The 72,089-nt window shown below is 41.6% G+C and overlaps 1 protein-coding gene across 1 annotated transcript; it reads left to right on the top strand.

The window, feature by feature from the left end:
- The first annotated feature begins 33,102 nt into the window (after positions 1-33,102).
- LOC147630296 (uncharacterized) lies at positions 33,103-67,823 on the top strand. The gene is made up of 7 exons (XM_086810137.1): positions 33,103-33,260; positions 33,417-33,822; positions 65,667-65,957; positions 66,043-66,285; positions 66,471-66,595; positions 66,704-66,802; positions 67,017-67,823. The coding sequence occupies exons 1-7, from the start codon at positions 33,211-33,213 to the stop codon at positions 67,429-67,431; spliced, it is 1,629 nt and encodes a 542-aa protein (XP_086666263.1). The 5' UTR covers positions 33,103-33,210; the 3' UTR covers positions 67,432-67,823.
- Positions 67,824-72,089: the final 4,266 nt, after the last annotated feature.

Raw genomic sequence — 72,089 nt, 5'->3', positions numbered from 1 at the left:
GATTTTGGTTGTTTTATGCTCCCGAGTGCAGTTGGGTAAAGCCCCACGACCTTGGTTAGTTTTTGCACTCTTTCTATGGTGCAAGGGCTTCCCAACCGTCAAGCCCTTGTATACAATAGGTAATGCGACGTTCATTTCATCACCCTAGCTTATTAATGGGAACTTTTGGTTGCCCTCTAGTTTGGATTATGGAGAGATGATGTCGGCAATGGGGCATGACTTGTCTTCCTCCTCCTTAGGTTAAGGTTTAGGTATGTCAATTTTTATCACCATCTCCCATCAAGCGTTGTCACACCATCATGTTCCTCGTCTCTCCTCTCACCTAACTCCACTCACACACACTCACTAGCATGTATTAAAGAAGAAGATTAGAGAGAGAATTAGCACAAGAGCAACATTTAATTGCACAATGGGAGAGTTTCTTGTATTATGAGAGAAAGTGACTTATATACAAGGCCATAAGTGTTCACACACACTTAAATTGTGGCTAACCAAGCACCCAAGGCTCATACGTGTCCTATCACTTGTGTAATGCTTAATCTCATATTACATGCATGAAGTACATTCATAGGGAATCCATTCTCGCTTGTTCCCACATACTCTTGGAGCGAGAATATCCATAATTGTTTCATTAGAACATTTTCGAGCGTCCATCCAAGTTGTAGATTTAGACACACCGTTTCTTCATAAATTGATCATACATAATTTTGGTGTCTCCATCTTTGTTATTTGTAGAATTATTGTGAAAACTCTTTAACCCCAAAATGGGTTACCATTAGATCCACTCGCTTCTAGAAGTATTTTCAAAGGACTTTATCTACATTAAGCATTTAGACCTTAATTCATTTCAAGCACTACTTTATCTACATTAAGCATTTAGACCTTGATTCATTTTAAGCACTACTTTATCCACATTATGCATTTTCACACGACATTTAGACCTTGATTCATTTCAAGAACTACTTAAGCATCTTTCTACAAGATTAAATTAGGTATAAAAAAACTTATATTGTCTTAGTAACCACATCTTGTAACTATTGATGATTAAGTGAAACCTATCAACATATTGCATAGCTATTACCTAAATTGGGACTTAAATTGAAATCTAACTCTAGTTCAATAAATAACTTAAGCCTATTATTTATCAGCTTGGAGTAGTAATTTTTCATAAATAATCTACCATAGATCTAGTATTGATTTAGTGTTTCTAATTATTTGGGAACTATTAGATAGCATTAGACTCCATTTACTAGCTTTAATAAAATATAGCAATCATGTGAGTGAAACCATTCATTGGGACATGTCAATCATCTATTTTAGATTTCATTTCACAAACTATAGCTTCTTTAGACATGGTACCATAAGGAAACAACATCTTAACATTCAACTTAGTTTACTAAGATAAACTTTATCTTTACCTTTTTGACCACCACAAGAGAAAATGACCAAGAAGAAAAAAACAAACCAAGATTTCAATGATCAACATTTTGCTTAGCACCTACTTCCACAAAAATACTTATTAATGATTTATGGTTCCTATTTTACAAACATTAAAAGTAAGCTTCTTGAAATGCAAAGAGTGAATGAAGTAAAGATGAAATCTCCAAATCTTTTAATCATGGGAGAAAGCTGGGGTTAGCATGTCCATCCATTTAAAGCATTCGTTTGGTTTAAGGTAATATTTAGCCAACTAAATTCATAAATTTAAACCAACTTATGATGAAAGAAAAATTACTATCATGGAAGTTAGCTCTGATCACTTGAAAGTATTAACTTTATTCCTATGCATACATTATTATACACAAGCCTTAATCTCACTTAGACACAAGCTTAGTGATAGCATTTAGTTTAAAAACAAACATTTTTCTAATGTCAATAGAATACCTAAAGATCATTATTCTTAAGCTTTACTATGCCCTTATTCTTACCATTCGAGGAGTTGATCAACTTATACTTCCAACCATTCAATCCTTAGCACTCCCTTAGCATGATTGGTCCAGTTGTACATAACATAACTTATAGAAAAAGGCAAGCTTGTAGAGCTTCACCCAAGAGAGGTTTCATTAATTTAACCAAGCTTAAACCTATAACTAGTTGGACCATACATGAATCAAGTTGATTAAACTGTGCCAACTCCTACTTAGAATAGCCCCAAGTATTTAAGGGTGAATCATATGAAGTTTAGATTTGTAGATTGTCCCTATCTTATCATTAATACTTGAAGAAACCTTAGCATAATCACTAGCAATTGAAGATCCCTACATCATTCAATTTTGACTACTTTGCCTTCCTAGTTATGTCTCATAATGTCAAGTATGCATTAGATCTAAAAACCTTTACTTTAATTATTTCAAGATTTCATTTACCTGTTACTTATAAGGTCAAGTATGAATTAGTCTAAAAAACTATTTTCATTTACCTCTTACTTATACCTTTGAGAAAAACCTTAACATAGCATCAACTCCCTTAACAAGATATGTCAAATAATTGTCATTTGCTAAACTAACATATATAAAAAGCTTATATAATCACTCTAAGATAAAGTAAATCCATGAATCAACTATTCAAAAAGGATTTGAAACTCATCATAGTGTATATACAAGATTAAAGTAAGCGTTAGCGATAAATTCATTACAAGGGATATTATATTTTAAAGTGACTAATTGATCTTATAGGTAAATTTGGTTACTAATTATGCTAGAGTTTAGAGAGAAAAAGCTACTTAATTATTACCTCATAAATCAAGGGTACAGATGCATAAAATATTACTCCAGAGATGCTCAAACCTTAAATTTTAAAAAGAATGAGGAATAAAAGATCCATGATGTGAAACCAGTTCATCACTAGTAAACATTTTTCAAATACATTGTTTATCTCTCTAACAATTAGTTAAGAAAACAATCCAACCCTAGGAAGAAATTTTTTAAAATAGGTACCTAGAGTTAAGTAAATTTGAGATAGGATTTTTCCAACTTAAGTAGATTTTTAAGGATATAGAATTAATGGCCAAGAAAGGATATTAATTTGATCTTAGATAGAGACTATAATGACCTTAGACAAACATATAATGACCCTAGAAGACTATTGGGGGAAAGAGAGTTATGAGCTCTTGGGAATATGGGTGCGATTTGTTGTTGTAGGATGATCCATAAGCTTCCTAGTGTGGTTTTTCATAATTGAGTTTTCCTTTAACTACATGTCTCCCTCCAATTTGATTCTACTAATAATTGAGTTATCCTTTAACTGCATGTTTCCTTCCAATTTGAATCTAAAAATAATTCCTGCAAGTTGGTTGGCTCACGTACTTTGCCCTCTTCTAATCCTCTATTCTCTTGGATTTGCAAATAGATGTGAGCTCTTTTCCCAACCAAGAGATCTGCTTCACCCATTTAGTATAAGCTCCCTTCTATGGTGTTGTAGGCTTTTCTTCTTGATCATTTGCTAATGAATTCACCTCTTGTGGAGTTGGTATTATCACTAGTGGCTATGTCTGTTAGGCTACTTTTTTGTGTTGCTCGTGGGGATTTCCTAGCCAACACCTATTTCACCCAGCCAACACTAGTTTCACCCATTTAGAATATGGCACATATGTTACAAGTAACAAGAGATATAGAGAAGCACAACACAAAGTATTTGGATTCAAATGAGTGAAGTACAAGTGTTGTTGTAGGATTCTCTTCCTCATCATCTAATGAATCCACCTCTTGTGGAGTTGGTACTATCATTAGTAGGGTTGGGCTACTTCTTTGTGGTTTTGATGGTCCCATCCAACAGCTTCTTCACACATTTAGGATATGTTCCCCCTTATAGGGTGTTTCTAACTATTATCTTCTTTATCATTTGATGAATCCACCTCTTGTGGAATTGGTACTACCACTAGTTGATCTTTTGTGATTGCTGATAATAGAGCTTGAGTTGCTTCACGCATTTAGGATATTGCCCCTTTTGTGATTGCCGATAATAGAGCTTGAGTTGCTTCACGCATTTAGGATATTGCCCCTTTTGTGGTGTTGAAGGCTTCTCTTCTTCATCATGTGCTGATGATGAACCCACCTCTTGTGGAGATAGCATTATCATTGGTGGCTATTTCTACTTGGCTACTTATTCATTGAAGGATAGTGTAGACATAGACTTCCCCTCCACTTGATGATTTTTCCTTGAACACCACATTAGGTTGTCGAACACAATACATCACATATTGTAATTATTTTCTTTGCTTCTAAGTCATATATAGTCGGTAATCCTTTGACTCCATATGTACCCTAAGAAGATACACTTTATACTTTGGGAATCCCACTTCGTTTTGGATGAGTCTTGAATATGCACAAAACAAGAACAACCAATGTCCTAAAATATACAACTGAAGGTTTCTTATCAAAAAAAGCTTCTTGAGGTGTCATGTCCTTCACTGCCTTTGTGTAACTTCTATGCACTGTGGTGTTAACTTCCTTGTCCTATAACGAATTATTCATTCCTTTCCCTTTAAGCATACTAATCACCATCTCGATAATTGTGTGATTCTTGTGCTCTGCAAAACCATTTTGTTGCGGTGATATGTATGAGCAATTCTTAAATCTCTCTTGATCCTATTCTCCTTATAGTAGTAGGCATTAAATTCACGTGATGTGAATTTTCTCCTCCTCGGTTTGTTCAACTTCTTTCCTTTCTCATTCTCTACCAAGATATGCCATATTATTTTGAACTTTTCAAAATCTTTAACCTTATTTTAAAGAAAATACACCCACTGGCACAAGTAGCCACAAACCACCTGCTGCATCCATAATAAAACATAGCTACTAGCTAATCGCATGTGCTCCATTGGACTACACCGAGTCGCACTGATCATCGACAAACAAGTTACACTTGTGTTGGTGCTCTCGACATCCCTGATCATATCAAGGATCACCTACAATGCATCTAGCAATTACCTCAACATACTTTGGCAGCATACTTCACATAGATAAAAAATAACAAGAAGAAATTTTAGACCAAGTCATCATCTATTCCCAAAATAATAAGAAGAAGGAATTTTAGGCCAATAAATGAAAAATTCCATCTTCCTTCAAAGCAAAAAATGTTGATATATGAATTGATGGTGGAAAAACAAAAAGCATTGAAAGGTGCCAAACAATAAAATAGTAGCCAATATTCTCATGCCATTCACAAATCCATACCAATAGAGTCACGACAATCCACCCAAAAATGTTCCAATAGTAAAAAAAATAGTAATAATAGTGCCATTGAGGTGAAGGTGCTCACTAGTCATACACAGATTGCTCCCCGCCGCTAGTACATCCACCATAGCATCGCAAATATGTGAAGTACCGGCCTCCTCACCTCCTGCTCTGTTCTTGCTAAGAAGAATAGGCTGCACATAAGACGTGATAACCCTATCGTCCACATCCATCAAAATGCACATGCGACCAGTGTGAAGGCATGTGCGACTGGGGCTGTGCCACAACCTAGCTCCACTGCTATACCACCGAGGCACAACAGCTACAAATAGCAAGCCATGAATGTATGGCTAATCTCCATGCTCCCACGTCACTCAGCACCATAAGGTCCCCTAGCCCTCGCTGTAGGTGGCAAATGATGGTATACAATGGACTCCAATGGCCAGCGGATCATAAACAATGTAGATGTACTATACTGCAAGGACCCAAAACAAGACAAAGAACATATTCAATAGCTAATGTCCGCAAAAGTACAAAGCACAACATAGCAAAGCATCATTAAACACCAAAAGAAGATCACACATTGCAAGCAAGTTTAGCTTCTCCAATGTGTCGACGTTTTCACCCCGCCACTTCAGTACTTAGACTCTCTTCCACCACTCTTCCCCCCCAAGGGAGGGATCAACAATATTCAAGATCTATCCACAACAAAAATAGTTTTAAAAAACCAAAAAAGTGCAGGGCATATTGTTGAAAGGCACGTTTCCAAGTTGTCACATAAAGTTACCTTTCTAATCCTGTCACTATACTTTCTAGTCAATTCATCCATTACCTTTATCTCTACCTTTCTCAACTCTTCCTTAGACAAAGAATGCCTCATTCGTTCTACCTTCCTATGTAAATCTTTGAAGAACTAAACCTATGGAAACCACATTATGCTATCACCAACTTAAAATATCGAATTCGTAGACACTTGATGCTTGTTGCTTATGCATTTGTCTTGATGTATATGAAAACATCTTAAATGGCAAAGTTACGCATGTGAAAATGTCTTAAATACTTCAAATAACTTACTTTATATACCAATCTACCCAAGTATCTCTATGTCAATGGAAACCAAGGCTCAACTCCCTTCATGTATTTCTTCTAAATTTCTACAATGAGCTTGACATCATGTGAGACTTATGGGCTCTTCTGGTCGACATAGTGGTCCGACAATATTTGAGCTCAGTAGTGCATACCTTTCTGGTCTAAGGAACAAGGTTATGGTGTGCAAAGATATTGATGGATTTTGTAGAGTACTATAGTGATATTATGACTTGTGATCTTTTAGTCTCGTTCTTTTTAAAAAGAATTATATGCACTATCGGCATTCTTGACAGCCCTGGTCCTCCGTGCACTAGGAATAACCATTGACGGAATGCTAAGCTCCTCATCAAGACTTTACTTGGAGCCACTGGAGCCACTGGAGCCACCATCCACATAAGAGTGACCTATTGATAGATTAGGCACAAAAGATTGATCTATCTTTTTCGTAACACATGTGTACGAGCACCTGTAGTACCACAAGATAATGCATCTACATTTCTTTATATTTGTCCTCAACCTACCTGACCATGGACTAACACTGGATCTAATTGCTAGAAAACTCTCTAGGTCCACTAAGCACCTGTGGTGGTTGCTTCTCTACATGTGGGACATCTATATTACTTCTTACATTAGTTGTCTCATCTTATTGATGCATACCAGCTACTCATCTTATTTTTTATAACAAAGAATAACCAATTCTTACTTGCATCTCACAAGAGTAGTAGCGTTATAACATCTATAACATCTTTTTTATCCAAATAATAACCAGTGCTTACTTGCATCTCAAGAGAGTGGTAGGGTTATAACATCTTTTTATCCAGAGAATAATCAATGAAGATACATTTCTCTACCTTTGGATCCAACTTGGTTCTTATTTCACTAAGATAATACAAATATATAATGCAACCAAACACTTTCAAGTGAGACACATCTGGTTTTATGCTTGTAAACTTAAGTCTATTCAGGTGTCATACCATGAACAAATCTAGTGGGGGTCTTGTTCATAATGTGAACAATAGTTGCTACTAATTTAGCTCAAAAAAAAATCTAGCCTATTCTTTTTAGACATTAAGGCATGAGCAACTTTTACACTATTGCTTATTTCTTACAACATCATTCTGTTAAGAAGTGTATCTGCATGTAAATTGCCTCTTGATTCCTTGCTTTCTCAAGAAATTATTGAAATCATTGAAAAAATATTATTTCCCACCATCCGATCTTAGCCATTTCATCTACATATATTTTTCCTTCTCAACCAAGGCTTTAAATCTCTGAATTTGAGCAAACATCTCACTTTTCTCCTTCATGAAGTAAAACCCACACTTCCCTAGTGAATGTAACATAGTACCTGTAACTTGCGCAACTGTTGAAGTATTAGTCAGTTCCTAGACATTAGAATGTACAACATCCAATGGCCTTGTATTAACATGCTTTTCATATGGGAAAGCATGTTTGCATACTTACCAAGCTAGCAATCTTCACATACTATTTATGCATGCCATCAACCTTAAACTTCGACAAACATGCAATAATATTTTGGGCTTGCATAGACTCCATCCGTTGTATATTCACATGACCGATGCACTTTGTGCTAAATGTTAATATCTACGATGACATATGTCTCATGCGCAAACATGGTTGCCTTCACCTCCTACATGTTAACATCCAAAGTAAGTATCATTTCATTTATGTTACCCTTTGTAACCAAGTGGAATTGATTTTTTAAGTCTTCCACAAAGTACCCTTGAGGATTGAACCTCCCTTGCATACCCTACTCAATCATATATCCAACAAAAACCAGGGCTTTTGTAATATTAGGAACATGAAGTACATCTTCCAAATACTTCATTTTGCCATCATGTATAGACAATGTCACTTTACCAAAAAGTGTAATGGGGTGTGCCGTATCATCACCTCCTATCACATACCCTAGTTTTTTCATTTTTTCCATATCTCTAAACCACTCACCACCATGACTGGTCATATGGTTAGAGGTATTAGAACAAATATCTCCTGATCTTGACACATGTCTTGTCATGGAACCGAGCACATATTGCATCATGAACAGTTGCTCACTTATGTTATCACCATGTTTACTTGATGACGCATATTTTCCTTGCTCTGCAACTTTCCACTTTTGATATCATTCTGCTTTTTATAGGAGTCCTTTGTAATATGCATTGGTTTTCCACAATAATACAAGTACACAAGAGAGATAAATGGTAGAATTTTCTTCTATTATCTTCTTTTCTCTACAACCATAACATAAAGAGTAAGGGAAAGTACTCTTCTACTATAATATACAACGTTGGTCCATAGTGTGAATCCGACTACATGATCTAGCATTTTAACTATGCCATAACTTTAGTACTCCAAAGTGGTTCTTCACACATCCTGTGAACCACTTCGGTGACAAATCACCCATGATCTCACCAACCTAGCTAGTGACATGTCGTTAATGTCCACCAGCAACACTATTTGAGCTTGATATATCAACATTCGAGCCCCTTCATCTTATTGATTGCCACCATCACTGCCAATACTCTCTCGCCATCAGCACCAATTCCCTTAAACTTCTTGGACCACACCAAGTCCACCAATGACTATGTGTATACACTCCATGACGTGCATGGCCACCCTAAGCTAGGCTACTCATGGCTCACACATCTATCTCCCTTTCCCAAGGTGAGCAGAGATCTCTCTTGAGCATTATCTTCCTTTCCTTTTCCCAAGGCAAGGGGAGATCTTTGGTAAAAGAACTATATCTCCTTCCTTGATAAACTCTAGATCGGAAGATCTATCTTGTAATTAATATCATGACAATGTGGACATCGAGGTAGCCTTCAATGGAGGTTGTAACTTATTTAGTGCATAGATTGTGTGTGCATTGTAAAAGTCTCCACCCTTAGAGCTGGGAGTATCATATTATGTAGGTTACATCTCCTCCATGAACTAAGAGGAAGATAGTATTTGTATTGGATAAGCTAATGAAGATGAATATGTTATGGGCGCTTGCCTTGTCTATTTTACTATAAGTTATTATAGGAGTGTGGTGTGAGTGAGCAAGTGTCGCCTATTTGAAGGCTTATGCAACAAAAGATTGTTTAGCATAGTGGTGTGAACACTGTTAAACAGAAGGCTTGCACTTCTAGGTGGTGAATGAAACTAGTCCTTTTGACATGTATACTTCCTAGAGAGAACCCCATCTCCCTCTTCCTCTCTTCCTTATCTTGGTATTCTATGAATGAGCCAAGACCGACGAAGTCATCTACACACATGGAACACACCTTTTGCCCATTGCTCATGCACATTACCTACATATTTCACTATGGGTATCACATTTGTTTTCCTATATTGCACCTCATGACATGTATGAACACATGCACCTACAAACTAATCTCATCAATTTAAACCCTCTACGTAGATTTTTAGATGGGGGGATGGTGCAAGGCTACCCCATGGTATGAATCATTGACTCTTATAGGTATCTCCATAATGCTTTAAAGAATACAACCTTTGCTTTAGCTCCAATTCAACACAAACACAACCTTGCCTTGGCCATGCATTAGCCATGAAATATACCAATCTCTAAGTCTCACAATGTGAGGTCTAGGATTAATATCATGCAATGGCATGAAGTTTTAGATCGCCATCTTCCCATGAAATCATTCAATGATGGTCCAGGCGCTAATTCTACAAATCGAAGGGTGTGGGCTACTTCTACCACAACTACTTGAATCTTCAATGACCTAAGCTACTTCCATAATAGGAGGAGGCCTTGCATGAAGAACTTCTCCATCACATATCCCTATTATCCACCTCAACAAGCTGTCTCCACACCAGAGCTACCCAAAGATTATCACCAACGTACCTTGCATTTGAATGACAAGACTGGCAGAGGTTAGTCCTGATTCTATAACTTAACCTCACACCTAACTTTAGAGTATACCGAGGACCATCCACACCTCTTTGAGCTAGCCAGCAAAACAGTAGCAACAAGTAGCTTCACCACTAACTTGGGTCACATGAGGATGTAGTCACCATTATAAAGGGGACTGGACTATGTTAACCACTTCATAGGTTAACATAATTTAACCTACTTGACCTATCGTAAGGCATTTTTCCATCTTACATGCTCGAATGGGCACCTATCTTTTGTAAGATGGTACTAGACATATAAAGTGGCCTTACCACGGGCTTACTATTAAGTAGGAAAAATCTAAGGACTTCATGTATATACTTACTTAAGACTAGTAATAGTGGTTAAACCATTTTTAAGTTTTGGCCAGCCTAGTGTGAAAACTAGTCACTTGTGTATAAGTCAATTTTGACACTAAGTAATACACATTAATTCCCTAGCAATATAATACTTGTGATATCTTCTCTTATCTACTTGTATATAAGTCAATTTTGACACTAAGAAATTCCTTTGCAATAGAATACTTGTGAGCTCTTCTCTTCTCTACTTTTACTTACATGTCCTTTATTGGATTCTTGCAGGCTAGATGGTTGCTTTCTTGAATAGGTTTGCTTGTAGGTTGCTCTCTCTCATTTATTGGATTCTTGCAGGCTAGATGGTTGCTTTCTTGAATAGGTTTGCTTCTTGTAGGTTGCTCTCTCTCATTATATAATATAATGCCCTTGCAATAGAATACTTGTGAGCTCTTCTCTTCTCTACTTTTACTTACATGTCCTTTATTGGATTCTTGCATACTAGATGGTTGATTGCTTGAATAGGGTTTCTTGTAGGTTGCTCCCTCTCATTATGTTATATTGTCAAATGTTACATTTGCCATAGGAAGCCACCATAGCCACCAAGATGAGGGAGGAGAGGAGGGCTCTCGTTCACCCAGCCTTAGAGGAGCGTGGATAAGCATCCACACTGTCAGGCTTATATAACATCCTTCCTACCCACACTTGCTCAGTCGCTCGTGGTCCTCTAACTAAGGTGCCTCACCTCTGAACCCCGGACACCCTCACCAATCTTACTTCGGCAATTGATCTCCATGTTCAGTCAAGCTCTACATAGCTGATTACAAGCTACATAACATTACCTTTCCCTTAAGAAGAGTTTTCATCCTCGAAAGCAAATTGAGGATAGTTTTTGGTAAGCATACTTAAGCATTCCCAAGTGGATACTTCCTCATCTCTGTCCTTCCACTTGATAAGTGCCTCTCGGTACACAATATACCTCGTGTGTTCTGATCCCTAGATCCAAGATGCCTCTCAAGTTAATGTGGAAGAGACGACAGTTTACACCAAAACATCATGAGTAACTACTTTATCCTGATTCAATTTTTTTCATATTCTACTCTCATGAAAAACAAGATGTACTCGAGAGCTCTCTGAGAACTCAAGTTTGTATGGTATGCTACCAATCTTCTTGAGGATTTAAATGGACCACAATATGTAGGAGAAAGCTTTTGACACTTTCCCATCTTGAGAGTCTCTGACTTCACATGACTTTCAAGAAAACAAAGTCACCCTCTTCAAAGGTCACTTCCCTCTGGCAGCTCTTTTGACACTTTCCCATCTTGAGAGTCTCTGACTTCACATGACTTTCAAGAAAACAAAGTCACCCTCTTCAAAGGTCACTTCTCTCTGGCAGCTCTTGTCAGCATATGTTTTTACATGGCCTTGTGCACTACAAATGCTGTCTCTTGCTGATTTTAGCATATATTGCATGTCCTTAAGGAAATCCTTAACATACTAAAATTTCTCCTTCTCTAACCCTCCTACGGCTACTCTACAGGAGATCTCAACTCGAAACCATACATCAACATGAATGGGCTAAATCGAGTCCCCGAATGTTTTGAACCATTATAAGCAAATTCCAAAAGTGCCAGGTACTCCTCCCAATTTGATTGCTTTTTATTGACATACACTAAGCATATCTTCTAGCACATACTTGACTCAGAGACTGCGGGGCGAATGGTTGGCCATCCTCATACTCAGAGTAGTATCCAACTTTTTGAAGACTTCCCTTCAAAAGTGGCTATCAAACTTTCTATCTCTATCAAAAACTATATCTATAGGTAGGCCATATAGCTTGTAGAGATATTCAATAAACAATTAGCTAGCTCAGGAGTTTTTACCTCCTTTCTAGTAGAAATAAACTTGGCCACTTTAGTCAACCTATCTGCCCACCACCCAAACCAAATCATATCCTCGACTTGTTTTAGGTAACCTAATGATAAAATCCATGGAAATACTCTCCCATTTTACTTTGGGAATATCCGATGGATGGAGCAAGCCTCCTTCTTTGAGACACTCATGCTTATTGACCTAGAACTTCTTGCATTTCAGCATGAAATCTTGGATGTCCTTGAACAAACTAGTGTTGCTATATATATAGGCAGTGGTGTGTGTGAACACACTTAGGACCGCCGGGGTACTTTTTTCCTCTTTAGGAGGTTTTTTCCCCCGGCTTGTATGTATGCCCATTATTCTAGGGCTAACTTATCTTTGTACATTGACACAATCTAATACAGTGTGTGTTGTGTGCATTCTTGCTTCTTCTTCTCTAAGCTTTGGGTGCTTTTCTGCAACCCTAATTCCAACAATTGGTATCAGAGCAGGCATCGGCTCCCAGGGCTACGCCGCTAGCACCCTCTGACTCATGTTCTCCGATTGAGGCGAGCTTTCACAAGTGCTTGCAGGTCCTTATACTCTGCAGATCGACCCGTAGGGCTTTGTGTTCTCAAAAATTGCATCTGAGGTCGTTTCGGGCTCCGTTTTTGCATTACAAGTTTTGTACAGGTGTTTTCGTCATTTTGTGCAGAAATTTCAATAGTGCAGTTTTTTACAAAACAGGCATACATATTCTATTGTGGACCGTGCTACATAGCATGAGTTGTTCTCTGTTCAGTCTTTGCTTCATTACAGGTAGCTATTGTATCAGTTTCAGTTAGTGGCCATGGTTGATAACAGCAATGATGTATTTTGCATGTTGTCTACTACTGATGACAAATTGGATGGAGACAGCAACTACCCACTTTGGGCATACATGATGCAGCATGTTTTGGTTGCAAAAGGAGTGTGGAACATTGTGCAGGGTATGGATGTACGTCCAGGTTCTGTGGATGTAGGATCTGTTGAGGACGTTGTAGGTTCTAGCAGCTCTACTGTTGCTACTATTTTACCCACTGCTGAACAAGCTCGTTGGGATGGTAAAGATGCGCAGGCTCATGCCTTGATTGCACTTTCTGTTAAACGTAACATCACTCCACATATTCGTTCAGCTAAAATAGCAAAACAGGCTTGGAATATTCTAGCTGGTTTGTATGCAGGTCGTAAATGAGGCAAAAATCTCTTACCTGCGTAAAGAGATAAAATCGAAGATTATGCAGGAAGATGATGACATGAATGTTTTTCTTGCTGAGATTAAATATCTCAAGGAATAACTGATTTATACATGTGAGATTATTCCTGATCATTCTCTTGTGCAGACTGTTCTTAATGCTTTGCCTGAGTCATATCAGACTTTCGCTTCCACGTGGAGACTTGTTACTGAGGACAGACTTGATGTTGTCAAGTATGATACTTTAGTCAACAAGCTCTTGCAAGAAACACAGTCCAGGCAAAACAGGGCTAGGCAGCGTGCAGTTGATCAGGCATTTGTTACTGCCCAGCAGAGAAGAAGTGGTAAGGCAGTCCCTTCCACTGTTTCTTCTCCTATTAGTAGGTGTGCAACTTCTTCTCCTTCCACAAGTAGCAACAATAGGTCTGAGAAGGCTCTTGATAAAGGCAAAAAAAAAATCAGGTGCAACTATTGTAAGGCAACTGATCATGTCATTAAGAATTGCCCTAAGCTAAAGGCTAAAGAGGCAAAGAAGAAAGAGTCAAATGCAGCCACAATAGCGGATGCTTCTACAAATGCAGATTCTGTAAATGTTGTACATGATACAGAATGGGCCTTTAGCGTATATTACCAGTATGACCCATCTGTACATGATGCATGTTTGGCAGTTTCTGTTGACTCTGATGTATGGTATTTTGACAGTGGTGCTACAAAGCACATTACCTCGCATCGTGATATGGTCACTTGTCTTGTCCATAATGGGAATACTGTCACATGTGCCAATAATGCTTCTTACCCAGTGAAGGGCGTTGGTAAAATTATGCTTTTGCTGCAAATGGCAGCGCTTTCACACTTTCATTTGCTTTGTATGTGCCAAGGATAAAGAAGAATCTATTGTCTGTCTCTACGCTTGCTAGACTTGGACTTGTAGTCAAATTTGTGGATGATAGATGTACTGTTCATGATTTGACTTCTGGTGATACGATTATTGCATCTGGCACCTTGTTTCATGGGCTGTATAGGCTCAATTCTTATGACAAGTGTGTGGAAGATTCAGCAAATGCAGTTTCTGATGAAAAGGCAATTTCAGATGCAAAACTATAGCATGCTCGTTTTGGTCATCTGAACTTTGCTAGTTTGTTGCGTTTGCAGAAATTTGATATGGTTGCTTCATTCCCCCCTCTTGAGGTACCATTGAAACATGTTTGTGAAGGCTGTATTTTGGGCAAAATGCAGCGTTTTGCATTTCTAAAGGATGGTTCTGTACGGGCCACTCGCAAATCGCAACTTGTACATAGTGATGTATGTGGGCCTATGTAAACTCTGTCATTTGTCATTTGGTAAACACTTGTACTTCGTAACTTTCATTGATGATTACTCAAGGCATGCATGGCTATATCCACTCAAGGCAAAGTTCGAAGTGTTTTTGTGCTTCAATAAGTTTTGGCTTAGTTGAAAATGTATCCAATTGTACTGTGGGCACCCTCCGTTCTGATCGAGGGGGGGAGTACATGTCTAAAGAGTTTGATACATTTCTGGCTAGTCGTGGGATAAAACACCAATGTACAGTGCCGTATACCCCTCAGCAAAATGGTGTTGCTAAGAGGAAAAACAGGTCACTTATGGCACGATGTATGATCAAGAGAGCCAAGCTTTGCCACATGCATTTTGGCTTGAGGCTGTCATGTGTGCTGCATATGTACTCAACAGGTGTCCCACTAAGGCCTTGCAGTCTGTTACTCCATACGAAGCTTGGCATGGCAGGAAGCCTTCTATTGGTCACTTGCGTGTCTTTGGTTGCTTGGCCTATACTTTAATGCCTGTGCAACAACGTAGGAAATTGGATGATAAGGCTGTCAAATGCATTTTTGTTGGTTACAGTGCTAAGAGCAAGGTTACAGATTGTATCATCCGCAATCAAAGCGTATCTTGATTAGTCGAGATGTTTGTTTTTATGGAAGATGCTGTGCAGCCTTTGTTATGGGATGTATTTGATACGTTGTTGCCTCTATTTACAGGTGGGAATTCAAATGTAAGTCCTAATGAGGCAAATATTCAGCCTATGCAGATTTCAAACGACATCATAGATCAGCCTATTTCTAATGCATATTTACAAGATGTAATTTATGAGGATAGGGCTGAAAATGAGCAGGCTAGAGGTATGCCTAAATGGCTGGTGCAAACCTTGCGTGATAGTAAAATTGATGCACCTATGTCTAGTCGTACTCGTTCAGGTTTTCAGCATGCCTCTTATACATCAGATTGTTATGCTTTGGCTGTGTTTAGTATGTGTGAAGAGGAAGAACCTCTTTCATTTGATGAGGCACAAAAATCAAAAAATTGGTTGGCTGCAATGCAAAGTGAATATGATGCTATAATGAAGAATGGTATATGGTCTTTGTGTGATTTGCCTATTGGTAAAAAGGTCATTGGATGTAAGTGGGTTTTTAAGTTGAAATGAAAGCCAGATGGCAGTGTTGATCGCTATAAGGCTAGACTTGTTGCAAAGGGTTATGCTCAAGAAAAGGGTGTTGATTTTGACGAGACCTTTGCTCCCACTTGTCGTATGACTACCATTCGTAGCATTTGTGCATTGGCAGCTCATAATGGTTGGAATGTACATCCGTTGGACATAAAGACTGCGTTCTTGAATGGAGATTTGCATGAGGAGGTGTATGTATCACAGCCTCGTGGTTTTGTTCAAAGAGGGCAGGAAAACAAAGTGTGCAGGTTGAAAAAGGCTTTATATGGTTTAAAGCAAGCTCCACGAGCTTGGTATGAAAAGATACATGCATATTTGACTACACATGGTTTTCAGAATAGTCCAACAGAAAGCACTTTGTATATTAAACGTGTGGATGATGTACATCTACTAATCATTGCTCTCTATGTCGATGACATGCTGCTCACAGGACCAAATGAGAGTCATATTACTGATTTTAAGACTGGTTTGAATGCCTCTTTTGAGATGGCATATTGCTCTCTATGTCGATGACATGCTGCTCACAGGACCAAATGAGAGTCATATTGCTGATTTTAAGGCTGGTTTGAATGCCTCTTTTGAGATGGCAGATTTGGGACATTTGCATCATTATTTGGGGATACAATTTAAGCAGTGTGATGGAGGTATTGCTTTGTGTCAAACAAAGTATATTGAAACATTGTTGCGGAGATTTGGCCTTGAAGACAACAAGCCTATTACTACTCCAATGGAGACAGGTTTGAAGTTGAGTCTTCATGATGCTGGAGATCACTTTGATGTCACACTCTATCAGTCAGCTGTTGGTTGCCTCATTTATGTATGCATTACGAGGCCGGACATTCAGTTTGCAGTCTCACAGGTGAGCAGGTTTATGCATAACCAAGGGTCTCAGCATTGGAAGGCAGTTAAATGCATCTTTCGCTACTTGAGTGGCACCATACATCTTGGGTTGTTTTATCCCAAGGGGGGATCGTTGTCGCTAGATTTACATGCTTTTTCGAACTCAGATTGGGCTGGTTACTATGACACAAGAGTGTCCACAAGTGGTTTTTGTGCTCGGTAGCTCATGCATATCTTGGTTGAGTAAGAAGCAACCTACTGTGGCCACTTCTAGTTGTGAAGCTGAGTATACAGGGCAGCTTTCACAGCTACGGTTGAGTGTGTGTGGCTCAGACGGCTTATGGCTGACTTGGGTGTTGGAGTCTGCCACCTCTATCTACACTGACAGTCAGAGCTCATTGGCAGTTGCGAGAAACCCACTTTTTCATGCTCACACAAAGCACATTGAGGTGCATTATCACTATGTCAGGGAGAGACTCTCAGCAGGAGAGATCAGCTTGGCATATGTGCCAACACAGGACAACCTCGCCGATCTTTTCACAAAGGCGCTTCCTCATCGTGAGAAGTTTGAAGCTTTCCGCAAAGCTTTGGGCTTGCTCCCCTTTGTGGACTGATCTACTTCGGGCATGGCACTTCCCTATACATGAGTGCCAGCTCTCGTTCACACCATCACTCCCAGGGGAGATTTGTTGCTATATATATAGGCAGTGATGTGTGTGAACACACTTAGGACCGTCGGGGTACTTTTCCCTCTTTAGGATGTTTTTTCCCCCAGCTTGTATGTACGTCCATTATTCTAGGGCTAACTTATCTTCGTACATTGATACAATATAATACACTGTGTGTTGTGTGCATTCTTGCTTCTTTTTCTCCAAGCTTTGTGTGCTTTTCTGCAACCCTAATTCCAACAACTAGGCCAATAGAATTTTCTTTTAACTAGTGCATAGGTCTTTTATACCCTAGGGTGGGTGACTAGCACTTGGACTATCATGACTTTCAATAAGAATTTGGTGCCAAAAGTCACCAATAGATGGTACATGAACTCTACCTTTAAAAGCAAGTACCCATCTTCGATAGAGAATTTCCTAAATCTTTCCCCTCAACAAACTTTATCACCCCCATTTAAAACAATGTCAAATTGTTATGAAGGGTTCACCCCTGAGCTCTCCATCTCGCTACATAACCCAAGAGACTCGTCTAGTCTCTCTAGACTAGAAATCCATCTTCTTCTTTGTAGAACCCTTGGCTAATCGCTTTAGATTAACAGTCCTTTTTAAAAAGGAAGTCAATGGCAAGTGTGCAAGTGTACATCAAGCCAAACCTCTAAATAACATGGATCATGCTCACACAGACCACATAGTGAATCTAAGAACTTGTTCTTGAATATGGTGAGGCTCAACTCATTCGTGCCATTGGCATGATGTGGCTCAATGCATTTGCTACTAAGTTAAATTTACCTCTTTGGTAACAAAGTTGAAGGTAAAACTCTTGTATGTCTTCGTCCAAGCGTCAAGGGGAAAAGAAACACTAAAATTTTAGCCTGGAACTCGAAGTGGTTGGAGTTGTGTTTGTGTTTTTGTGTGTGTTTTTGTGTGTGTGTGTGTGTGTGTGTGTGTGTGTGTGTGTGTGTGTGTGTGTGTGTGTGTGTGTGTGTTGTGTTGCAACGCAAACAAGTCGCCCAATCGGCCGGTCTGCTATCTCTGGTTTGTGGTCGTTTTGCTATGGCTGGCTGGGTGCGTTCTGCAGCCACGTGGTGAGCTTCTTCTACACACAGGGATAATGCAGCCCTCCACTATAACTTTTGAGTTCAAATAAAAACATTGAGGAAGAAGAAGACGACGACGAGCCATACACGGTGCAAGGGGTATTTCTCAAGTTTTGTCACATATTTTCGGCCTTACACAAGCTGGAGCTTCGGGCAAGCTGTCCTTCCACGATGTTAGACGGAGGTCATTCATCCTTCGTCCACCTCACAACTTGGGGCACAAGAGTCGAGTGGTGTAGGAGGCATGGCCCTGACCTTGTCCTTGTTCATGATGATCCCATGATTCTAGTCCGTAGAGACTAGCGATACATTGTTGGACATGTGCACAGATGACTACCTCCTTTTAACGAGGACGGTCCTGACCCCATCCTTGTTCATGATGACCCCATGGTTCCAGTCCGTAGTAGAGACTAGCGATACATTGTTGGACATGGTCACATATGACGACCTCCTTAAACGAGGACGAGTTCGATAATGTAGATCCGGATGATCGATTATTCGAGGCTGACATATGGGAGTAGGAGGTCTCACGCGAGTTCATTTTGTAGCTTTTTACTAGGACCCAAACCTTAGAATGAAATTTAACTATCCTTAGGAGTTTGTACCACTGTTTAGACTCACATACGGTCACACCTACTGCTAGCATTGCATCTCTTACGCCCTTTAGAGAAGAGTACAGTTTACTTCTTCTTAGCAAGAGGTTAGAACTTCCATCGGCGGCGGCGGGCGGTCGTCCGTATAGTCTGCCATCTGTTGGGATCTTTAAGTATCTTAAAGCGCTGAGCTTTGGGGGAGACGAAAAGGAATGCAACAAAGATATAGTTAGCATTTTCATGCATAAGTGGGCAGACTTACATAACCTCTAGCAATGTGAGGCCCATCGAGGCAAGCTTGTCCTTGACAGGAAAAACATCTAAATGGTGGATGAGTAGTACCAGACACCCTCGTACTTGGGTAAAGTTCGAGACATCATTCCGCAAAGAGTTTTTACCAATTAATGAGCTTTAGAGGTCTTGGTGTGAGTGGGACAAATGCTCTATGCATGGCATTTCACTCACCCAATATATCTCAAATTATTGAGAAATAGTGTTGAAGTTAAAGGAAATTGATGTGTTCCAAACTCTTCACAAGTTCATGTAAGGTCTTGACCCAGATTACGAGAGTTATGTACAACTTAAGGAGCCTAAGGATTTCGATAAGGTAATAAAATATGCTTAGATATTCGATGATATATCTCACACGTCAAAATCTGGTCCTAGGCAGATGATAGACAAGAGTGGGGGTACAAAATTTAAAAGAAAATTCTTTTAGGGAAACAAGGGATATGGTCAGGGTGAGCAAGAGGGACGTTGGTCTAAAAAACCACAAAAAAATAGAGAGAAAACCCTACGAAACTCCAGAAACAATAGCAGTACAAGAAAGCAAAGAAACAAAATCTGTGTTTTCACTGCTTTGAGACAGAGCATAGCAAGGCGGCTTGTTCTAAGCTAGGTGCTAGAGCTAGAGGTAGTTCTAGTAGCAATGCCAAAAGAAGGCTGGTAAATTCTCTCAGCAAGTTCATATGGTGCAGGTGTTACCTCTCAAATCCACAGAGTTTAGGGAGGTGACAACCTGCCATATGAACAACACCCATGCATGTTGTGTTTCATAGGCTATGTGGAAGCCATCTTTCAGGAGGCCACACGATTTGGTTTGTTTATATGGCAGGATTGGTGGTCGTAGAGTCACCATTATGATTGATGATGGAGCCACGTGCACAACGTTCTTAACTACTCATTACTTAAAAAGTTGAAGCTACCCGAGACCACCCACCAAGAGTGACCATAAGTACAAAGTTTTACTAATGATTATGACAAAACCTTTTGGGACACAGTGGTTTTGGGAGTGCCACTTACTATGCAAGGCTACGCTTGATTTCTAGGTCATGCATTAGGACATATGTCTATCTAGGCAGGGAGTGGTTGTATAACCTAGGCCCTACCCTGTGTTGTTAGTTATTCCCAGGATAATAGCCTAGAGTTCATGTATGAGGGCAGATGCATTACTTTGCATGATCAACATTATGTGCCAGCTACACCTTTGATATCGTCCATGGAGTTGTGCCATGCCTATGAGTTCGATGAAATTCAGTAGGTACACATTTGCAACCTTTGCATAATTTAATTTTCGCAGACAAAACAGAAGTGAATAATGTTTGTGTAGGATGAAACAATAAATTTAAATAGCCTTAGACGAGACCCCTATTTTTGAACCCTGCATGTGAGCAAAACTTGAAAAACTCCAAGGCTGAAAACAAGACAATAAAAAATGGTAAGTCTGTAGATACTTTAAATTCTTTATTGCGAGAGCATCGGGATGTTTTCTCGAAGCTTTGCCGGATGATCTGCCACCATCTAGGGTGGTAGACCATTCCATTAATGTCTTACCAAGTTCTAAGCCTATAAGAAATCCTGCTTATACACTTAGCCACTTTGAAGCACAGAAGGTGGAGAGGCAATTGGACGATTATGCGAGAAAAGGTTTCATAAAACCTAGTTCTTCTCCCATTCGTTTGGTAAAAAAGAATGCATGGTAATCTATGCATATGTGCATAGACTACCATGCTCTTAATCAAATTATGATGAGAACGAGTATCCAATGTCCCGCATCGATGAGTTGTTTAACCAACTCAATGGTGCATGTTATTTTTCTAAAATTGACCTTAGGTCGGGCTACCACTATGTCAGGATCAGGGAATAGGATGTTCCCAAGACCGCATTTAGAATTTAATTTGGACATTATGAGTTTTTAGTCATGCCGTTTGGTTTGACTAACTCACTATATCGACATTTATGAGGCTTTACGTCCATCCTTAGGAAAATTCGTAGTAGTTTTCCTAGATGACATACTTGTTTACAGTAAGCCAGGAAAGGAACAGGTAGAGCATTTAAGCTTAGTGCTCAAATTACTTAGAAAGAATAGGTTATTTGTGAAGGAGAGAAAATGCGATTCTTTTATAAGGAAATTCATTATCTAGGCCATATTATATCCATTGAGGGAGGGTGGATGGATCGTGAGAAAGTGGATGCTATTCGTTGAGGGAGGGTGGATGGATTGTCAGAAAGTGGATGCTATTCTTAAATGGCCTAAGCCGAAAAACTTAGAAGAACTACAAATCTTTCTAGGTTTGTCAAGGTTTTGCCGACTATATCTAAAGGACTACGTGAATACCACAGTCTCGTCTCGATAGATTAACTGAGAACTAAAGGTAAAACTATTTGTTGGTGCAACGAAGTAGTTTTGAGAAACACAAGGTTGCAATCGCCAGGTGCACCTACCTTGAGTATAGTGGACCCTAATGAGCCATTTGTCGTAGAAACAGATGCTAGTGGTGGGGAATCTATTGGGGTGGTTTTGATGCAAGGGGGACACCCACTCACATTAAAAGCTAGAAGCTTGACTGTGCCTAGCATAACTACTCAGCTTATGAGTGAGAGTTATTTACAATAGTTCATGCTCTTAAAAAATGGTGACATTATTTATACAGCGCTACTTTTGAGATAAAAGGTAGCTTTCAAGTCAAAATGAATTAAAAGGTAGGAAAGCTCAGCTCTGTGTGTACTACACGCACACATTCCAACAAATTGGCGTTTTCTTTGTGTGTGTGGGCCACAAACAAACACACACACACACACACAAATCTCTCCTGCTCAGAATCTAGAGAAAGAAAAACGATGAGATTTTGAACCATTGAAAAATGACATGCACAGAGTGATTCAAGAGAGAAGGCCTATTCGAACCCACATCTAATACCAATATTATAATGCCCATAGGAACCCACCATAGCCACCAAGATGAGGGAGGAGATGAGGGCTCTTGTTCATCACCCAAAGTGTGGATAAGCATCCACATTGCCAAGCTTATGTAGTGACATGCGTGCTCAAACTTTCTCGGACACCCATGGTCCTCCACTCATGCACCTCACCCCTAAACCTCAGACACCCTCACCAATGGCACTCTAGCAAGATGATAGGGCTCCATGTCCAATCAAGCCATAAATAGTCGGTTACAAGCTATGTGGCACATTTACTTTGTGAGGAAGACCACATTGTGGCTCAAAGGCAAACCTAACGACACATGATTCGGCATGGCCAAGATAAGCTATTGAATCAAATATATATATATATATATATGTATATATATATATATATATATATATAGAGAGAGAGAGAGAGAGAGAGAGAGAGATTCTCAAAGCAGCTCAAATCATTACTATACTTGATTTCATAATTATCATCTAACAACAATACTTATATCATGTAACGACACTCAGTTCACTTTTTTCAAAAGGTAGAAATGTCGGACTGTCGCTATGTGACACTCAATGTGACTTGTCCAATACGATGCCGTAATAAATGCTTTAGGGGAGGCCTATAGTTGTTTCAAGTGTTGTTTACAACCCCCCTCTTTCTCTCCACCAACATGCCACTCACTGTAATGCTCTCTCTCTCTCTCTCTCTCTCTCTCTCTCTCTCTCTCTCTCTCTCTCTCTCTCTCTCTCTCTCTCTCTCTCTCTCTCTCTCACACACACACACACACACACACACACCAAGAGCTCTCTCTGCACCTATGTGTAAAACTCCCATACAATGACTCAAAAGTCACTTATTTACTTGCTCCTTACTTGGCCATGAGTCCACACTAGGTGGAACACTTCTTAAAAAGTAACAAAAATAAACTTGGCTTTATAATTACATCCTTTAGAAAATGGTTGCATGAATTGATTGTTATAGACTCTTGGCTAAAGCCTTTGATTTATCCTACAAAGTACTAGAATGTGAATTGCAAAATTGGGCTCCAAATTGTGTTAACATTTCACATTTTATCTCAACAAGGTGGTGAGATTTTTATTTGTAGAATTCTTGGTGGTAGACTCTTGGCTAAAGCCTTTAACTTATGATATACAAAGTACTAGAATGAGAATTGCAAATTTGGGCTCCAAAATGTGTTAACATTTCACCGTAAGTTATTACCTACTATCCCCAAGCCAATGGTCAAGAGAAGAGCACTAACAAGACATTATGTGCTATCCTCACCAAAGTCGTTAAAGCCACTAGAAGAACTAAGAGCATAAGCTCACGATCACACTATGGGCTTATCAAGTGGCTTATAGGGTTACTACAAAAATAACGCTCCTTTCAACTTAGCCTTTGGGCTAGAAGTAGTAATGCCAATGCCTAGCCTCCAAATTGTTGTTAATAAATGGCTAATGGAAATGCTCTCTTAGAGATACTTAATGAAAAGCTCAAAGAAACAAGACTTAGAGTTGTCCATAGAATGATTGTTGAAAATTTGAGGTGCAAGCAATGGTTCGACAATAATCTCCAAGATAATAAAATTAACAAAGTAAACATGACCCTTTCGTAATAGTGTGCTAAAAGTAAATGCAAGTTGTTTATAGAAAGAACTTGGCCATTAGGATTGCTAACTTAGCACCCTAAGGACTAGTGAGAATTAAAACCTTGGATGTTATAGATACGAGCATGTATTAAAATAAAAGCAAGTTAAAGCACTATTAATGGCCCTTTGATTGAAGATATGTTGTAAGTAGAAAAGGAAAAGAAGAAGTAAGAGATGGATATGTATTTCAATGGAAACAAGTTAAAGCACTATTATGGCCTTTGATTGAAGTGTTGTACGTAGAGAAGGAAAAGAAGAAGAAAGCACTTGAGCTTAAAAGAAAAGCACTTGAGCTTAAAAGAAAAGCATGGGGAGCCTAAAGCCAGGGAAGAGAGGTTTCATGGATGAACCTCTCTTGAAGTTGACATATCAATCTAAGACCTAGTGATTTATGACTTGATGGTGGAGTCATGCTAACCAATGTGCATGTGATTATATCTTTTATAACTATGCAAAGTATTTGATTTGAGAGTTCACTGAGCTTACAGCTTGTGTAATGCCAGGTTGATGACTCTTTATCAAGCTTATGACTTGTATAATGTCGGTAGTAGCCTAGGACACTCTTTACCAATTGACATTCCTTGGGTGGCTAAGCACTATACATATAAGGATTTATATATAATTTATTTTTTAGCAATCGAAAGGACACAATCCCATTATCGTAATTTTAGTTTTGAGTTATCTCGAGCTCTTATGCTAATTGCTTATATGCTTGCCTCTTTCTTTCTTGTTGATTTGTGGTGTGTGCAATGAGTGCTTGCTTCTCTTCCTCTCCATCTCTCACTCTCTCTCATACTCTTACATGCACGTAAGCATTGAGGTAGAGGTTGAGATCTCTATAGAGGTTCCTTGATCCTTCACCCAATCAAAGGTTGAGATCTCTATAGTTCCTTCACTCTTTGCTCCTCGCCCAACCAAAGGAATCACTAGTGGAGGTGACACCATTATTGGCAAGGTTAAGGCCCCTAGCTTCCTCATAAAGTGGTTGGCACTTTTTTAGCTATCCACCACACCCTAGGCATTGACCTTTGCTTTTCTCTTCTCTTATCCTTGTGCAAGGCATCAAGAGTTCACTATTTGTTGAACATCTTTTGTGCTGCTATTGTGGACTGGTGTTTAGTTAGGGTTCTCTTGCAATATTTCTTGATGGACTCCATGAGTTGCCTAGTTGGAATGAAAATCCACTGGTTGTGTTAAGCTAACTTATGTTGTTTTAATTATCTTTTTATTTTGTTTTGGAGATATGGAGCACTAGAGCTATTTCCCGCTTCTTTATTTTGCAGCCATGGAGCAATGGAGTTATGGAGCACACCTTAAACTCAAGAATCTAGCAGTCAAGTAGGTGGTTTCCTTTTACCATTGATTTCAAGCTCATCTTCTTGTTCTTTTTCAAGTTTTAGATATCAAAAAACACAAAATCCAAATATTTTCACATCCTCCACAAACATGCATGTTCCTACATCTTGTCCATGCATGTTCTCACATGAGAATGCACATTCTCATCCCTTGCAACCTCACATTTATAGGGCCATCAGAAACTGAAAAACTTCCAAACTAGGGTGCCTTAATCAATGTAGAATTCCAAGCACCTGCAATGGGTGAGCCAACCAACCTATCACCATCCATTGACACTTATTTAAGTCACACCACCTTGGAACCTTGGTGTTTTGACGATTCTAATGAGAGTGAAGACGACCCTTGCATGGACAAAGAGCCCATTTGGATTCACACACCCAACTCCCCAAATTGATTCATAGATGCTTCACTTATAGAGTAAAAGACTTTATCCTAGGGATATAAGCCTACAGTTTGTATCATTTGGGCTTTTTAGTTTTTTTATTTTTGATGTACTTGACTCTTGATCACAGTTGCTCCATATTTCATTGGACAATGTAACCTTCTCATAGTCCACTCACAGTAATACAAACACATTTCCACTACATTATACATTGTCATGTTATATTTCCAAATTTTATTACATTATGACTAAGAGTAATCTTAGAAGTAGTGCTTTCAAGGAAAATCGATACTTCAAGAACCTCTTGAAATGATAAGTTACTACAATTAAAAGGAATATCCAATAGCCACCTTGTCTTGTAGAGTATAGTAAAGGAATGTTGAGTAAGTAAGCATTAGGAGTCTAGGATGAACACCCAATCCTAAGACTAGGTTTTAGTAGTCCAGTTCCCAGTGTATTGTTGGATGTTGGCAATCTTGAACCCAACATGCTGCTCTTTTCACACTCAGTTAGATAATTTGCAATAAAGAAGGGGGGTGTTAGGAAGGTGAGTGATTTCAGTGGAATGATAGTCGAGTTCCTGAGAGGCAGGAATCCTTGGAGTTTCTAGTTATACATTTGAAAGTCAATCCAAAAGCAGTCAGTTAGCACTTGCTTCCCACAAAAGCAAGTCTGGAAAATTTTGTTCCACGGTGAGCAAGTGGTAGGGAGGAAAAATGGTGGCGAAAGATGATCTCTTGGGTCCCTAACATACTTCCTTAGCTATTAGATTCCCTCTTACATGGGTATTGCTTCAGCAAAATCACGATTTCACCCTTTTATGTGGAATGGTGGTGCAGCCAAAGTTTCGTGGGGCAAGTTTGTAACATTCCAAAGGAAGAGGGGGGGAATTGGACATACCTACTTTGTGAGAGTATTCTTTAAGGTTGTTGGCTGTTAAATTGGTATTAGATGCCCTTAAGAAATAAGGGTACCATATGGTCAATCCTTCTTCTTCACATCTCTCCAAGTTGAACCAACCATTATCATAGTTTTAATGTCCCCTACTCTCGTCATATTCAAAGGTTTTGACCTTTATGAAGGTTTGTGGGCAGCTTGGGAAAGCAAGAAACCAAGAAACCATGTATAAAGTGATGTAGTAGATTCAAAAACCCAATGTAGCTGCGTGGGGCGTCATTTTATTTCCCATCACTTTCTCTCTCTTCCCTACAAACCCTAAATAGTAAAAAATCAACAAAAGGTTATCTAAGAAGGATATTTGGAGGATGATTCTCAATAGGGAAAGCTCCACTCCTCATTCAACATTTATGTGGAGAACTGCAACTTGATTTGAGGGAGAATAACAATTGTAGGGAGGATTAACTTCTCTATTTGTTCTCCTTGGTTCCATTGATTGTTTTGCAGGTATATATTTTATCATATTTTTGATACTTAATAATCATTAAAAAATGCTTAATTTAATGTGTGCAGAAATGAGCTTAATGGAATGTGCGAATGTGCATAAGGTTATGTGTGAATGAGCACATGGTTATTTTATGAGTTATTTTTGTTGGCCATGTGCCAAATGTTTGTACAAGTTATTTATGCACGCTTGTGCATGGCATTGCTATATTCTTAGTACATATGCTAGAAGAGTTTTGATTATTTACCCTTAGTGCGTGAACAAGTTCTAGTGCTTGAGCTATTTTTGTAAAAATTGTAAAAGCAAAGCCCAGTTTTGTATGCACAACTATTAATAGCTCCTTGGGCTATTTATTGAATAGAATTCTCAAAATACTCATGTCGTGGAAGTGGAGCTACATGCATGAGGAGGGAGACTGCACCCAATCTTGTGTTCTTTGATTTTATGCTCTTGAGTTGTGTTATGGTATCTATGTTATATTTCTACTATTTATAAATTTGTGGATTAATCAATTCTCCATGTACCTTGCTCTTGTATAACAGTGGTATCAGAGCATGTCAAATTCATGTATTGAATTTGGGTCGTAGAGATTTGAAGAAGAAAAATCAAGAAATTGATTTTTACTAAAGGTTATTGGCTTAGAGCAATTCTTTGAAGACTTTTCAACAAATTCAAAATACTTGCAGGGGGAGAGGAAATATGCAAAAATCCTGCACCACAAGGAGTATATATGCAAAAATCTTGCACCACAAGAAGTATATGTACTTGAGGGATCTATTACCCTTTGGTTTGAGAAGGCAAAAGGGAGAAGACCTTTGGGCGAAGAAGAGAAAGGAGAAGACATTTGGACAAAGAAAAGAAGCTTTATGAGAATTTTCAAGGGCTCCCTTGGATGTGATTGAAGATCAAGGGCAAGGAAAGAAGGTGGAAAACCATCCATGGATTGCCAAAACCACCCTTCTTCTCCCAAGAGCCACCTTCCTCAATTCATAACCTCTCTCAGTGATCCAACCGTTTATAGATTGAATGAGGTTTGAGCCCCATAATCAAATTGCTAAAGCAAGGTTATTGGAGCAATTAAAATTTTTATTTCTCTTCTATCCAATCGGCAGCGGCGGCGGCGGGCAGCGCAGAATTCTTCTTCTTTTGCACGTGGCCGGCTGCTTACTGAGAAGAAGAGAAAACGCCGTTTATTTTTTATAAAAGCTTAATAATCTTTACTCAAGGCTTGATAATAAATCCTTAGGCTCCTCCTTTTCCAATTACGGGCGGCAGACACAATTTTTCTTCCTTTCACACCTCCGTTGCGTGGAGAAAAGCGTCGTTTCCTTTTTCAACAGCTTAATAAGCTTTGCTAAGAAAAGCTTATAGTTATAAGCTTTATATTTTAACGCTTATATAAGCTTTAAAGGCTTATCTTTCCAATAAAGGAGTTCGATTCTAAGAGGAAAGGGAACCCAACAAAAGTAAAAATCCATACTTTTAGATTCTTATGAAAATTTCAGAAAAAAATTTCACCTTTTCTTGCGAAAAAGCATTGGGAGCCTCTTGCAGTAAAGTTTTCGGACATCCAAAAGCAATTCTTAGAGGACGCTGACTACACCAACCAATTGACGACGAATTCAAAAATTCTAGAGCTAAGTTTTCTGTCTTCATTTATTTATTTGCATTATTAAATTGCATTGTCTTTATCTATATTGTAAGCTTGAAGCTTTCAATTTCCAAGAGGCCACAAGTCTTGAAAATTTCAGTGGGCTCAAATCATGAAGGTTTCTTACATCAATCCCACAAAGAAGAGTTTATCCATACTCCAAGTTCGAATAGCCGCGAATTTATTGAAGAGCGATTTTATTTTCTCAACTCCATTGCAATTGGCTTCAAATTTAGCATTCTTTTAGCATCAAGAAATTATTATCCTGGTTATCCTCTTTGATAAATTTTTAGCTCTTCTACTTCAACAAGTTATTATTTGGATTTATTATCAACATCAAGGCATAATAAGATTACTATTCTTCGTTGGATGCCATCGATTTTGAGTGCTTCAACAAGGCTTTCTTCGAATATATGGGACTCATATAAGTTTGTTACTTTTTCTATTATATTTATGTACTTTCATATTGTTTTGCTTCATTCTTCTACAATGGCAACCTATCCTCTACCCCCAACCATTCAAGAATAACTTCAATCACTTCAAAATCAGATTCTTGTTGAGAAGAAGTTGAGGGTGGATTTAGAAGACAGGTTATCTTGCAAAAAGAGGCATAGACATGTCAATGCTACATCTTTAGATTCTGATGGTGATCAAATTCAGAGAACCATACAAGCTACTCTCATAGCTCAAGAGTCTACAAAAGAAAAGAAGATTAGTCGCAAAGCTTTTACTTTTCACAATTTTGATGGCAAAAAGGATGCTCGCACCATACTTGCTTGGCTCAGTCAACTAGATGATTATTTTTTAGGGGAGAAATTCTATGAGAAAGACAAAATCAAATGTGCTACTAATCACTTGGTGGACAATGCAACATTATGGTCGAATGTCATTAGAGCTAGCAAGCGCAAACCAAAATCTTGGAAGAGATTGCAAAAACTCATCAAGAAATATTTCCTACCTTCACAATATAAAACTAAAGCTTGACAACGATGGTCCATATTCAGAAAGAGAATATATCGGCTTATGTGGATAGGTTTTGGTAAACTTTATTACAAATGCAGGTAATCGAGAAAGTTCGTACCAAGGATCAAAGAAGAAAGTTCATAGTAGCAAGTTTGAAACCTACAATTCGATCAGAGGTAAATATGTTTTCGCCACATTCTCTTAGCTCAGCTATTTCATTGGCCTTAAATTGTGAAAAGAAAATTGGTTTTCCTAAGAAACCAATGCAACACCAAACCTCCACATCAATATTTTAAAAGCCTAAACCCTCTTCAAAATCAATTGATACATCTCTTAATGACCATAACACAGGTATGGACACTAAGATAGATAAGTCACAAAAAGCTAATAAATATGATTCAAAGAAGTGTTATAAGTGTAACGAGATGGGACATATCGCATCAAATTGTCCATGGAAGTCAAAGTTTATTTCACTAGGACTGAATATGATCGATGACGATGAAGAACAAGACTACCACAATGACTACTCCGACTCTTGAGGTAACATATTGATTATTTAACACTTTTTGGTAAATTTCAAGGAGTTTTTTTATGCATCAAAAGTATAACTTCTTGAAGGAACTGGCCCCTCCATCTTGAACTATACTTTATGGATTTTTCTCTATGTATTAGTCTTGTGCTATGGGACATGAGATTAATCCTGTGTGAAGGATTACGATGTATACATATCTCTAGATCCATGTGGGATAATTTCTGGTGGTATGGAACACTAGAATTTGTTACACATAGAAGTCCTTGATACAATGTCTTTTATTATAATTAGAGAAGATACTTGAATTTATATATTATAAGACAATTGATATCCTTTGCTCGTCGCAATAAGCAAACACACATCTGAGGTCAGTTGCTTATCCAAGCAAGAGGGATGTTACATAATGTCTACCCTTTAGTTGTACGAGGACGCCCAGACGCTAGTGTGCCATCCTAGTGAATTGGTATTGTGGGTGACTCCACATTAAATACTGGTTACCTAGTGGTATTGGCATAGCTTGAGACCATGCTTAACGGGTGTATGTTGTTGAGGTGTAATAAGCAGTACCATGCTTGATAACTATACTATGGTCAAAGTGAAACAAGTGGACTATGCTAAACAACTGCACATGGTTGAAGTGAAACAAGTGGTTTATGCAACAAATGTGCCATGCTCATTGGAGTGTAACAAGTGGCAACTCACACCATGCTAGATGATGTGTATAATGATACTCTCCTCATAGTGAAACAAGTGGTGAATATATGTTGTGTTTGTGCCTATCAATGTTTCATATTAGGATTAATTATAGAGAAGGGCAATTAATTGGGATATGTTTACAAAAATAGGTGATGAGCAGTGCGTGTGTCGCACATAAGGGATCTTGTCTATATCTTATTATTTGTGATTTGATGATGAGTGCGAGAGTCACCAATTTAGGTGTCACACGAGTTTTGTTGTTGCAGTCCATGTTCACTCGAGTCTCTAAGCCATGCCTTTGTGCCTCTGAGCCATGCTCGGTCAATGAACCTCTACGTTTGTTTGTGGTATTCCATGTCCATAAGAACCTCTGAGCCATGCCTTTATGCCTATGAGCCATGTTTGGACCTCTGAGTTTACCTTGTAGGTTATGACGTTGATAGCTCTACAAGCATAATGTTGTTGTTGTAGCATTTTCTTCTACACAAACGAGGACAGTTGCTTCCTCAAATAGGAGAACTGTTACATGTATATATTTTATCATATTTTTGATGCTTAATAATCGTAGAAAAATATGCTTGATTTAATGTGTCTAGAAACCAGCTTAATGGAATGTGCGAATGAGCGCACAAGGTTATTTTTGTTGACCACGCGCTAAATGTTTGTACAAATTATTTATGCACACTTATGCATGGCATTGCTATTGCTAGCACATATGCTAGAATAGTTCTGATTATTTACACTTAGTGTGTGAACAAGCTCTAGTGCTTGAGCTATTTTTGTAAAAAGTGTAAAAGCAAAGCCCAATTTTGTATGCACAACTATTAATAGCTCCTTGGGCTATTTATTCATGTCGTGGAAGTGGAGCTACATGCACGAGGGGGGAGATTGCACCCAATCTTGTGTTCTTTGATTTTATGCTCTTGAGTTGTGTTATGGTATCTATGTTTTTTTTTGTTATTTATAAATTTATGGATTACCATGTACCTTGGTCATGTAACACTGATCTCTCAAATATTTCAAACGGAAGCACATGGGAGAAAAAAACTAGCTTTGATGGAATATCAAGAACAGAGGGTGTCGAAACTCATGACATGGACCACAGTGCTGGTGGCCCGCTTACCGACTTACCCTAGCAACTTCGGTGCGTCAATGGGTGACACACAAAGTATTTGAGTATTGAGAAATTCAACTTATCTTGGTTGCTTTGACATAAAGCAATTTGGATAGGAGATAAAATGAGCAAATTGGGTTTTGAAAATGTTGCTTGCAACATAGACCTAAAACTCATTTCCAATGCCCAAGAAATGTGGAGAACGTTGTTTTTTTAAAGTAGATAATAACTATGCCAATCAACCTATTTACTTTTTTTAATTAATATATATATATACACTAGACATATTCAGTCTATTGTATATATATATATTAATTAGTGCCCGCACGCGGGCACTAATTAATATATACACTAAGGTTCAAAACAAAGGTTTGAACCTTCAAACCTTAGCACGTCCCCGCCGCTGACGAGCTGAGAGGGTTTGAACTGTGGGCGCGAGAGGGGAACCTCCGTCGAAGACGGCGAGAGTCTGAACCTCCGTTGTTGCAATGTGGGCAAGGTGGGCGCTCTTCTACCCATAAAGGAAGAGCCTACTCTACGGACGCTACGCTGAGAGAGGCTGGGCAATAGAGAGAGAAGAGCTTGGTGTTTGTATCATAAGCGAGAGAGAGGCAGTAATGAACTCTCTGACAATTCTGGCAAGATCCCACCACCACTCCCATACGTCAAAACAAGGAAAAAAACCTTTTTAAGGTTTTCAGCTTACACCTATACTAAGGTTCAAGTCCCCTCTCACCTTCTCACTAATTAATTAATAGCAAAAAAGAATATGAGACCCATATATATATTTGTTTTGAAATACTTTTCGTAGACAATTTGGAGAGGCAGAAGAATTCTTGCAAATACATTTGTGTGAAAACTGCTGAAATTGGTTTTTGTTTCTAGTTATTTTCTTTGTAGCCCAACTCTCATAAAAGAACTATTATTCTCAATTAAAAATTCACAAATCTTATCTTCTTCTGAACGAGGCCTTTTCAGCAGAAGAGAAAGCGTGCTATGTATGGTGCTGGGTGTGAAGACCCATTATGATGAGCACTCTGGAAGCTAGTCGCCTCAGCCGAATGCACAATCTCGGGTAAACTTCTTCATCTGTGTAAGCCTTCCCAATGGAGCCATTTCTGCAGAAAATGGGTCCGGAGGCTTGCTTGTTTATGCAGAAAATGGGTTGAGTCTAAACTCTTAAACTCCGCAATGTATATATAGCCATGGCAATAATCTCTTTTTGCTTCAGCTTTTCCTCCACGATTGGCTCTTGCTCAGAGCAAGACCTAGCGAGAGCTTGCAGGACGAAAAAGGGTTTATCAGTATACAGCTGCAATGGCCGCCACAGAGGCTGCACAGTCGTGACAGTAAGTGTGAAAGTGGCCCAACAAGCTGGGGGTGCCAAACAGCCCACTGCTCTCAAGACTGCAGGAGTCGTCCAGCTGCCTAAGAAAGCTTTGAGGGTGCCCACATCCAGGAAATCGGAGCCGGACCCACACCCCACGTGGACTAAAATGATGCTGGACATCGAGGAGACGGGCACTCCTGTGGCAGTGCTTAAAGTCTACAACAAAGCAGGGAAACTCTCTAAGGAGACAGTGGTGGGCACCCTCATGCGGTTCAAAAAGCTCAAAGAGTGGAAAATTATCACCGAGGTTAGTATTTCTTTCCATTTTTTTTTCCACTTTGGTGGGCTACCTACATCCCATACCAGAAATTGAAGTAGTAGATATGTGTGTATATGGAAAGTGATCCATACAAAACCGCCATTGGTTTGTGTGAATCTGTGCTCGATGATCTACAACGGAGCTGCAATCTCCTCTTAGGATGGCCTGTGGTTGGTTTTCATATGGAACTCAATACAGAGGTGGTCATTTGTAAAATTGTATGGCTTTATTAGACAACTCGCACATCGACCATCCTTGCTTGACATATGCCTCTTGAGCCTTTCTACTTATTAGTCCTTGTTTTGATCAGCGTCATGCCTTGTATGTATCCATTATGTGGTTTCTGGGATCTTCTGTGAGAACTCTAGTGGGAAGAAACAGTTTTCGAAGTTTTTGTCTCACTTTTAGAGTATTGGTTGCGCAGGATCTCACAGGAAAGGTTTCTACTCTCTATGTTGCTTTCTGACATAACATTAGCACATCAAATACCGATTTGGTTGAACAAGAATGAGCTTTTAGAATTGCAATGCTGACTTGTATTAGTTCACTGTATATTTGTCAGATAGTTCTGGCCAAAGCTTATTGTGAGTGTCCTCAAATGTAAAAGGCAAAGGTGGTGGCTTAGAGGCATTTAAGGATTAGGCACACGGAAAGTGCTAGCAACATGATTTGTGCTAGTCACATGAGATGTACCATGGTGTGCCAAACATGTGAGCATTGAATGCTTGTAAAAGCTACATATTGATGTACCTTGAGTTCTCATTAGAGAGATTGTTTATTGAAAGTTATGTTCACGTATTGAGGTCTTTCCTTGCCAATCCCTTGTGATTAAGTGCTAATCATCTCTGTTAGCTTATCTGGAGTTAATTATGTTTAGCTTTGATCCAGCATGGCTTTTATCATGTTATCACAGCCAACTCCTTGTAGGTAGGTAGGTAGGTAATGGAGATTAGTGCTGGATTGAGAGCAAGGTTTGTGTTTAGATTAGGTCTCTCCTTTTTCCTTTTTCATCTCATTTAAGAGTAGATGAGTGTTTAAGTTGTAGGGATAGAGAGAGTTCTCCGTGTGTAAGACAGGAATAGAGACAGAAGAAAGAAGGATTGTAGTTGAACATCAGCATAAAGAAAGAGAGATAGAAGCATTGGTCTTCTCAGTGCTTTCATAGCACCAGCATGGGTTGTTTCTAGTCATCTTCTCTTGTAGCAGCCAAGAACGATAGCGAGGAGCTTCTCTGTACCACACTTGACGGCCCAGCAACTCACTTGCAACAGTATTACGGCAGGCATTCCTCTCTGTGAGATATGGCATGCTGCAAGGAGAAGACCTTGTAACTTGTAAGTTGTGACCCTACATCATTAGTAGCTTGTTGTGCAAATAGCTCGACACCACTTGAGCATCTTACCTCATGGCCACTGTGGCTCCTTGATATGAACTGCAGCTTAAGCAGGATAGCTGGAATCCCCTCTGTTCCGTAGCACTACACTTCTCCTTAGCCTGTGAAGGCAGCCTAGCATTACAGTTCTTGAGCAGCATCTAGTACCAATGCACGTGTCTCTGCTTACTGCTTGGTGGTAACGCTCAAACAACACATGCACCTCCGTTATCTCCATAGCGTGGTCAGCGACTCAGCCCCCAGTCCAACAGGCTCTGACTCAACCTTGTATTCCATGTGTTGTCGTTGTTCCTCCTGTGCGGCAGCGCGAGCTGCTGTTTGCATCCGAAGCTCAAAACCCTGTATCTCCAATTCGTGGCTGCTGCATCAACCCCTCAATGGAGTTAGCGGAGGTAGAGATCTAATAAGGGATTTGGGTGAGAACCGGTGTTTCCTTGCAGCTTTCGATGCAAGGACGGTACTGGTGACTTTGTCGACTCATATGCAAGAGGAGGCGAGTTTTAGTAAGTATAAACTCAATTGTCACGTGCATCCCGCACTTGGATGCCGCGTGGACATATCCGTTAGCAAGTGTAGGACCTGGAGTGGAAACTGGTCCCATGTGAGCCCTAGTCCGGGACGAGTTAGCCAAGGTTCCAAAGTGTCCAAGGTCAGGTGTGCATGTCGCGTACGTGGTCTTGGTCAGGTGTGCATTGTCGTGCACATGAAGCAGGGCTAGTCTGTATTGTGAGTCTCCCTTTGGAATGATGTTGGGTGTTCTGTGTGTGTGGTTTGCAACCGGATACCAGGCATCTGTCTAGAAGCACGTAGATGCATGTGGGAGAAGGGGGCAGCCCTTTGGGCTACCCCAGGAAGGGATTTGTATCCCTTGAGCAGGCACGGGGTAGGCCTTAGGACACCAGTCGGCCAGTAGGCAAATGGCTCCTTAATGTCTGTGATCCTATGCAAGTGAACATAGGCTTTTAAAAACAAGATGTTCGTAGCCATCGAGTGAACTATCACTTAGAACCAAGATTTTCATGCCTGGTCGCTAACGTATTCTTCACACCACACCCTATACTTCTAAGGCTTAAAACCGTGGGGTTTTTAACCTTAACCGTGAACACCAAACGATGCCCACAAAAAAAACCTCTATCATTGCCTGGAGGAGGTTTTGGTGGATGTTTCAAGCTCATCTGTCATGCGCGAGCTTTCAAGGAGAACAGAGTGCTCATGCAAAGTGCCGAGATGAAGTACAATGGTGGAAATCCCAAGACTTCCGAGCCCACAACACCCAAGGCAGCCATTGCCGGTGGCAAGGGCCAGAACCAAATGAGGTTGCATGGTAAGCTCTGCGAGGATGAGCAGAACCATTATAAAAAGAAGGGGTGATGTCACGTTCACACCCGTGCCATGGCTAATCCTCAGCATGAACAATGGAATCCTTGATTAAGTTAGCATCAAAGCATTATCATCATCAGTAGCAACATCATTAGCATCAGTATTAGGTCATCATCAGCAGCATTTGCATCACGATCAACATCAACATCAGCATCATCATCATCATAAGCGTCATGGAAGGGTTTAAGGGAGCTGTCGGCAGCCATCTGACATCGATCGGAGGACCTAGGCAGCAAGCGGCCAGTCACATGGGACAACAATGGATAATGTGCAGCATTTAATGGCAGTACGTGGAGCATCTTTGCCATTTTATGCCTATTTATTGTCGAGCAGCATCCTCCACCCATATATATATGCACAAGGCATAATTCAGCTCCATCAAGTCAGTCATTTCATCATTCAAGCATTCTCAGTCATCAATTAGGCATACGTAGGGCTAGAAGTCAACTCCTTTGGGGCTGACCAAGGGATCGGTCATGTACAACCATTAAAACAATCTTTTTCTACCATATCAATACAGAAAACCCTAACACCAACTATCTCTCTCTTCTTCTCTTTCCTCTGTCTTAATCAGGTTTAATCAGCAACTTGTTCTTAATCAGGCTTAGGGTTGTGGATCTGCACAACAAGGCTTCTGCGCATGCAACATTGGTATCAGAGCATTCAAGCTCAGCCACTAAACATAGTCCCAAGGAAGGTGCATAGATCCAATAGAAGAATGCAGCAAGGTAGCAGATGGAGTGGTCCATAACAGGCGAAGCTAGAGGAACCATTTAGAGCCAATACATCATCAAGCTCTTAGATCAGTTCCAAAGGCCTAGCATCAGTCTTGATCAGCTCCAGTAGGTGACTGACCTTTGTGTCAAGGGTTCAATGGAGTAGATGCTCAGTTCTTCAGCAAGACTTGGAAGTGGAGATCAGAAGTGGAAGGTGCTCATACAAAAATATCAAAGTCAAAGTTAGAGTCAGCACCTTTTGGAGCAAAGCAAGGGAAGGTGGAGTTGATTTGACCTCATTAATGATGTAATTGAACATGTATCTTAGCCTATATAAAAGGCATCATATCATGTTAATTTACGCTATCATTTTCCACCTAACCTGGCCCACATTATACTTGTTTGATTAGTGCATTCTAAATCACTTTAGCTTAGTTTAATTATGCTTAACAAAGAAGTTTAATGTGTGCTTTGATCCCCCTTGGATCAATCTAACATTGCTCAGGTCATACGAAAACTTGCTTAGGGGTTCTGAGCCTGGGAGGAGATCAATTATGTAATCTTTCAGTCTAGACAGGGGGGAGCTTGGGAGGGAGATTGTCCCAAAGGAAAATCTTCTGGAATCGTTCATGTAGGGCCTGGTACCGAGGCTGGTGGTGTGGTATGTGCAGGGGGTTTCTTAGGGCACGCCCTAGATGTATGCCCTATTGTGTATGACAGTAGAAGCATCGCTTGTCATGTGCATGCCCGTGCCATGGCTAATCTCCAGCATGAACATCATAATCCCTGATTAATATAGCAGTTAGGACAGCATTTAGAGCATCATCCATGTCATTAGTTTCATCATTGCCATCATCAGCTTTAGCAGCATCAGCAATAGTATCATCATCATCGTGAAGGAGGGCATGGGAACCCAGTCGGCAGCCTTGAAGGCATCCAGCCAGCAGTCAGCAGTCTTCAAGGGAGTCCAGGCAGCAGGTGGCCAGCGCATGGTTGAAGGGGCAGCAGTGTGAGCAGCATTGAAGACAAAGCGCAGCATTTAAATGGGATTTAATCCTTGGATTCAGGTCCAAAACTGGCCACTCGACAATAGGATTTGCTGGCCGACCAACCTCAAGCATTTATAAAGGCATAAAGCCATCAATCATCAGCACATGCAGTCATTACGCAAGTCATTCATCTGATACCAATGTTGCATGCACGGGAGCCTCCTTGTACTAATCCACAGCCCTAAGCTTGATTAAGAACAAGATGCTGATTACACCTGATCAAGACAGAGGAGAGACAAGACGGGAGAGAGTTGGTGTCAGGCTTTCTTTTATTTCATATACTACAAAAAGGTTGCTGAATGCTTGTACATGATCAGTCCCAAAGGGGGTGACCTCTGGCCCCTTACATGACCTCTATTGACTTCTACACTGCTGAAATGATGAATGACTTGCTTGATGACTGAATGTACTGATGATTGATGGCTTTATGCCTTTATATATGCTTGAGGTTGCAGTTCGGCCAGTGTTGGACCTGAATTCAAGGATTAAATCCTATTTAAATGCTGCGCTTTGCCTTCAATGCTGCCCACACTGCTGCCCCTTCAACCATGCGCTGGCCGCCTGCTGCCTGGACTCCCTTGAAGGCTGCTGACTGCTGGCTGGATGCCTTGAAGGCTGCCGACTGGGTTCCCATGCCCTCCTTCATGATGATGATGATACTACTACTGCTAATGCTGAGGCTGATGACACCGATGATGGTAATGATTCTACTAATGACACTGATGATGCTCTAAATGCTATATTAATCAAGGACTATGATGTTCATGCTGGAGATTAGCCATGGCATGGGCGTGCACGTGGCATCCCCTTCCTACTAAACTTGATGACGGGGTGGACACTCTGTCATCCTTCCTCCCCTAACTATTGACTTTAACCTTCTACTTCTCCTAGATTTACTCTAGAATCTCTCCTAAATAGGTTCCATTGATTGCTCTTGGCTTCTAGTAAAGCTCATAGATTCTTTTACTTTGAATGGCATCTTTACTACTTAGATGTTACAGCTTTATTGTCTATGACTCTCGCCCATGTTCCCATGCTAGGTTGACGGCGCTATATCCAACACCCTCCCTCACCGACATCATGGCTTGATGGCAAATCCGAGTACAACCTTGTGCCTGCTTTGGGTCTTACCTAGGTGTTGATGACAGATGCTAGGTCTAGGTACAACTTACAATGCTTGCAATGATGGCCATGCCGGTGCCCATAGGTGTTACCTAAGGTATGCTTACAATGCAAGTTATGATGGTTGATACCGGTCACTAGTTATGCTTACAAGCTTAGAATTGAAAGAGTGCAAAGAGCGGAAGCAAGATGAGCACTAGAGTGTGTTGAACTGAGAGTGCAAGAGAGAGAGCAGTGAAAGCAATCCCGAGCAAGAGACCAAAGTGTCTCATAAGTGAAGGATACAAGACAGAGTGTGTCAACACATGAACCGCACAACTTAGAATGATCAATGAATGAAAAGGGGAGAGGCCAGCCCACCTATTTGTAGGTAAGAAGAGGCAAGCCGACTGGAGCATAGGAGTAGGCCGATTGGGACATGCTCACCCGACCTGGGAAAAATACCAAGAAAAAAGGGAAAAAATGTGGGAAAAATACAGGTGGCCAACCCACAACCAACCAGAGTGTGCCAAACTGAGAATGCAAGAGAGAGAGATATGAGGCTAATAAGTTGAATATACTACAGTGAAAGCAATCCTGAGCAAGAGACCAAAGTGTCTCATAAGTGAAGGATACAAGAGAGGGTGTGTCAACTGAGTGGGAGTATGTAGAATTAGGGTTAGGTCATGTGGGAGACATACACAGAGAAACAAGGGAGAGAGAGAGAGAGAGAGTTGTGGGGATAAGTCAACTCATCAAGTGAGTGTGTGACTCCCCTATCACACATGTATATTGCACTAGTACACATAGTGCACTTAGTACATTAAAAGTACTAAGTGTACTATGTACTATAACTTATGGGCTTGTACACACTAAGGGTGGGCATAACGCCTTTACCCCAACAACCTTCCACTTAAAGGCAAAGTGCCCTTAAGTAAAGGAAAAGAAAAATCAGCATGTACATGATAATATACAAGGCCATATCAAGGCTGAAACTGGCCTCATCCAATGCCCATCAAGTGTCTGCAATGAGCAAACCGCTCCGGAGGCAAACTCTTCGTCAACAGATCAGCCGGGTTGTCATCCGTATGAATCTTAACAAGTTGAATTTGCTTGTTCTCTATCACCTCTCTGATGAAGTGATACTTCACATCCACATGCTTCGTCTTTGCATGAAAGACAGGGTTCTTTGCCAACTGGATGGCACTCTGACTGTCACAATGCAACAATGGAATATCCCCTGTATAACCCAAATCAACCACTAACCGAGATAGCCATAATGCCTCCTTGCAAGCCTCTGTGGCTGCAATATACTCGGCCTCTGTAGTAGATAAGGCAGTGCACTTCTGCATCCTGGATATCCATGACACAGCACCTCCTGTGAATGTAAACACATAACCGGTAGTAGACTTCCGGTTATCTGGATGACCGGCATAATCCGAATCCGTGTAACCATGCACTAATGCATCCTGTTTGCCAAAGCAAATGCACAAATCCTGTGTGCCCTTCAGGTATTTCATGACACCTTTCACTGCTTCCCAATGCTTCTTGCCAGGGTTGGCCATGTATCTAGAAACCACTCCCACTGCAAATGCAATGTCCGGCCTAGTAGCAACCATGGCATACATGAGACTGCCACAAGCTGAAGCATACGGAATCTTGGCCATATCAGCCCTGTCTCTATCCGACTGTGGGCTGTCCATAGCACCGAGTTTCACATATGGAGGCAAAGGAGTACTAGTCTTCTTCCCCCCGTCCATATTGAACCTCTGCAAGACTTTGCCAATGTATTCCTTCTGAGACAAATACAACACATGCTGATTTCTGTCCCGAAGTATCCGCATACCCAAGATGCGATTTGCATCACCCAAATCCTTCATATCAAAGGTTTCATGCAGCCTCTGCTTCAAGGTATCCATCTCCTTACGAGATTTCCCGGCAATCAACATATCATCAACATACAAGATGAGGATCAATAGACTGCCATCCAAAGCTTTCTTGGTGTATAAGCAGTGATCTATGTCACTTCTCCTGAATTTCTGAGATTTCATGAATGTATCAAATTTGTGATACCATTCCCTTGGTGCCTGTTTGAGCCCATAAAGACTCTTTTTCAGCTTGCATACAAGCTTCTCCTTTCCACTCACTGCATAACCCTCTGGCTGCTGCATATATATCTCCTCATGGAGATCACCGTGAAGAAAAGCAGTCTTCACATCCATCTGAATCAAGTCCAGATCATCATGCGCAACCAAAGCCAACACAGCTCTAAGTGTGGTCATTTTGACCACTGGAGAGAAGATCTCATCAAAGTCCACACCATATTCCTGCTTGAAGCCCTTAGCCACTAACCTGGCTTTGTATCTTGGCTTTGCATCTGGTGCAACTTTGAGCCTGTATACCCATTTGCATGGCAAAACCTTCTTGCCTGCAGGCAAATGCACCAACTTCCATGTTTCATTTTTGTGCAAAGAATCCATCTCTGACTTCATGGCACGCTCCCATAGAGCTTTGTCTGCCCTCTGTAAAGCCTCCTTATAACATGAGGGCTCCCCACAGTCAGTAAGCATCAAATAGTCAACCCCTGGAACAAACCTGTCAGGGGCTCTGGAGGGTCTTGTGGACCTCCGTACCCAATGACCATCATTTGCAGGTTGCTGTCCAGCCTGCATATCACCCATTGGTGGCTCCTGTTCCATGCCATAAGGCTGAAAAATCATGCCCGGTATCTCTCTAACTGTGGTATATCCATAGGGATATCTTCTGCCATATCTGGCTGTCCATTTGGACCATTTTCAGCACCATTTAAGGGCTGGTTTTCCTGCTGTAATGGCTAATTTACAGCCCTTTGTTGTTGTCCATGATGTCCATCATCATCAAAGATGACTCTGCCAGGCTCCTGTTGCCTTGCAGGCTCCTTATACATGCATGTTTCATAAAAAATGACATCATTGCTGCGTATGATCTTTCTATTCATGGGATCCCAAAGTCTATACCCCATTTCACCTCTGTCACCATATCCTAGGAATATGCATTTGTGAGACTTAGGATCAAGTTTGGTGCGCATTTCCCTGCGTATGTGCACGTACGCAACGCAACCAAACACTCTCAAGTGCTTGTATGACGGAGGCTTCCCTGTCCATACTTCTTCGGGCACTTTCCCACCAAGCCTCGTGTTAGGTGACCTGTTTATAAGGTGAACGGCTGTCATAACAGCTTCAGCCCAAAAACCATGAGGTAATGCAGCATGTGACAACATAGAACGGACCTTCTCCTGAATGGTCCTGTTCATCCTCTCTGCTGTCCCGTTTTGTGGAGGATCATAAGGAGTAGAGAGCTCCCTCTTGATGCCTTTAGCATCACAAAAGTCCTGAAACTGTTTGGACATATACTCTCCACCATTGTCGGAACGCAAAGCCTTCAGTGTTTTGCCAGTTTGATTCTCAACATGAGCAACAAACTTCTGAAACACTGAGAATGTATCACTCTTCAAACGAAGAGGATAAACCCACACCTTGCGTGTGGCATCATCTATAAAAGACACAAAATATTTTGCCCCTCCCAAAGAAAGCTGAGGCATCTCACATACATCTGTATGCACAAGCTCTAACTGAGCATCTTTCTGTCCAAGAGCTTTCTTGTGGGGGCACTGTAGTTGCCTACCATATATACAATGCTCACAAAACTGAAAACTTGAAAACTTTAGAGAAGGCAAGTAACCCAAACGAGACAATTGCTCCATTCCCTTGACACTCATGTGTCCCAACCGGCTATGCCACATAGAAATTTCTGGCAGCTCGGTTGCATTTACATTAGCATGGTGACAAACACCTGCATGCATAAAGTAAAGAGTGTCCACTTTAGAGCCTCTGGCAACAACCAGTGAGCCCTTACTAATTTTCCACTTTCCACTACCAAATGTGGTAACATAATCAGCATCATCAAGTTGTCCAGTAGAAAGCAGATTCTTCTTGATCTCAGGCACATGCCTGACATCATGGAGCATAAGCTGTGAGCCATCTGAAAACACAAGCCTCACATCACCTCTGCCAAGAATCTTGCATGCATGGTTATCACCTAAATAAACCACTCCTTCATTGCCAGCAGTATACCTGACAAACAAGTCTCTGCAACCTGTGACATGAAAGGAGGCACCTGAATCAATGATCCATGAGTGCATACCATGACCACCTGTAAGAAGTGAACGGGCATCAAGTGAAGACGTAAATAGGACCTCATCCTCATTGCCACCTGCATGTGACACATTGATTTCTTCAATCTTGACTCCACTTTTGCCCTTCGGCTTTACATCTTTGGCTTCATCCTTCTCTTTGTCTTTGCCTTTTCCCTTTTCTTTTTGATCATTTTTCCATTTGTAGCATTGCTTTTTAATGTGTCCCTTCTTGCCACAATAATGGCATTCCAAATCCTTTTTGGAGCGAGACTTGCTCCTTCCCCTTTCTTGGCTTTTTCCCCTTTGCTGGGATCTCCCACGTGCATTCATTGCATTGGACTTTCCAACAGAGTTGTTTTTCCTGTTCATCTCTTCTTGAAGAAGAGCACCCTCAACATCTGCATATGACAGCATAGCATTCGAATTGCTAGTGGCTGTCCTGAATGTGTCCCAACTCTCTGGCAAAGTGCATAACAAAAAGGTGGCTTTGAACTCATCGTCCATTGCCAACTTTTGATTAATGACCTGGCTGACAATACCATTAAACTCATTTAGATGGGCTGTCATAGACGCCCCTTCCTTCATCTGAAGACCTATGAGTTTCTTCAACCAATACACTTTGCTTGAGGCACTTTGTTGGGCATACAAGTCCTGCAATCTCTGCCACATTCCCCAAGCTGTCTTCTCTTCACGAATGCTGAAAAGTAACGAGTCTGACACAGACAACATGATAGTAGATCTTGCCAGCTCATCCATATCTTCCCACTCTTCAGCAGTAAGAGAAGCGGGCATCACACCCCTTTCTTTGATAGGCTTGTGTTGCTTTTTCTGGAGCAACACATTGTAGCACTGGGTTTGCCAAATATCATAATTATGCGAGCCTTCAAGCTTCTTGATGTGAAGCAATGAAGAGCTCTCACCTGTGGTTGCCATAGCAAAATGCAACCTGTCAATGCCTGACTCCCTGCAAAATGTGCAAACACTGCACCAAAAAGCACACAAAGTGCTCACAGTTTTTCTCCCAAGCTTTATCTCCCACTGCGGAAGCAAGAATGCAACTTTTCTCCCACTTTATGTGATGAAATCACCAAAATCTGGTTGCTGCAGATTTTGGACAGCACCTTAAATGTGCTCTGTTGCCCTTCCAAAGTACTGTACAACAGTACCAATTGCTCACAAATGATGTACCAAACCTGTACCGACAAATACAGCAGCTGTAAATGAACCTTTTGGTCACTCAAAACAGTGTACAGCCATGCCAAAACTTGCACAAAGCTGTGCCAAATCTGTACCAGCAGGTACAATAGCAATAAATGCTCTCCTGGCTGTCCAAATGAGTGAAAATCAGACTTTTACAGTCCCGAACACTGCATACAACAGTTCCGAACAGAAATTGGGCAAAAGCCCCTTGACTGCAAGCTGATTTTTGAGGATTCAAGGCATAAATGTCTTGCCTGCTGCTTTGCCAAGCTCAACAAGCATACGAACTTGAAAAGCCCCTTGATTTAAGATCAATTTCTGATCATACATGGTACATTGACGCACATGAAGGCATCCAGAGTGTTCACGATGCTTCCCCCTGGCCACATATACATCAAATACATGAAACCCCCTTGATTTACAGGCACATTGAGTGCTTGTAAGGCATCAACACATTATCGACACAGCATCAAATGCGATTGCCTGCGTGCAAATCAACCAAATCGGCACAAAAGCCCCTTGATGTGCACTGCAATTTGCTGCAATTTTGCCCAAATGTGCGATTTTTCACATCATACAGCATGTATGAGTGCTTAATTGCACAATTACATCAAAAGCCCCAAATTTCGACATCCAATTTCCTGCAAATTGATCCTGATTGTGACCAATTTCCTGCAAATTGATCCTGATTGTGACCAATTTCACCCAATTTTGCCAATTTTGCTCAAAAATTGAGCAATTGGGCACCTGTACCCGCTCAATTGATTACTGTACTTGCTCAATTGCAAATCCCAAAAAAAATTGAGGCAAATACCTTGTAATTTTTTGATTTTTTTGTTTTTGTTGCAGGAAAAAGAGAGAGAGAGAGAGAGAGAGAGTTGTGGGGAGTATGTAGAATTAGGGTTAGGTCATGTGGGAGACATGTGGGAGTATGTAGAATTAGGGTTAGGTCATGTGGGAGACATACACAGAGAAACAAGGGAGAGAGAGAGAGAGAGAGTTGTGGGGATAAGTCAACTCATCAAGTGAGTGTGTGACTCCCCTATCACACATGTATATTGCACTAGTACACATAGTGCACTTAGTACATTAAAAGTACTAAGTGTACTATGTACTATAACTTATGGGCTTGTACACACTATAAGGGTGGGCATAACACCTTTACCCCAACATCAACACATGAACCACACAACTCAGAATGATCAATGAATAAAAAGGAGAGAGGCAACCCACCTATTTATAGGTAAGAAGGGGCTGGCCGACTGGAGCATAGGAGCTGGCCGACTAGGACATGCTCGCCTGACTTGGGAAAAATATAAGGGAAAAAGGGAAAAAATGTGGGAAAAATACGGGTGGCCAACCCACAAACAAGGGCCATAAAAAGGATCAAATATGGGAAAATACATGGGCAGCATATGGGGATGAATATGCTAACACCCCCTCTTAGCACCAGATGCTGAACAAACTCCAAGAAGCCGAAGATGAGGAGCTAAGGAAGGCTAAGACATCTGCTTGATGAACAAATCTACTGTCTTCTTTGCTGAAGGACAATACTCCAAACACAAATCTCCAGCAAGAACCCATTCATGAACATAGTGATACTGAATCTCAATGTGTGTGGTACGAGCATGAAACATAGGGTTCTTGGCGATGGCGATGCAACTCTAATTGTCACACCAAAGAAGAGTAGATCCGGTAGGAGGTAAGCCAAGTTCTCCCAATAATCTCCGCAACCAAATTGCCTCACATGCAACAAAACAAGCTGGTCGATACTCTGCCTTTGTAGAGGAAAGTGACACAGTAGGTAGCTTTTTATTGCCCCATGAAATGGCTCCCAACCCAAGTGAGAAAACACAACCAGTGGTTGAACGCCGAGTATTTGGATCTCCAACCCAATCTAAATTAGTCCATCCGAGAAGAGTGCACCCCTGGCCATAGAATATGCCAAAATCCAAAGTACTACTCAAGTACCAAAGCACCCTGAGAGCACACCGCCAATGCTGCTGACAGGCTTGGATGTGAAAGAACTCAATAAGCTGACTATGAAACAAATGTCCAATCGGGAGTAGGTCAACCATACCAAGCATCCGACGAGAACTTGATACTCAATCCCTGGAGAAGCATCAAGAAGAGAAAGCTTCTCACTAGTATCCATAGGAGAAGATACTAGTCTACACCCAGTCATTTAAAACCTGTCAAGAATCTCCCGTGTACTTTTGTTGAGAATATAGTGGTTGAGAACTTTAGGTACGGTATTGTATGGTACATGTACGGTACTAGCACGTAAAGTACACATCAAGATAGGTACTTTAAGTACGTTCATGTTTTTTACTACACACACACACACACACACACACACACACACACACACACGTACATACGTACGTACATATGTATGTATGTAAAATAAGAAATATCTAGCATCCACACAAAAATAGCATGAAAGACAATGGTAATACTTAAATGAAAACTAATCTATTAACTACTGAGCAATGATCACTGACTAAAATAATTAAAAAACGAGCCAAATAAGTGTTGTATATTGAACCTCATATTTGGTACGAAGACCTTATTCGTACGAGTTACGGTACGTACGGAGTGGTATGGAAAGTACTGAAGGTACTCTCATCGGATGAGTACGGGTACGGAATGCAACTATGGTTGAGAAAAGAAAATACCTTGAGGGTTCTGGCAAATCTCAAAGCAGAGAAAATAATGCAAAAGGCCAAGATCTGTCATCTCAAACTCTTTCTCTAAAGCATTCCATGGTTGAATGGATCCTCACAGAATAAGAACCTGTAAAAATAAGGTCATTAACATAGACCACAATGATAACAACTAACCCCCTCGCAAGGAGGACCTAAAGGTTCGAATTTGCATGAGAACGGCGTAGGCCAAGCTTCTGAAAGAACTTATCAATCTATTGGTACCAAGCCCGCGTAGCTTGCTTCAAACCATACAAGGCTTTCTTCAGCCAATACACCTGGTCATGTCTGCTTGGAACCTCAAATCCTTGTGGTTGATAAACATACACTTCCTGTGTGTAAGCTCTTCATTTAGGAAAGCCGACTCGATGTCCATATGGAATACGGGCCATCTATGATGTCCTGCAAGAGCAAGAATGGTGCGAATGGTAGTCATCCAGGTTGTCGGAGCGAAGGTCTCATTGAAGTTGACTCTAGGGCACTGAGCATAGCCCTTGGCAACTGTCACAAAATTCCTCACAGCTTTTGTTTTTCTACTGTTCATGTGTGGCATGTGGAGCGTGACATGACATACATGTATGGCTGGTGTAGCCTGACATGGTGTGTTTGTGTGGCATATGGAGCTTGACATGACAGTACATGTATGGCTGGTGTAGCCTGACATGATAGTACATGTGTGGCTTGTGGGGCCTGACATGGTGTACATGTATGGCTCATGGAGCGTGACGTGATGTGTTTCCCTGGGACTAGCTATCTTGGAGATCCTCTGTATTTATGTTTTGGGAAGGTTCCGAAAGGATCATGAGCCCTGGACATTTTATCGAATACAATTGAGTAGATGGGTGTTTCTTCCAATCTAAGTTGTACACACTGGACAAGACTTATTTAATCCACGTAGCGGCCAAAGGGTGGGCTCTGGACAACATATGGGCCAACTTCAAGTAGGCGCCCCTTTCTAGACCTAAAAAGCACACATGGGAGCTAATATTGGCGGAGGAGCTCTAATCTTGAGAGTAGACTCCAGTTTTATGTGAGGCGCATGCTTTTCAATGTGCATGAGGGCTGGTCGACTGGTTTCAGCCTGTTTGGCAGGCTACAAGAGCTATCTACCGTGACTGAAGTTCACATGATGCATGGGGGATGCTAGCCGACTCTTTTTGGGTGTGTTTCCTTTGCTGGCCGACTGGTTTACAGCTGGAACAGGGGCTGGACAGGTCATGAAAACAGAGATGAAGAGTTGGTTGATTGGATCTGGACAACTCCCCTTTTGACCGAGAGCTTGTAGGCTTGTGTACAGCTGTTGGTCGCTTCTTTCTGTGGCTACTGAGGGCTGGTCGACTGCTGCAAACAGCCTCTTGAGGCTGGTCGACTTGACTTGTAAGCCATACACGAGAAGGGTGAAGAAACAGGGTTGTTCTGGGCCGATGCGGGAGTGCTATGGGCTGCCCATAGTTGTCCTGCATGTGCTTGATGCCGGAAGTGCCCTCTTGTGCCGAAGATTATCAACAAAATTTTGCATATGCATTTATTTTGCTTTCATACTGTACTAGAAGAGAGGTGCGAGCCAGTGGACAATCCTTGGGCACCCGTGAAGTTGTATTTGGAAGCAGCTCCTTTTTGGTAATCTAACCATAAAGGGGGGGGTTCAGCCCATCTTCTGGCCCCTAGTGTGGTGTATTGTGCAGATTTGTCATCTTGTTTTATCTGGTATGATTATGTGTATTTTTAGATTTCATGATTGATAAGATTTTCGTGTACAGTTGGCCTTCTGTTTACAGCAACCAACCTCGCCTTGTGCTTGTCCAAGCTGCCATCAGCTTTGTACTTTGTTTTGAAGATCCACCGCACGCCAATCACCTTATGTTGTTGTGGCCTAGGCACCAAAAGTCAAGAGCAAGTTCTCGATACCTCGGATTGATTATATCCTAGAGAGGCTGAATGGAGCCCATGTGTTTTCGAAGCTTGACCTAAAAAGTGGATACCATCAAGTATGGACTGTTGAAGGGGACATCCCAAAGACAACCTTTTGCAGTGAACAGACCCACTACGAGTTTGTGGTCATGCCCTTCGGTTTGATGAATGCCCCGATGACATGATGATGCGTGTGTTCAAGGACTTGATTGGAAGGTGTCTTCATTTTCTTGGATGACATTGGTTTTTTCAGCTTTAGTTAGTTGAGAAACACGACATTGACGTCGAAAAAGTGATGAAGTTGTTGGAAAGCATCGAGCTTTATGTCAATGAAAAGAAAGCAGACTTCTATTTGTTTGAGGTTCATTACCCTGGAAACACTATTAGTGTTGAAGGCATCCGATTAGATCCCACGAAAGTGGGAGAAATCTTTAATTGGGAGATTCCACGAACAACGTACGATGTACGGTCGCTTGTGGCAATTTCCTAGGCGTATTCCACCCACATTGACAAGTGCTCTGACCTCTCAGCAGCTCTCACAGATCTGCTCAAGGGTATCAAGTCTCGTAGGCAACGCATCCACATGACTTCGCGTGGATTGTAGGTTTTCAAGGACCTCAAGGTTGCTTTAGTAGAGGCCCCTTGGTTAGCGCTTGTCTCATGGGATGATCCATTCCAAGTAATCACCGATGCGAGTAACATCGCCATTGGAGCACATGTCGCGTAAGTTGATTCTTGCAAAGAGGAATTACTCAGTCTATGATAGGGAAGTCCTTGCCGTGATCCAAGCCTTTAAGCATTAGAAACATTTTCTCCATGGTTACAATTTTGAGATTCGTACTGATCATCACGCTTTGCGCTGGCTTTAGACGAAGCTGAGTGCGCAATGGAGTGATTGGCAGCACCGTTGGAGCTTGATCTTCTAGTAATTCGGTGGCATGATTGAGTTTCTTTCAAGCAACGTAGTGGTCGATGCATTAAGCAGGAAAGGAAATGTTTCCTACATCCAATCCACACGGATGGAGCTCACTTGTACATGACTGGACGAGATGAAGCACAAGTATGTGGATTCTGATGAATTTGGTACTTTGTGGGAGCAGGCATTGGATGCTAGAGGACCATGCCATTCTTTGATACGGGATGGTTTCCCGCACTTTGATGCCACGTGGACATATATGAACAAGAAGGTGCAGGACCTGGAGTGGAAAACTGGTCTCATGTGAGCCCAGTCCAGGACGAGTCAGCCAGGGTTCTGTTAGACATCATCCCCTTCTTGCTGGCTTCATGTTTGGTGTCCTATTATAGTCTCTAGGGCTGACCATGTTAGCTTGAGGGGTTGGTCACCCCTCACATATATTTTCCCACGTTATTTCCCATTTTATGGAGTCTTGGGTATTTTCCCAGTCGTGGAGGATTTTATCACTAGTCGGCTGCCTACTCATGGGCATATATATAGCTGGCTTGCCTCTCTCATTCTTCACTGCTTGCTTAGCATTGTTTGCCGTAGTCCCTCACGTACGAGATCTTCTCCCCTCTTGCTCGGGACATGTATTCCTTTTGGTGATGATATTGAGAGCAGATTCTCACGTGTGTCCCCTCTCCATCTCTCTCTCTCTCACTCTCTCGTGTTTCCACTTTCCCTTCTTTCGTTGCACATTCTATCATGGTATCAGAGCGCCGGTGATCTTCAGTGTTGGATGCTCCCTCCTTTACCTCCTGGGTTTCTGCGTTTTTCTGCCGGTGGACAGATTTGTGTTTTCACGCGAAGAAGCTTGCGTTTCAGGTCAAACGAGGGCAGATTCATCCCCAATTCGGGGGGCTGTAGTCCCTCTACATCAAGGCGTCAGTTGGCAGCCTCTAGGCGGACTGACATGGGTGTTTTTCCAGGGCGGCAAACCTGCTCGTGAGGCGGCATCTACCAGGGTTCCCAGGCGGCTGTTTTCAGGGACTGGGCGGCTACTGAGTGTCCCAACAGGCTGCGTTTTGGCCTGCTAGGGCTTGCCTTCCCTCGCCCTGTTCTTGGGGCTCTTTGGGCTCCCCTTTTGGCCTCTTCAAAGGGCCTTCTATGTTGGGGTAAAGGCATAATGCCCACCCTTATAGTGTGTACAAGCCCATAAGTTATAGTACATAGTACACTTAGTACTTTTAATGTACTAAGTGCACTATGTGTACTAGTGCAATATACATGTGTGATAGGGGAGTCACACACTCATGCTTTTCATGAGTTGACTTATCCCCACAACTCTCTCTCTCTCTCCCTTGCTTCTCTGTGTATGTCTCCCATGAATGAACTCTAACCTAACCCTAATTGCAGTTTCTCCCATCAACTGGTATCAGAGCCTAGAAGGCGGTGCTATTCATCTCTTCTTCTTGATAGCTGAACGAGCTGCTTGCTTTGCTGCTGTCATACTCTGTGGCATCAACATTCGCAGCAAGGCCTGGCTGAGGCAGCACACGACCATACTCAGGCCTGGCTGTAGCGTGGCTGGGGCAGCCACTTCTGCATCTGAGCGTGGAGCGAAGGAGCATAGGATAGCTGGCCCTTCAGCGTAAGAGGCGAAGCGTGAACGAAAGCAACGAAGCCAGACGGAGCCAAGTGCCGGAGATTCTTGGCCGCATGCGGTCGCTTCCAGGTTCGAGAGGCACATTTAACACGGAAGTCAAAATCGTCACCGAATCGGGCGTCGGAAAACTCCGGCGGCAGCAGCGAGACGTCCATCTTGAGAGAGGCCCCCAGCGTGGTGGCGGTCACGTGGAGGTAGCAGGTGGCTCCGCCGTTCTCCATACACTCCAGGGAGCTTGCCGACACGGGTTCCACCAGAAAGACGTCATTGAGCTTCCCCCCCTCCTCTTGCTCAAAGCAATGGGCCACGCCCAGCACTATGTAGTCGTCATCAAGCCAGTCTGGGTCCTCCCCCAGCATAGAGCTTGACGCCTGCAACCGACAGTGTTTTTCCCCTGCACACATTTTCAGTAGCATCAGCATCAAGCATCAGCACCAAATTCGCCTGCAAATCAGAAAAATCAAAAATTTCAGAGGTATTTGCCTTCAATTTTTTGCGAATTTCTTATCAATTCAAGCAATTGAGCAGGTACAGGTGCCCAATTGCTCAATTTTTGAGCAAAATTGGCAAAATTGGGTGACATTGGTCACAATCAGGATAAATTTGCAGGAAATTGGTCAAATCAGGATCAATTTGCAGGAAATTGGATGTCAAAATTTGGGGCTTTTGATGTAATTGTGCAATTAAGCACTCATACATGCTGTATGATGTGAAAAATCGCACATTTGGGCAAAATTGCAGCAAATTGCAGTGCAAATCAAGGGGCTTTTGTGCCGATTGAGTTGATTTGCATGCAGGCAATCGCATTTGATGCTGTGGATAATGTGTTGATGCCTTACAAGCACTCAATGTGCCTGTAAATCAAGGGGCTTTCATGTATTTGATGTGTATGTGGCCAGGGGGAAGCATCGTGAACACTCTGGATGCCTTCATGTGCGTCAATGTACCATGTATGATCAGAAATTGATCTTAAATCAAGGGGCTTTTCAAGTTTGTATGCTTGTTGAGCTTGGCAAAGCAGCAGGCAAGACATTTATGCCTTGAATCCTCAGAAATCAGCTTGCAGTCAAGGGGCTTTTGCCCAATTTCTGTTCGGGACTGTTTTATGCAGTGTTCGTGACTGTAAAAATCTGATTTTCACTCATTTGGACAGCCAGGAGAGCATTTATTGCTACTGTACCTGCTGGTACAGATTTGGCACAGCTTTGTGCAAGTTTTGGCATGGCTGTACACTGTTTTGAGTGACCAAAAGATTCAATTTCAGCTGCTGAAATTGCCGATACAGGTTTGGTACATCATTGGTGAGCGCTTAGTACTGCTGTACAGTACTTTGGAAGGGCAAAAGAGCACATTTGAGGTGCTGTCCAAAATCTGCAGCAACCAGATTTTGGTGTTTTCATCACATAAAGTGGGAGAAAAGTTGCATTCTTGCTTCCGCAGTGGGAGATAAAACTTGGGAGAAAAACTGTGAGCACTTTGTGTGCTTTTGGTGCAGTGTTTGCACATCTTGGGTGCAGTGTTTGCACATTTGCAGGGAGTCAGGCATTGACAGGTTGCATTTTGCTATGGCAACCACAGGTGAGAGCTCTTCATTGCTTCACATCAAGAAGCTTGAAGGCTCGCAGAATTATGACATTTGGCAAACCCAGTGCTACAATGTGTTGCTCCAGAAAAAGCAGCACAAGCCTATCAAAGAAAGGGGTGTGATGCCCGCTTCTCTTACAGCTGAAGAGTGGGAAGATATGGATGAGCTGGCAAGATCTACTATCATGTTGTCTGTGTCAGACTCATTACTTTTCAGCATTCGTGAAGAGAAGACAGCTTGGGGAATGTGGTTGAGATTGCAGGACTTGTATGCCCAACAAAGTGCCTCAAGCAAAGTGTATTGGTTGAAGAAACTCATAGGCCTTCAGATGAAGGAAGGGGCTTCTATGACAGCCCATCTCAATGAGTTTAATGGTATTGTCAGCCAGGTTATAAATCAAAAGTTGGCAATGGACGATGAGTTCAAAGCCACTTTTTTGTTATGCACTTTGCCAGAGAGTTGGGACACATTCAGGACAGCCACTAGCAATTCGAATGCTATGCTGTCATATGCAGATGTTGAGGGTGCTCTTCTTCAAGAAGAGATGAACAGGAAAAACAACTCTGTTGGCAAGTCTAATGCAATGAATGCACGTGGGAGATCCGAGCAAAGGGGGAAAAGCCAAGAAAGGGGAAGGAGCAAGTCTCGCTCCAAAAAGGATTTGGAATGCCATTATTGTGGCAAGAAGGGACACATTAAAAAGCAATGCTACAAATGGAAAAATGATCAAAAGGAAAAGGGAAAAGGCAAAGACAAAGAGAAGGATGAAGCCAAAGATTTAAAGCCAAAGGGCAAAAGTGGAGTCAAGATTGAAGAAATCAATGTGTCACATGCAGGTGGCAGTGAGGATGAGGTCCTATTTACTTCTTCACTTGATGCCCATTCACTTCTTACAGGTGGTCATGGTATGCACTCATGGATCATTGATTCAGGTGCCTCCTTTCATGTCACAGGTTGCAGAGACTTGTTTGTCAGGTACACTGCTGGCAATGAAGGAGTGGTTTATTTGGGTGATAACCATGCATGCAAGATTCTTGGCAGAGGTGATGTGAGGCTTGTATTTTCAGATGGCTCACAGCTTATGCTCCATGATGTCAGGCATGTGCCTGAGATCAAGAAGAATTTGCTTTCTACTGGACAGCTTGATGATGCTGATTATGTTACCACATTTGGTAGTGGAAAGTGGAAAATTAGTAAGGACTCACTGGTTGTTGCCAGAGGCTCTAAGGTGGACACTCTTTATTTCATGCATGCAGGTGTTTGTCACCATGCTAATGTAAATGCAACCGAGCTGCCGGAAATTTCTATGTGGCATAGCCGGTTGGGACACATGAGTGTCAAAGGAATGGAGCAATTGTCTCGTTTGGGTTACTTGCCTTCTCTAAAGTTTTCAAGTTTTCAATTTTGTGAGCATTGTATATATGGTAGGCAACTACAGTGCCCCCACAAGAAAGCTCTTGGACAGAAAGATGCTCAGTTAGAGCTTGTGCATACAGATGTATGTGAGATGCCTCAGCTTTCTTTGGGAGGGGCAAAATATTTTGTGTCTTTTATTGATGATGCCACACGCAAGGTGTGGGTCTATCCTCTTCGTTTGAAGAGTGATACATTCTCAGTGTTTCAGAAGTTTGTTGCTCATGTTGAGAATCAAACTGGCAAAACACTGAAGGCTCTGCGTTCCGACAATGGTGGAGAGTATATGTCCAAACAGTTTCAGGACTTTTGTGATGCTAAAGGCATCAAGAGGGAGCTCTCTACTCCTTATGATCCTCCACAAAACGGGACAGCAGAGAGGATGAACAGGACCATACAAGAGAAGGTCCGTTCTATGTTGTCACATGCTGCATTACCTCATGGTTTTTGGGCTGAATCTGTTATGACAGCCGTTCACCTTATAAACAGGTCACCTAACACGAGGCTTGGTGGGAAAGTGCCAGAAGAAGTATGGACAGGGAAGCCTCCGTCATACAAGCACTTGAGAGTGTTTGGTTGCGTTGCGTACGTGCACATACGCAGGGAAATGCGCACCAAACTTGATCCCAAGTCTCACAAATGCATATTCCTAGGATATGGTGACAGAGGTGAAATGGGGTATAGACTTTGGGATCCCATGAATAGAAAGATCATACGCAGCAATGATGTCATTTTTGATGAAACATGCATGTATAAGGAGCCTGCAAGGCAACAGGAGCCTGGCAGAGTCATCTTTGATGATGATGGACATCATGGACAACAACAAAGGGCTGTAAATCAGCCATTACAGCAGGAAAACCAGCCCTTAAATGGTGCTGAAAATGGTCCAAATGGACAGCCAGATATGGCAGAAGATATCCCTATGGATATACCACAGTTAGAGGAGATACCGGGCATGATTTTTCAGCCTTATGGCATGGAACAGGAGCCACCAATGGGTGATATGCAGGCTGGATAGCAACCTGCAAATGATGGTCATTGGGTACGGAGGTCCACTAGACCCTCCAGAGCCCGTGACAGGTTTGTTCCAGGGGTTGACTACTTGATGCTCACTGACTGTGGGGAGCCCTCATGTTATAAAGAGGCTTTACAGAGGGCAGATAAGGCTCTTTGGGAGCGTGCCATGAAGTCAGAGATGGTTTCTCTGCATAAAAATGGAACTTGGAAGTTGGTGCCTTTGCCTGCAGGCAAGAAGGTTTTGCCATGCAAGTGGGTATACAGGCTCAAAGTTGCATCAGATGCTAAGCCAAGATACAAAGCCAGGTTAGTGGCTAAGGGCTTCAAGCAGGAATATGGTGTGGACTTTGATGAAATCTTCTCTCCAGTGGTCAAAATGACCACACTTAGAGCTGTGTTAGCTTTGGTTGCGCATGATGATCTGGACTTGATTCAGATGGATGTGAAGACTGCTTTTCTTCACGGTGATCTCCATGAGGAGATATATATGCAGCAGCCAGAGGGTTATGCAGTGAGTGGAAAGGAGAAGCTTGTATGCAAGCTGAAAAAGAGTCTTTATGGGCTCAAACAGGCACCAAGGGAATGGTATCACAAATTTGATACATTCATGAAATCCCAGAAATTCAGGAGAAGTGACATAGATCACTGCTTGTACACCAAGAAAGCTTTGGATGGCAGTCTCTTGATTCTCATTTTGTATGTTGATGATATGTTGATTGCCGGGAAATCTCGTAAAGAGATGGATGCTTTGAAGCAGAGGCTGCATCAAACCTTTGATATGAAGGATTTGGGTGATGCAAATCACATCTTGGGTATGCGGATACTTCGGGACAGAAATCAGCATGTGTTGTATTTGTCTCAGAAGGAATACATTGGCAAAGTCTTGCAGAGGTTCAATATGGACGGGGGGAAGAAAGCTAGTACTCCTTTGCCTCCATATGTGAAACTCAGTGCTATGGACAGCCCACAGTCGGATAGTGACAGGGCTGATATGGCCAAGATTCCGTATGCTTCAGCTTGTGGCAGTCTCATGTATGCCATGGTTGCTACTAGGCCGGACATTGCATTTGCAGTGGGAGTGGTTTCTAGATACATGGCCAACCCTGGCAAGAAGCATTGGGAAGCAGTGAAAGGTGTCATGAGATACCTGAAGGGCACACAGGATTTGTGCATTTGCTTTGGCAAACAGGATGCATTAGTGCATGGTTACACGGATTCGGATTATGCCGGTCATCCAGATAACCGGAAGTCTACTACCGGTTATGTATTTACATTCACAGGAGGTGCTGTGTCATGGATATCCAGGATGCAGAAGTGCATAGCCTTATCTACTACAGAGGCCGAGTATATTGCAGCCACAGAGGCTTGCAAGGAGGCATTATGGCTATCTCGGTTAGTGGTTGATTTGGGCTATACAGGGGATATTCCATTGTTGCATTGTGACAGTCAGAGTGCCATCCAGTTGGCAAAGAACCCTGTCTTTCATGCAAAGACGAAGCATGTGGATGTGAAGTATCACTTCATCAGAGAGGTGATAGAGAACAAGCAAATTCAGCTTGTTAAGATTCATACGGATGACAACCCGGCTGATCTGTTGACGAAGAGTTTGCCTCCGGAGCGGTTTGCTCATTGCAGACACTTGATGGGCATTGGATGAGGCCATTTTCAGCCTTGATATGGCCTTGTATATTATCATGTACATGCTGATTTTTTCTTTTCCTTTACTTAAGGGCACTTTGCCTTTAAGTGGGAGGTTGTTGGGGTAAAGGCATAATGCCCACCCTTATAGTGTGTACAAGCCCATAAGTTATAGTACATAGTACACTTAGTACTTTTAATGTACTAAGTGCACTATGTGTACTAGTGCAATATACATGTGTGATAGGGGAGTCACACACTCATGCTTTTCATGAGTTGACTTATCCCCACAACTCTCTCTCTCTCTCCCTTGCTTCTCTGTGTATGTCTCCCATGAATGAACTCTAACCTAACCCTAATTGTAGTTTCTCCCATCATTCTACTAGGCCCTAGGCCAGGGCCTTTCCTTTTTTGGTTATCATGTGCCATCGCCCCCCTGATTGTACTTGTTCTTTGCTGCAGTTCTTGATCTGAGGCTTCAGCGTTTCCATACTCTGCCCGTTCTACACCCCCTTTTTACCTCTGCATTTTCAGATTTGCAGCCATGGTTGTTGCGTTTTTTGAACCGATCTTGTTGGTAGCTCTACCTCCACTCTGGGCTTCATCTGTTGGACCCGAAGGTACCTTCTCTTCAACTTTTTTCCTCATAGGACGTGTGGACTGGTTGGCCTGAATTTTCAGGTTTGTAGCCCTTGTTTGGCTGCTTTTTCTTCTCCAGTGGACATAGATCACTTGTAGAGGGGGTTTCTTGTTTGGATTGTGACTTTATAGGCAGTTTGGTACTTGAGGAGGTTTTTGAATTTCAGATTTCAGTCAGCGTTTTACTGATTTTGGAGCATCTATACTTGTGTTTTGTTCCGGGCCCTCACAGTTTCCTGTTTCTCCATGTTCCTTGCCTTCTGTTGGCGGTGGAGTGCTATTTTTTGCTGGATAGCAGTGTTTTGGCTGCGTTTTGCTTCCCATAGGAGTTTTCTACTCTCTCAGGGGGCCTATCTCCAGCTACTTCACTTGAGGATCAGTTTCAGGAGCTGTTTTGTTTTTGTGGAGACTTTCTTCTGTGACAGGAGTTTACAGATTTTGCAGGAGAGCAGAGTTTATTTTTGTCGAAGTCTGTGTTCTTCGCAGTGTTTGCAGAACATGGAGGGTGTTTTGCCCTTGAGGTGTGATCCTTTCACTTGGATCACTTATTTTTTTGCTGATTCTTAGGATCTGATTCTACTTATGGAACAGTCTTCTGCTATCTGTGATGGTTTTGAGGACTTTGTTACCACTGCAGTTTATATTCTTGCTTCCCTTCCTCATTGAGGAGTCTACCTCTGCCTCTCTTTGTGATGCTTCTGAGGATGCCCCTCTCCCTGTCAGTTCTGTAGGTTTGTTGTTTTGGAGGAGGGTTTTTTGGACCCAGTGGGATGCTTTGGATATGTGGTTGCTAACTGTGCCTGGGGCACAGTGGTACTTCCAGAGTTTTTTGGATTTGGATCAGAATCAGGTTGGGCTTGTACCAATCCAACGACATCAGTTTTTTTCAGAGGGGGGATATGGAGTCCTTTCTTCTTGCGATGCCCACCTCAATGGCGTGTACTTATGTATAGCATTGGGCAACTCATGGTACGGAGTTTGAGCAGATGGACCCCATCTTTTCTACAGAGTCTTTACATCTTGCGATGTCGATCTTTTTAGAGGATGCTTTTGTACAGCATTTGGCTACTCTTGGTATAGAGTTGGAGCAGATTGACTCTTTCTTTTGAGGGTTCCAGTGAGGAGCAATTTGCTTCTCCTAGGATTGATTATCTATAGGATCTGATCTTGGTTGGTTATAAGGTTTTTCATACCTTCTCCAGGTTGGATACACGACATTCGACTTCGGGGAGTGTTCTTACACTTGGGTTTGGAACCATTATTTGGAGCAGCACGTCGTAGCCTACATGGTTGTTTTCTTCTTGAGGAGCGGTGTACCTGGCAGCTTGTTGTGTTGCTTTTGTAGCTGAGTTGCTAAGGAGATTGCTTGTTGAGCTTTCTTGGTACATGTTTCTGCAGTCTTTCATCTTTGATCGAGGACGACGTCTCTGGCTTCTAGAAGTTCACTCAGCATCTGGTGCTGAGAGGGGGTGTGAGACATCATTCCCTTCTTGTTGGCTTCCTGTTTGGTGTCCTATTATAGCCTCTAAGGCTGACCATGTTAGCTTGAGGGGCTGGTCACCCCTCACATATATTTTCCCACATTATTTCCCATGTTATGGAGTCTTGGGTATTTTCCCAGTTGTGGAGGATTTTATCACCAGTCGGTTGCCTACTCATGGACATATATATAGCTGGCTCGCCTCCCTCATTCTTCACTGCTTGCTTAGCATTGTTTGCTGCAGTCCCTCACATACGAGGTCTTCTCCCCTCTTGCTCGAGACATGTATTCCTTTTGGTGATGATATTGAGAGCAGGTTCTCACCTGTGTTTCCTCTCCATCACTCTCTCTCTCACTCTCTCTCCTGTGTTTCCACTTTCCCTTCTTCCGTTGCACATTCTATTAGGTTCTACTCCATGCATTCAAGGTCAGGTGTGCATTGTCTTGCACATGAAGCAGTGCCACTCTGCGCTATGAGTCCCCCCCTGGAATGATGTCAGTTGCTCTGTGTATTCGGTGTGCGACCAGATACCAGACTTCTATGTAGAGCTTAGGTTTGCTTTAGTGTGGGCACGGGGAAGTCTATGAGCCACCCCAAGGGGCCAGAAGGCCCCGGGCCTTGCCCACTAGCCCTAGTGTGGGCTAGGTAGGCTGTCGGTCAGCCCTAGGGGCTTGGCCATACAACCGACTGGGCTATAAGCTCTACCCAGCAGGTCGGCCAGGTGTGGTAGGCAGTCCCACACCCATGCGCAGGGCTGCCCAACAGCTTGGGCATCGTCCATGTCATGCGCATAATGGCCAGTGTTTCAGAAGGTGTGAAAACGCTGATTTATTAGCATAAGTTACTATTTTACCCTGTCGTTGAGACTAATTCTGCCACCCGACTCTTGTAGGACAGCCGATTGGATACTTTAAGGGGTATATAAAGCCCAGCCATAATTCAGGTCATTCATCTCATATTTCACCAAGTGCTGTAGCTACTCAAGGGCCCGGACAGCCAAGGGAGAAGCTAACGCAAGGTCAAGGGTAGAGATTTATGTCAGCCAAAACAGGTCAAGTCAATCTTTTATTTTCAGATTTTGCATCATTCTAATAAAAGCAAATACACCATTCGTGGTGGGGGCCCTATAAAGGGTATTCGGGACTCAATACTCTCTCTCTCTCTCTCTCTCTCTCTCTCTCTCTCTCTCTCTATTTTCTGCACAGCTACTTTCAGTTTTGTGCGTTATTCTCGTCGTGAACGATTGCTGATTTTTGAGCATTGAAGTTACCGATCTACCCCGAAGCTTCCGCATGTCAGAGATGTTACATGCGGAAGCTCTGAGAGTCTTCTTTCAGCCCTAAACACCATCTAGAACATGGTGATGCAAAAACACAAACAGAAGGGAGAGAGAGAGAGAGAGAGAGAGAGAGAGAGAGAGAGAGCTGGAAATTCAGTATATTATATGGTACAAAAAGGTACATAAATCCTTGCAGCTGCCTTCTGGAAAAGGTAGTATTCCTTAAATCTAGTCCTATGTCTAGACCCACATCCAAGAGGGAGTGAATGATCAAAACGATGAGCATAAGTGCCTTTTATAGGCCTTGGACCAACTAGAAATCTGGCCGATTGTTGTTGGTCGGCCAGCCGCCTGGACAAATATATTCATAATGGAGAACCCAACTTGTTTTCCTGTAGCAGCCGACAGCCTCTTCATGCATTCCACTCAGCTGACAGGTCTTGTTGTCCACTCTAGTCCATCCCTTGCCATATCTTGTCATGCTCCAAAATTTTGGTTCTATCTGGTTCTTAATCCTTCTTTATTTGTCTAAACTCTAGGATTAGTCTTGAGATTAGCATGTACATGTGTGTGCACATGACAATTCTCCATGACACTAATGACGCCATCATTGGTGGACATAGGGGCATGAACTTTAACGTTGGAGAAAATCGAGAGGTAATTCTATTGCTCGTGAATGAGGCAGGATGTGTTCACATATGTGCAACATTGTCCAATTTGTCAAAAGATGAAAGCGTTGCATGGGAAGAAAGCAGGTTTGTTACAACCATTGCCAATTCCCAATGGCCCTTTCCAAGATATCCTATGGATTTTGTTACAAATTTGCCTCCCAGTCTAGGTAAGCGAAATACACAGTGTGTGACAGTTGTTGATTGTTTTAGCAAGTTCGTTATGCTTAATCCTTGTAGGGCTAATGTTATTACCGAAGATGATGCAAAATTGTTTGTGGCATTGGTACCCAATTGGTGACATACCTAGGACCATTGTATCAGATTGTGATGCAAAGTCTACCAATCATTTTTGGATGGTGTTGTTTGATGATTTTGGTGCTAAGTTAATTTTTTTTGCCTCAGGTTCAAGCTAATCTGAATGACTCTTTTTCGTTAGCTATTCGCAAGACTCCATTTGAGGCGGCATTTGGAAGATTGTTCTAGTCATTATTGACTAGAACATCGTCTTCAGTGCTCGAGCTAACTCAGTTGACGGAGACTTACCAAGAGAGTTTGGAGTATGTGAAGGACATGCTGGCCAAAGCACAAGAGGCCTATCCTTGGGGCAAGCCAACAAGGACAGAAGGGATGCGAAATTCTTGGAAGAGGATTGGGTATATTTGAGAATTATGTAACAAGTGTTGACTCTTTTTCGTTAGCCAACAAGGACAGAAGGGATGCGAAATTCTTGGAAGAGGATTGGGTATATTTGAGAATTATGTAACAAGTGTTGACTCTTTTTCGTTAGCTATTCGCAAGACTCCATTTGAGGCGGCATTTGGAAGATTGTTCTAGTCATTATTGACTAGGACATTGTCTTCAGTGCTCGAGCTAACTCAGTGACGGAGACTTACCAAGAGAGTTTGGAGTATGTGAAGGACATGTTGGCTAAAGCACAAGAGGCCTATCCTTGGGGCAAGCCAACAAGGACAGAAGGGATGCGAAATTCTTGGAAGAGGATTGGGTATATTTGAGAATTATGTAACAAGTGTTGAAACAAGTGGGCAAGAAATGCCCAAAGTTGTGATTTCGGAATTCAACCGTGAAGGCAATGAAGTGTTAGGGTTAGGGTTTACAGAAGCTTCAAGCAAGCGTGGAAACCAAGAGAGAGAGAGAGAACACAACTTTAGTATATGCTTGATGAAAAAGTGAAGTACAATAGCCACATAATAGTGACCCTAAAGATAAGTGTTCACATGTCCGGCCATAAAGTGTGCCGGGTGGACCAAAACACTTATAAACTGCATATAAGTGAAACTGAGCTAAACTGGGGGAAAAAACCTCCACTAACTGAAGTAAAAAGTGCCCTAGTAATCTACTGATGATCACTAGCACTCCTCTGGGTGCATACACAGCATAAAACCCAACAAACCGGGTGTCCATGAAATCGAAGTTACCTTCAAGTTGGACCATGCATGATGTGTTTCATGTTGGTTGGTTGAAGCACTATGCCAGGCCTCCTCCCATAGATGTCCAAGATGAACTAGAACGTGATATCGTCGATAAAGCCAAGTGATGGTTCCAGAATAGATCGTTTTGCACTGCTTCAAGCATGGCTCCAACCGTAAAGAGCGCCAATTCCTCACGAAGTTTCGGGGCCAAGGGACGCATGAAGTGATTTGTCTTGACAAGAACTTCTTTGAAGGTTATCAAACATTATTGACGGTCTATTTGGAGGCTATGCAAGGGGATGTCACGTGCATCCTGCACTTGGTGCCACATGGCCATATCTATATAGCAGGTAAAAGTCTACGAGTTGGTAACAGGCCCTTTGTGAGCCCTCATCTGGGACAAGTCAACCATGGATCAGCTGTAGAGGTGTGCATGTCCGCACATGAAGTCAATGCATGCCCTGCACATCTGTAACCCTCCGGAATGATGTACAGGTTGTATTGGGCATTTGTTAGGCTTCTAGCCAGCTGCACGGGCACTAGTATACACGACTCAGTAGGTTGCTGTGTGTGAACCCATCCAAATATGGTAACTAGCAACACCAGACATGGGCATCAAGCTTTAGGCAGCCAAGTGTGGAAGGCCTTAGTTGGCCGGCCGTGAAGAGGCCCCAGTTGGCCAACATATCCAGTTGGCCAGCAGCCTAGACACACGTGTAAAATGCGCTTGCAAATACAGCAATATCAGCTTGGGACATGATTGAACCTGACCGATCAGCAGGGATGCGTCCTCTTCAACATGCCGACAACTTTCTACTGGCCGACTGGTATGTTTGGGCCCTATATATGCAAAGAGCACATTTGCCAATAACCATCTTATTCTCTCTGCAAGTGCTGAAGGCCACAAGGGCTGGAAAACAAGTCAAGAAGGTGGCCAAGCAAGGTGGAAAGTGTAGATCAAGGGACTATCTTCAGGCTGAATGCTATCTCAGCCAGGGGAAGGTATCCAAGTCAATTCAGTCCTGGTTATTTACATCCAGTAGTCTATCTGTCTACTCATTCAGTAAAGCAAATACACCATACATGGTGGGGGCCCTTCAGAGGGTATTTGGACCCAATACTGAGTATTTGTCTCTCCTCTCTCTCTGCACTCTTATCTTCTCTACATTTTGCTATTCATCATCAAGAACAAAGGGCTAAAAGTATTTATCAAAGTATAATCCCTTTCTGTAAGCTTCCTCATGTTACACTCCAAAAAGTTCCAGTGAACTTTGGATCCTTTCTTGAAAAGTCCATGGAAGCATAACATCTCCCAGATGAAATCTACCATCTTGCAAGGAATAAGGTGGGTTTGCTTACTCAATTGATTAACATACAATCATTTTTGAGCCTCTGGCTCTTCGGCAATCCGACCACAAAGTTCATAGCAGTATCCTCCCATGGAAACTCTAGAACTGACAAGCTCATGTACATTTTCCTGCACAGGCCACAAAACAGTGGCCTCAATCTGCTCCGGATCCATCGAGAGTTCATCCTCGGAGATAACATGTCCCAAAAAAGGAAGCGGCCTGTTCTTCCAGTCTGTCACACCATTTTGGGATGGTGTGTAGGAAGCAGTTAATTGCCTTTGAATACCATGCTGCTTGCAAAACTTGTCAAACTCTGTGGAGGTGTACTCACCACCACAGTAGGACAGTAAAATTTTGACTTTGTGCTCAGACTGATTTTCAACTTCGGCCTTCATTCTTTAAACGCATTTAAAGCATCACTTTTTCTTTAAGAAAATACATCCAGGTTTTTAATCATCAATGAACAAAAGAAAATAATAATTATATATATCACTGACAGCTGAGTTGCAGCATCATCAAAACATCTAACAAGACCACCTACACCTAACCATCTTCACAGTAGCCCATAGAGGAGTGTACCTCACATACACATATATACATATACATTTCCTGACTGATCAAAACCTACCGTAGCACCTCTGTAGGCTTGCCAAACAAATCTCTCAAGTAGCCCACAACACAACCTCTTGTAGTTCTATCCCAATTGTGGAAAATTCGTCGCAGAGGGAGCCTTGAACTGATCTCCATTATTGGCTGCTCTTTGGGATGAATCTTCTGCTTTTCAAGATTGGACTTCTCACCCCTCCCTGGCTGTGCAAGAGGACTGTAGCAGATTTGTAGCAAGGACGAAGAGAGAGTTCTGTTTTGGACCTTTAAAAAGTCTATTAATTTGTGCTATCTGCGACAATTGTGCTATTTTGGTTGGTAGCGAACTGTTCCCCTCAGACTTTTGTCTTTTTATCCTGGTGTGAAGTGATGGCTTGTGTTGTTATGGGTTGATAGTGAAAAAATAAGGATTGGGGGTTGGGAGAGCGAGGACAAAGGAGCTGATGAGAGTGATAAGAGGCAAGGTTGTTGAGGGGTGCTTTTCTTCAATCTGTCTGTCCTCTCCTGATTGGTTTGTAACTCCTTTTGTAGATAATTGGATGGCTCAAGCAGCAGAACTGGTGGACATTCAGTGAGTTGGATTATAATCTCCTTATTGCTGCATATGGAAAAATGGGTGAACCTGAGAAAGTGAAGAAAGCAATGAGTAGTATGAAAAAATCTGGATTCCACCCAAATGTTGCATCGTATACATCCCTCATCGAAGCTTATTGGCAAAAGGGACTGTTCTATGAGGCAGAGGGCATCCTAAACAAAATGAGGGAAGAAGGTCCTACACCTACGGCACTCACGTACCAAACCATGATTGGTGCTTTTGTAAAGGTAAATAAAATGGGAGGCACATTGACATTATGCACTGCCTACTCTTCCAAAGGGCATGATTTTTTCTTCATCCCTTTTGTGCCAGGGAGGGAAGCATGAGGATGCAGAGAGAATATTCCAGAATCTAGAAGCGGACAATATCGTCAAACCGGACCAAAAGCTGTTCAATTTGATGATACATTCTTATGGCAAATGTGGGAAGATTGAGGAAGCCACCCAGTTGTCGAGAAAAATGAAGGCCTTGGATGTCCCGTTGTCGGTCGTGACGTTCAACAGCTTACTTTCTTGTCAACCCTCTGTGAAAGATGCAGAGAATGTCTTTCGGCAGGTATACATTACACAGCTTACAAGGAACCTTTCTTGAACTATGCTGGGCAAAAGGAGAGGGTGTAGGAAAGTAGGGGCTTCGATGACGAGGAGTGGGGAATGTAAATCTTCACTGTATGAGCAGTAGTGAGGTGCTCTGATGTATAGCTTTCTTGCTATATTCTGACAGGTATTTGCTCATGTCAGATGCAGCGTGCCAACATTGAACCTGATGTTGTCAGCTATGTTTCGCGGTTGAATGCCTTTTCCAAGGCTAGAAGAGGCGAAGAGGCACAATATTTTTTCAAAACAATGGTTGCTTCCGGAATCAGGTATGTTTCCGTTGTGAGCAGGGCCACATGTTTGGTTGGTTGTCTTGGCATTGTAAGTGGGAAAGGTGAAAAGACTTCATAAATCAGGCGGTGATGCTTTGCATGCAGGCCGAACCGCACGGTTTACAATGTTCTGTTGGATGCATATGCTAATTGCAAAATGGTTGAAGAGGCCGAGTCTTTACTCAAAGAAATGAGACGCGAAAGGTAAAACCATCTATGTAGTTGTTGTTGTGGTTGTATGTGTGGGTGTAGGGAGGGGGTTCTGTGTGCTTAAGCACAGGTGCGTACTGGCAGGCGTGTGTGTGCGTGTATTCCCATGTCTCTCTAAAACTAAAACTACCAGTCTAGTCTTGAGTCATGCTCCCGTTCATGTGTATGGTATTGAGCATCTTCTCATCCCTACTGCTGCTCACCACAGATGCAGCCCGGATGTACACTCCTTCACCACCTTGATGAATGCATATGTGAATGTTTGCAACATGGAAAAAGCTGAGAAGATGTTGGAGCGGATGAAACTTGCGGGGGTTGAGCCGAATGTAGTAACCTATGGTACTCTAATCAAAGGCTATGCTGAAAAAGGGGATCTAGATGGGATGGTAAAGAAGTATGAAGAAATGCTTAGTGAGCAACTAAAAGCTAACCAAACCGTCTTTACAACAATGCTTCAGGCGTTTGGAAGGTATGATAGTCTAGATAGAGCCATGGCTTGGTTCAAGGAGATGATTGCCACAGGCCTTGAACCAGATGACAGGGCACAGAATACCCTACTGGCCTTGTCCATGGCCTCAAGTAGAAGGGAAGAGGTTTTGGATTTTCTCAATAGCTTGTCATGACATGGTCTGCATCATCTCTCTTGGGTTTCGTCTTGCATATGCAAAGTCTCGTTGGATTTCTCTTCGTTCTTTGGGGGCCTGCTTGAGACCTACCTTCTCACAGTTCAAACAAATTGAGTCTGTTACTGTTTTGATGGCCTGCCCCATTTTTCCCTGCTATATAATGGAATTTCAAGTCTATATTACCTTCTCAAGAGCCTCAGGCCCTCAAGTCAATGTGGGAAATTCCTTTTCACTAGGACCCATATCACAGAGCATGCCTCTTTACATGTAAGGTTTTTGTCATGTAGTATTATTAATGACATTTGTCATGATATCACTATATCTCCGTATTGTGGTGTATCTCCGTATTTCAACATAACGAGTCCATCTTATAAAATACAATTTTACCCTAGATTTATTCCATGTGTATTTATTTTCAAGTAAGAGATCTAGAAAGAGTGTCTTTATTGAGGTCTCTGCAGAAAGAAATAGAAAACTATCAATGATGGTTTTCGACGAAATTTCCATATATAGAAGCTTGCTTGATCTCTTTGATAAACTGAAGGACATAAAACATGCGAAATAGATTGATGTTAGACGTTAAGGATCACAAATCAGTTCTGGATTCACTATCTCCTGTGGATGTATATATATAGGAGAAATCTTTACCATTTTATGTAATGGGCCAGCTGTTTAATACTGCTAAGGATGATCCTTATGTAAAAACCTCACCCTTTTTTTGATAAAAGGGAACATATTCAATGATGTAATATATTAATACTTGGATGGAGGATATTTGACAGATCAACTGATGTGCATTATACAACCTAATTAGCTCAAAAGACTTTGACCTCTTCAAATTACGTTTGAATTTAAATTCTAACGACAATTTGAAGGGTATTTTGGCATTACAAAATGTGGCTTTTAAGGATTGATAAACAGGGGATGGAATTCCTTGAGGCAAACAAAACAAAGCCCAATACTATCAAAACATTTTCCACTGATGATAGACACACAGGAGTGAATTCAAACAATCTTATCTCCTACACGGTCAGAAATTAGCAAGAGTAAACCAATTTGGCTAGAGGGAACTTTAGACAAGACCTATACACCATAATGAGATAAAATATTTGTTTAGTTTCAATCAGACCTTGTGGAGAACCATCTTGACAAAAAGCTAGTGAAAAGGCTGGTTGTGTCTCTCACATACATGAAAACAATAAAAGCTATGGGTGATGACTTGTATAAACCCATGGGACAGTACAATAATGTGAACATGCTAAGTGAGTGAGCTGGCAAGATAAGTATGCCATAACTCAGTTGTACTAGGTAGGTGTAATCCAACTATAGAATCATTGGCAAGGATCTGTCGTGTCAGCGATACCAAATAAGCCAGTTGTGTAAATGAGGAACGGTCACCTAGGTGCATCATGGAGTGTTCATCAAGTGCGATAGAGGCAACCTCTTTAATCCACTTTCCATTAGTGCGATAGAGGCAACCACTTTAATCCACTTGTCAGTGCGATAGAGGCAACCACTTTAATCCACTTGTCATTAGTGTACCTTGCCGATCCTAATTCTTACCCAAGGAGGAGTTATCCCCACCACAAGCTATCACATCTACAGGAAGGGGACACTATCATCTTGATGAGTGGATGGATCTGCAATTCAATCAATGGCGAGGCAAGAAAATTAAGGAAGAAGAAGGGGATAAGTGTATGTTGCTCCATTATGGCATGCAATGTTGCTCACTATGTAACTAGTATTGTTTTTTTCTTTTTTTAATCTCTTGCATCCTAGCTTACAACCCCCTATTGAACCAACCTTGACTGGTAGGAAACTTGCTAAATTTGGGCCCTATGTTGCTCTACTCAACCCTACCTATACCAAATATCTTGAAAGAATTGGGCTGACAAAATGAGCTTTTTTAGGTAATAGACAGTGAGGAAGTAAAGGTCAAAAAAGAAGTAATGGCCAAAGAATTGAAACTATTGGTAGAGAGGCATAGCTTTGTTTAATGTAGAAATAGCCCAAGAGCTATTGAAGGTCGAAATATAATTCTCTATCTCAAAATGTGTAGATGAAATTAGGAAGTAACATCTTAATTTTTATGTACATATGGGATGTCTACTCGTTGCCACTAAGAATGCAAACATTGCTAAGTCAAGCTATGCATCCTAAAGGAATGGGATAGCACCGTAATAGTACACAAAAACCTACAGACCCAAGCATGTAAGCTTGCTCAGCTCAAGTTGGAAAACACTCATAAAAAAGGTAGAGCACTTGAAGATAATATTAAAACAAACCACTCCACTACATTCCATAATACTACAAGGAGGAGGTGTTGAGAAGTCAAGCTCAGCATGAGCTGTACACGAGGCTTGCTACCAAAATTACACCAGTTACACCCCCTCAAAGATGTGGCTACAATAGATGGGCGTGCCAAAACATGCATGCCAAAAATAGAAAGACCCTTTCCACATCACCAAGAAGATAGAAGCTACATGTACCTATTACTATTTTGGGCCTTTTTTTACTTTTTTTTTTCATGTTTTGCATTTTTGCTAACTTTTTCCAATGATTGCATCATTAATACCATGCCATTTCCTATGACTGTTGTGACACTGCGGATTTAATGGATTCTACTAATCTGCTTCTGTTTACAATTTGACTTTGCCAAAATAAGAATTTGGCCAAAGTCTCTTGACAAGCTTTAGGAGAAAAACTCCATTTGGGAAAGCCAACTAAAAAATGTGTCCTTGGAAAACCACTATTATGTATGGACTTGTCCATCAAAGCTTGGACAACCATTATTATGTACAGACTACAAAATTGTTTCAAAGTTGAACAAAAGCACCCTAGAAGATTTTGTACTTGGTGTTTCTGTCCACCCATGCTTTTCACCATAAATTTGGGCACTATCAGCTCACTTGTACGATTTTTATTTCATGTAATGTTGCCTCCAAAGCTGAAATGGATCTAGAGTAAAATATTGAATCAAACACATCAAAGCAAGAATCCAGCATCCATAAATCATGAGATTAGTTATCAAATGGCTCATCACATGAATATACAAGAGAGAGAGAAAATCTATAAGTGCATGTAGCAAGAGAAGACGCACAAATAGCCTAAGTGTGTTTAACCTCTCACCAAGAGGATGGCTTTCAAGCTAGCCATGAACTTGACCATGGAAGGCCAAATCTCCATTGATGGAGCCCAAAGGTACAAGATGATCAAAAATTAGTAAAAGTGTCAAAAGATGTCAAAAGATCCTACCAATGTACCCCAAGCCCTATTTATAGTCACTTTCTCCTTTTGCCCATGGGCCCCTATGTACATGTGGAAATCAAACTCTATGGTTCATGAGACAAACCATCCCTTCCCAAAGATTTTGTCCTCAAAATCATACAAGATATTTACAATTGAATCGCAATCTCAATGTAAACCCATGGGAAGTAGAGAGGTCTTCAAAAATGCACCTTGAATACATTTGGAATAGGGAAACCAAATGTAGTGAAGCCGGCAAACTCCTTCTCCAAAAATAGCATGTAGGACTATTATGGCAGCCATGTTGTCGATGAAGCTTTCCTTGAAATTCTTCATGAAACCTCCATAAAAATGAGCTGCAAATGATGCATAGCCGCACCCAAAAGGGTCCCACATATTTGTCATCGAACCAAATGATCTTCCAAGTGTGTTGGAGTAGATTGGTAACCCCAACAATAGATCCAACCAAAGCTGTCCAGAAATTACAGCACATATAAAACCTCATGATATGCCCATTCTTCACATAATAATCATGCCACTTGATCAAGGAATACTTCCATCAAGTAAACCATGTTGTTGAACATACTCCATTGATTGCCAAGTAGCCTCATCTATGGGCAAGCACTTCCATTTCACAAGGAATTCATCAATGTTTCGGTTCCTCAAAACCCTTGTCCTCTTGTCCACAATCCTCTCCGGCTCATAGATAATCTCTCCTTCTTCATCCATCGGTGGTAACTCTTCAATCTTTTGAGGAAGAGAGCCCACAAACCTCTTAAGGTTGGATACATGAAACACATTATGAATCCTTGTAGAAGGAGGTAGGTCAAGCTTATAAGCCAAATCACCCACTTTCTTGACTACCAAATATGCTCCATAGTATCTATGTGCCAACTTGGAATTGGAAGACCCTTTGAGAATATTGTGACGGCTCTTAGGAAGCTTGAGCAACACATAATCACCTTCCTTTAACTCCATTTTGCGTCTATGCTCATCCGCATTTGCCTTCATGACTTCTTGTGCCTTCTTCATATTATCCTTGCATAATTGAAGAAGCTGTCTCATCCTTTCCAACTCTTCCTTGGCTAAAGGATTAACCATTTTATCCTCATGGAAGGCAATAGATGGCACATGCACTTGATACCCATAAAGAGCCTCGAAAGGTGAGATCCCAATACTCAAATGCTTGCTTGAATTATGACAAAATTCAGCAAGGTAAAGCCATTCATCCCATGATGCTTGCATGTCATGACAATAGTGCCTCAAATACACTTCGAGCCATTTGTTTGTGCACTCCGTTTGCCCATCCGTTTGAGGGTGATAGGCTGTAGAAGGAGTGATTTGAGTCCCTAAGTTCTCATACAAGGTCCTCCAAAAAGTGCCCATGAACTTGGTATCTCTATCACAAA

This window comes from Cibotium barometz, chromosome 16 (assembly GCF_041138505.1).
Source record: "Cibotium barometz isolate CiBa-2024 chromosome 16, ASM4113850v1, whole genome shotgun sequence".
NCBI lineage: Eukaryota > Viridiplantae > Streptophyta > Polypodiopsida > Cyatheales > Cibotiaceae > Cibotium > Cibotium barometz.
This window is presented reverse-complemented; position numbering and strand designations above follow the sequence as displayed.

Bases quoted from the DNA above. Each gene is read 5' to 3' on its own strand.
- LOC147630296 (XM_086810137.1), top strand. From the start codon at position 33,211: ATGATGAGCACTCTGGAAGCTAGTCGCCTCAGCCGAATGCACAATCTC. The intron at 33,261-33,416 runs GTAAACTTCTTC...TTTTTGCTTCAG, and splicing joins AGCCGAATGCACAATCTCGG to CTTTTCCTCCACGATTGGCT. The intron at 66,803-67,016 runs GTAAAACCATCT...TGCTCACCACAG, and splicing joins AAAGAAATGAGACGCGAAAG to ATGCAGCCCGGATGTACACT.